Below are 72,089 nucleotides of genomic sequence, written 5' to 3' on the forward strand. Positions count from 1 at the left end.
GTGGTCGAACCAATTTTGTCCACAAATTGAGAAGTTGAGGAAGCATGTAAACAAATCTGTTTCAGCTTACATGAGAGACCATGGAATGGGCTCCGTGTACAACAATAACTTGCGTTACTACATGCAAGATATCTACAGAGGAGATGGAGTTCACTTCTCAGATGAAGGGAACAGAGTTTTTATTCTGAATTTAAAAATGTGCATTGGTACCTACTTATAAGTACCTAAATGTACCATAAACCCAAAAGCTCTTCTCAGAGCTACCCTACATCTGATCACTCACAATTATTATTTTACTCTAACTTTTTTTTACTAATTTTCAACAAAGTACGCTCCCCGGAGCGCTACCCGGTACGCGAACCGGAAGCTAACCGCGCAAATTTTTTTAAAAAAATGTTTTTTTTTCGCACATATGGGCCTCCTCAGCCATCCTCAGAAAACTTAGGGGGTCAAAATACGTCTACCGTGTCCCCTTCTACCCATTCTGAACATTATGTGCCCTCCATCTTGTATCTTAATTCGACCGAAACACAAAATGGTGGACTCCCGTAACGCTTAAGGTTCGCGTACCGGGGCGCTCGCCAGTTCGCGTACCGGGGCGCTCCCCGGGAAGCGCTCCATTAAAAAAGGTGGGAAAGTAATTTACAGTAGAAACCCTTGAGACACTTTCACCAAATATAGATTTGCTCATACTACATACCAATCCCTACCATTTTCACAAATTTGGTTGAAATTCCTTTTAGCCATTTAGCCTGTAGACCTCTCTAAATACCCTGAGGTAAATTACTTCACAAAACACATCTGAAGTGTTGGAATTCACAACCAATTAAAATGTTACTTTCATTTTCTATTTTTTTTTTACCTGACATTTGATTGGTTATGTACCTGAATATATATAAAGGAAGAGAAGGAAACACAGCCATTTTGACTACTACTTCCTGGTGTACATTTCAATTGGATTTTCACTAATCACTTCAACTTCTTTGTAAAGGTAAGTTGTTATTTTAAAAACTGAAGTATATTGTGCACTATAAGTTAATATGGTAAACTTTTTCTGATAGTTATATACTATCCCTCTGTAGTAGTTATAGATTTAGATAGACTTCTCTGTTATAGTTATGGATGGAGTTAGGTTTCTCTTGTATAATTATGAATTTACTTACGTTAAATCACATAAATTTTTTTATATTCCTACTTCCACTCTGATACTATACACTGCCCAAAGATAAATTCACTGTTAAAAACTGCCTATCTAAAATTAATCCCAACAGTGCCCTATCTCTACTAATATATTTTTTATCCAAATTTCAGACAAAATGGAAGGCGAACACAAAGTTTCATTTGAAATTGTCCTGCAAGAGACCAACCAAGAAATAATTGATCCAAATTATATAGAATTTATGGATGAAACTTGGGACCAAGGACTACTGCAATGTGTGCAAGCAGTAGATGTCCTCCTTGAAAATGAGGACATTTTACACACTCAAACATTACAAGCTATGTTCAATGAAAATAACGACATTTCAGACAGTGAAATGTTAGACATTTTATTAAATTTTGAAACACAATAAATAATTGTTTAAAAAAAATACATAAATAAATAAATCAACAAAACCAACAATCAATTAACATACAGTATTTGAAAAGTCTATCATTCTTTTTTCCTCATAGTACGCTCCCGGCCCGCTTTCCGGTTCGCGAACCGGGCGCTATCCACGCAAAAAGAAAAAAAAAATTTTTTTTGTTGCCCCGCGGGGCCCTTTTTAAGCCTCCACATCAAACCTAGGGGGTCAGGGAGGATCTACTATGCCCCCTTATGGTCATTTTCGCCTTTGTTTTGACCTCCTCTTGTCTCTCGATCCTACCAAGAGACAAGATGGCGGCCGCTCCGGACTGTTTAGAATGTTGACAGACACCGAAGAGCCAATCAGCTTCGCTTCGCGAAGTTCCGTTACGCGTCAAGTACGCGAACCGGGGCGCTGCCTGGAGCGCGCTTACAGATATATATCTTTTTTTGAACGTTAATTTCTCAAAATCCACTGGAGCACATATATTGAGACCTAGCAAAGGCACATCGGGCTAACAGTCCCTACAATTTTGCCAAGTTTCGTGCAAATCCATTCAGCCGTTCGGGCTAAAAGTGAGGCCAACCGCCCTATGGAAATTAACATGGGAAAAACGCGTTTTGGGACCCCCCTTTTTTCTCGGCCCCCCCTTGACGAACCCCCCCAAATTTTCAGGGCCTGCCCAGAAACAAAATGTTCCATTTTCCTGAAAATTTCAGCCAATTCCGTCCACAAACGCCAAAGTTATTAGACATAGAATTTTCAAAAATCCCATAGAGAAAAAATCCTAACTATATATACCTACTGGCGACCGCCAGTAGGTAATACATATATATATATGTATATATATATATATATATATATTACCTACCGCCAGTAGGTAATACATATATATATATGTATATATATATATATATATATTACCTACTGGCGGTCGCCAGTAGGTATATATAGTTAGGATTTTTTCCCTATGGGATTTTTGAAAATTCTATGTCTAATAACTTTGGCGTTTGTGGACGGAATTGGCTGAAATTTTCTGGAAAATGGAACATTTTGTTTCTGAGCAGCCCTTGGAAATTTGGGGGGGTTTCGTCAAGGGGGGGCCGAGAAAAAAGGGGGGTCCCAAAACGTGTTTTTAACATTGAGTTTTCCATAGGGCGGTTGGCCTCACTTTTAGCCCGAACGGCTGAATGGATTTGCATGAAACTTGGCAAAATTGTAGGGACTGGTAGCCCGATGTGCCTTTTCTAGGTCTCAATATATGTGCTCCAGTGGATTTTGAGAAATTAACGTTTAAAAAAAGATATATATCTGTAAGCGCGCTCTGGGCAGCGCTCCGGTCCGCGGACCTTAAGCGTACCGGAACTTTGCGTAGCTAAGCTGATTGGCTCTCCGGTGTCTGTCAACATTCTAAACAGTCCGGAGCGGCCGCCATCTTGTCTCTCGGTAGGATTGAGAGACAAGAGGAGGCCAAAACAAAGGCGAAAATGACCATAAGGGGGCATACTAGATCCTCCCTGACCCCCTAGGTTTAATGTGGAGGTATTAAAAGGGCCCCGCGGGGCAAAAAAAACAAAACATTTTTTTGGTTTTTTTTTGCGTGGGGAGCGCCCGGTCCGCGAACCGGGAAGCGTTCTGGGCAGCGTACTGCAATGAAAAATGAATGATAGACTTTTCAAATGCTGTATGTTAATTGATTGTTGTTTTTGTTGATTATTTTTTATTTTCTTTATTTTTTAAGCATTTTTTTTATTGTGATTGTGTTTCATAATTTATTAAACTTTCTTACATTTCATTGTCAGAAATTTCATAATTATCATTGAATATACATTGTAGTCTCTGAGGGTGTAAAATGTCCTCATTTTCAAGGAGGTTATCTACTGCTTGTACACATTGCAGTAGTTCTTTGTCTAAAGTTTCATCGAAAAATTCAATATCATTTTCATCATTGATTTCTTGGCTGCTCTCTTGCAGGACAATTTGAAATTCAACTTTCTGTTCGCCTTCCATTTTGCCTGAAATTTAGATTAAAAAAATATATATTAGTAGAGATAGGGCACTGTTGGGATTAATTTTGGGCAGTGTATAGTATCAGAGTGGAAGTAGGAATATAAAAAAGTGTATGTGATTTAACGTAAGTAAATTCATAATTATACAAGAGAAGCCTAACTCCATCCATAACTATAACAGAGAAGTCTATCTAAATCTATAACTACTACAGAGGGATAGTATATAACTATCAGAAAAAGTTTACCATATTAACTTATAGTGCACAATATACTTCAGTTTTAAAAATAAAAACTTACCTTTAGATAGAAGTTGAAGGAATTAGTGAAAATCCTATTGAAATGTACACCAAGAAGTAGTAGTCAAAATGGCTGTGTTTTCTTCTCTTCCTTTATATATATTCAGGTATATAACCAATCAAATGTCAGGTAAAAAAAGTAGAAAATGAAAGTAACATTTTAATTGGTTGTCAATTCCAACACTTCAGATGTGTTTTGTGAAGTAATTTACCTCACGGTATTTAGAGAGGTCTACAGGCTAAATGGCTAAATGGAATTCCAATCAAATTTGTGAAAATGGTAGGGATTGGTATGTAGTATGAGCTAGTCTATATTTGGTGAAATTGTCTCCAGTGGCTTTTCTGTGAACTACTTTCCCACCTTTTTTGATGGTGCGCTTCCCAGGGAGCGACCCGGTACGCGAACCGTTGAGCGCCCCGGTTCGCGAACCTTAAGCGTAACGGGATTCCACCATTTTGTGTTTCGGTCGAATTAAGATACAAGATGGAGGGCAAATAATGTTCAGAATGGGTAGAAGGGGGCACGGTAGACTTATCTTGACCCCCTAGGTTTTGTGAGGGTGGCTGAGGAGGCCCATATGTGCGAAAAAAAAACATTTTTTTTAAAAATTTCGCGAGGTTAGCTCCCGGTTCGCGTACCGGGTAGCGCCCCAGGGAGCGTACTTTGTTGAAAATTTGTGAAAAATGTTAGAGTAAAATAATAATTGTGAGTGATCAGATGTAGGGTAGCTCTGAGAAGAGCTTTTGGGTTTATGGTACATTTAGGTACTTATAAGTAGGTACCAATGCACATTCTTAAATTCAGAGTGAAAATTCTGTTGCCCTCATCTGAGAAGTGAACTCCATCTCCTCTGTAGATATCTTGCATGTAGTAACGCAAGTTATTGTTGTACAGGGAGCCCATTCCATGGTCTCTCATGTAAGCTGAAACAGATTTGTTTACATGCTTCCTCGACTTCTCAATTTGTGGACAAAATTGGTTTGACCACCTCCATTTCTGTCTTTGGCATATATTTGAATATACCAAGGCAGTCTGAGGAAAAAGTGCCATTAATTGCTCAAAGGTGTCCTTTAAAAGCATTTCCAGACCTACACCAGTCAAAGTGCCCAAGTCATTACCTCCACAGTGCACAATTAACAGGTCAGGTTTGGGCAAATGCATAAAGGTTTTCACCAATGGTATCAATTGGTGACATTTTAATCCTCTGTGGCCAAACCACTTAATTTCCACATCTTGTAAATTGAGGTTAGGTAAATTCGTGTTTTCAGTGTACCTTTGAGCCCAGTGAATATAACTATGTCCAACAATCCAGACAGAAAACATGGTGAGAGAAGGTTCTCCTGCAGTCAGATGAAGTGTGGCAATGAAATGGCAGTTGAAAAAATGAAAAAAACTGTGGAGTTTCTGTGTTCATGAAGCAGTAACAGTGATTGGTGGATTTCGATTGCTGAAAACAGAAAGTTAGGGTGCACGGATGAGTTATTTGAAAGATGTATTTTGAATGGTCAATAAAAAATCATTAAATGAAAGAATGCACTGGATATGCAGGTGCACTGAGAGTTCAGAGTTCAATTGCAACATTGTTGTGTGAACTTGCAAACACCAGAAGTCTTCCAAGAGGTGGTTGCTATGCAGAAAAGGCATGAAATGGCAGAGGGGGGAAGGGTTTTCATTTGAAAAAAAGTGAGGGAAGAGTTTTGATTGGGTGACATGAGAGATATGTGTGAAGAATTACAGCATTTCTGTGCTTTTGATAGCTGCAGACTCTGGAGTGCATACCTTTTGCTCTGCTGAAGACAAATTGGTGTGTTTCTGAGACTGTTTTCAAACTCAAAGTATTTGCTAAGGTGAGAAAATATTTCTTTAATTTAGATAGAGAATAGTGTGCTTTAAGGAGAAAATTATGAATTATGTGGCGCAAATTGCTTGTAAATATGCTCCCACCTGTGCAAGGAAAATTTAGATTTTTAATGTTTGTGTTACATAGCCATGTTAAAAGTGATACAAACATGCTGCAAAGGCAATTAAAAAACGCTTTTATGTGTCTTAAGGACATTTTAAGTAATTTTCCCATGTGCAGTGTTTTGAAATTATGATTTGAAAATCGTTTTTGGGGAAAAGGAATTGTTTTTAAATTTATGACAAGGACATAATGGTGTATGCTTCTTTATAAGGCAATTGACTGTCGCTGATGTTATTTTTCCCATTTTAATGTAAGACCTTTCTCTGTGGCGCAAATTGCTTGTAAATATGCTCCCACCTGTGCATGGCAAATTTACATTTTAAATGTTTGTGTTACATAGCCATGTTAAAAGTGACCCAACCATGCTGGAAAGGCAATAAAAAAACACTTTCATGTGTCTTAAGGACATTTTAAGTAATTTCCCTGTGGGCAGTGTTTTCAAATTATGAATTGAAAATCGTTTTTGAGGTAAAGGAATGTTGTTAAAATTTATGTGCGCCATATGCCCCCAAATTTCTTTTTCAGGGGTGCGGCAGGGTGTTATTGAGACACCCCTACACCTTTGGAAAAATTCCTAATTTGCGATGAGCTAATTGCTAATTGCAAATTGCACCTTCTTTCATATGGGCATCCTGGCGCATGGAAATGAATGGGTAATTTGCAATTAGCAATTTGCTCATCGCAAATTTGGAATGGTAAAGAATCGCTATTTATTCCTTAAAATTCGCTATTTTGGAAATGCAAAATAGTTATATGATACATATGGCGGTTGATGTCTAACAAGATAAGAAGCTTAGGGATAGATTTATGATGACTGGCGCAATGAAGTGGACATCACTTACTTCATTGGTAGAGCTTTACATGTATTATGTCCTCTGTATTCTTCATCAAGCGTAACTTTAATCTGCAATCCTGAGTAGGCCTCACCTTAAACAAACCTCTGGATAGGCCACATCTTATCGTCATCCTAAATTAATCATTTAAAATGCTAGGGACATATTTTTGATAGGTGTATGCCTCTTTTGCGCCACTTACAAAACACTGTCCATGGGGAAATGACTTAAAATGTCCTTAAGACACATGAATGTGTTTTTTTAAAGCGTTTGCAATTTTTTTGGGTCACTTTTAACATGGCTATGTGACTCAAACAGTCAAAATCTAAATTCACCATGCACAGGTGGGAGCATATTTACAAGGAATGTGCTCCATGGGGAAAGGTCTTATAATGTAATATGGGAAAAATGACATCAGAGACACTGAAATGCCTTATAGAGAAGCATACACCATTATGTCCTTGTCATAAATTTGCAAACCATTACTTTTCCCCAAAAACGATTTTCAAATCATAATTTGAAAACACTGCACATGTGGAAATGACTTAAAATGTCCTTAATTCAAAATTTGCTATTCCTTATTTTGCGATTGCACTGAAGGATTTGCAAATTTTGCGATTCCTTAAATGCAATGTATCAAACAAAAAATATGTAAAAAATGACATTAAGGATTTGGAAACTACCACCAACTTCTAGTTGGTGGTAATTTGCGAATTCTTTTCAAAAAGCATTTTTTTCCAAAAAACAAAAGGTGCCATATGACGCCCATACATGCCCTTAGGGCATGTATGTGCGCCATATGCCCCCAAATTTCTTTTTCAGGGGTGCAGCAGGGTGTTCTTGAGATACCCCTGCACCCTTGAAAAAATTCCTATTTTGTGATGAGCTAATTGCTAATCGCAAATTGCACCTTCATTCCTATGAGCCTCCTAGCCCATGGAAATGAATGGGTAATTTGCAATTAGCAAATTGCTCATTGCAAATTAGGAATGGTAAAGAATTGCTATTTATTCCTTAAAATTCGCTATTTAGGAAATGCAAAATAGTTTGATGGTACATATGGTGGTTCATCTGTACCAAGATAAGAAGCTTAGGGATACATTTATGATGACTGGCGAAATAAAGTGCAAATCACTTACTTCATTGGTAGGCCTTTACATGTATTATCTCTTCTGTATTCTTCATCAAGCGTAACTTTAATCTGCAATCCTGAGTAGGGCTCACCTTAAACAAACCTCTGGATAGGCCACACCTTATCGTCATCCTGGATTAATCATTTAAAATGCTAGGGACAGATTTATGATAGGTGTATGCCTCTTTTGCGCCACTCTGCGTCACTTTTATGATGCAGCGGCGGTGCAAAAGATTTGCTATGAGGCGACAAAATTACAAATTGATGCTTTTAGGCAGATATGTCATGGTGTAAAAAAAACGTACCACATGAAACCGATGCAGCAGTGATGCAAAAGATGCACCATGTTGCAAGACAGGCCTCACTTGGGGCCATATGTATCAAGCTAATTAGCATTCGCAAAGATCAAAATTCTGCGAATTTCGGCCTTTGCGAATGCTAATTAGACAAATGGTATGTATCAAACAAGTTTGATGCAAAATAAGGAATAGCAAAATTTGCTATTCCTTATTTTGCGATTGCACTGAAGGATTTGCAAATTTTGCGATTACTTAAATGCAATGTATCAAACAAAAAATATGTAAAAAAATGACATTAAGGATTTGGAAACTACCACCAACTTCTAGTTGGTGGTAATTTGTGAATTCTTTTCAAAAAGCTTTTTTTCCAAAAAACAAAAGGTGCCATATGACGCCCATACATGCCCTTAGGGCATGTATGTGCGCCATATGCCCCCAAATTTCTTTTTCAGGGGGTGCAGCAGGGTGTTCTTGAGACACCCCTGCACCCTTGGAAAAATTCCTATTTTGTGATGAGCTAATTGCTAATCGCAAATTGCACCTTCATTCCTATGAGCCTCCCAGCCCATGGAAATGAATGGGTAATTTGCAATTAGCAAATTGCTCATTGCAAATTAGGAATGGTAAAGAATTGCTATTTATTCCTTAAAATTCGCTATTTAGGAAATGCAAAATAGTTTGATGGTACATATGGTGGTTCATCTGTAACAAGATAAGAAGCTTAGGGATACATTTATGATGACTGGCGAAATAAAGTGCAAATCACTTACTTCATTGGTAGGCCTTTACATGTATTATCTCTTCTGTATTCTTCATCAAGCGTAACTTTAATCTGCAATCCTGAGTAGGCCTCACCTTAAACAAACCTCTGGGTAGGCCACACCTTATTGTCATCCTGGATTAATCATTTAAAATGCTAGGGACAGATTTATGATAGGTGTATGCCTCTTTTGCGCCACTGTGCGTCACTTTTATGATGCAGCGGCGGTGCAAAAGATTTGCTATGAGGCGACAAAATTACAAATTGATGCTTTTAGGCAGATATGTCATGGTGTAAAAAAAACGTACCACATGAAACCGATGCAGCAGTGATGCAAAAGATGCACCATGTTGCAAGACAGGCCTCACTTGGGGCCATATGTATCAAGCTAATTAGCATTCGCAAAGATCAAAATTCTGCGAATTTCGGCCTTTGCGAATGCTAATTAGACAAATGGTATGTATCAAACAAGTTTGATGCAAAATAAGGAATAGCAAAATTTGCTATTCCTTATTTTGCGATTGCACTGAAGGATTTGCAAATTTTGCGATTACTTAAATGCAATGTATCAAACAAAAAATATGTAAAAAAATGACATTAAGGATTTGGAAACTACCACCAACTTCTAGTTGGTGGTAATTTGTGAATTCTTTTCAAAAAGCTTTTTTTCCAAAAAACAAAAGGTGCCATATGACGCCCAATCATGCCCTTAGGGCATGTATGTGCGCCATATGCCCCAAATTTCTTTTTCAGGGGGTGCAGCAGGGTGTTCTTGAGACACCCCTGCACCCTTGGAAAAATTCCTATTTTGTGATGAGCTAATTGCTAATCGCAAATTGCACCTTCATTCCTATGAGCCTCCTAGCCCATGGAAATGAATGGGTAATTTGCAATTAGCAAATTGCTCATTGCAAATTAGGAATGGTAAAGAATTGCTATTTATTCCTTAAAATTTGCTATTTAGGAAATGCAAAATAGTTTGATGGTACATATGGTGGTTCATCTGTAACAAGATAAGAAGCTTAGGGATACATTTATGATGACTGGCGAAATAAAGTGCAAATCACTTACTTCATTGGTAGGCCTTTACATGTATTATCTCTTCTGTATTCTTCATCAAGCGTAACTTTAATCTGCAATCCTGAGTAGGCCTCACCTTAAACAAACCTCTGGATAGGCCACACCTTATCGTCATCATGAATTAATCATTTAAAATGCTAGGGACAGATTTATGATAGGTGTATGCCTCTTTTGCGCCACTGTGCGTCACTTTTATGATGCAGCGGCGGTGCAAAAGATTTGCTATGAGGCGACAAAATTACAAATTGATGCTTTTAGGCAGATATGTCATGGTGTAAAAAAAACGTACCACATGAAACCGATGCAGCAGTGATGCAAAAGATGCACCATGTTGCAAGACAGGCCTCACTTGGGGCCATATGTATCAAGCTAATTAGCATTCACAAAGATCAAAATTCTGCAAATTTCGGCCTTTGCGAATGCTAATTAGACAAATGGTATATATCAAACAAGTTTGATGCAAAATAAGGAATAGCAAAATTTGCTATTCCTTATTTTGCGATTGCACTGAAGGATTTGCAAATTTTGCGATTACTTAAATGCAATGTATCAAACAAAAAATATGTAAAAAAATGACATTAAGGATTTGGAAACTACCACCAACTTCTAGTTGGTGGTAATTTGTGAATTCTTTTCAAAAAGCTTTTTTTCCAAACAACAAAAGGTGCCATATGACGCCCATACATGCCCTTAGGGCATGTATGTGCGCCATATGCCCCCAAATTTCTTTTTCAGGGGGTGCAGCAGGGTGTTCTTGAGACACCCCTGCACCCTTGGAAAAATTCCTATTTTGTGATGAGCTAATTGCTAATCGCAAATTGCACCTTCATTCCTATGAGCCTCCTAGCCCATGGAAATGAATGGGTAATTTGCAATTAGCAATTTGCTCATTGCAAATTAGGAATGGTAAAGAATTGCTATTTATTCCTTAAAATTCGCTATTTAGGAAATGCAAAATAGTTTGATGGTACATATGGTGGTTCATCTGTAAAAAGATAAGAAGATTAGGGATAGATTTATGATGACTGGTGCATCACCAGGGATGTGTAAGTCATCCTGTGCCGCTGTTCCGCCACCCATGGTGTGCTGCATTTACAATGCGGGGCATCATGGGGCAAAAATGGCACAGATGCGTGATGTATCTGTGATGTAAAGGTAGTGATTGCTGGAGTTGTATCGCAAGTGCGATGCAGCTCAAGCAAGGCTCAGGGGTGCCCCATCTCCACAATGTTGCGTCAAGACCTATGCCTGCTTAAAGCAGGCGCAGGGTTTTGACGCAGTTTTCTCCTATCTGATTGTAAATACGGCACACCATGGGTGGCAGAGCAGCGGTGCACGTTAACTGGTGCATGCCTGGGGATGTGCCATTTAACATAAATCTGCCCCTTTACATTTAAGTATGTGCAGGACACACAGAGTCGGTGAGGCTTATCCAAGGTTAAGAAGAGATGAGTCCTGTTCACTGAAAAATTAGACATAGTCTTCACCTGATCAGCATTGCTGGACATGGCTAAATAATAGCTGCAAAATATTACTCTTGTTAAACAATTTTACTATTATAATCTCTGAGATTTGTCTCTTACTTTGCAACATCTCATTGTTGTTATCTTTCTTTAAAGATAAAGACAACATCAACATGAGTGACAATCTGCAATCAGTTGATTTTGACCTCATCATTGAACTTGTAATTGAAACATCAGTGGATGTTGATCCATTGGATGATTTAAATCCTGAGGATGAAGAAGAGCGTGATGAGGATGCAGATTTGTCCGAATTATATGACATAGGGTGGGAAGCTGACCTGCTTGAGCCTATGGAAATATAAACATTTATTTTTAAAATGTATAATTAATAAAAAGTAAAAATGTAAACCGTTTAATTTGAAAATAAAGACACCTTCAAAAACAGGTTATGTGTAGTGTCTTCAATAAAATATTAAAATATGCTCATAAAATTAGATCAGATTCACATATAAAATAGCACAGGTAACATAAATATAAATGTCATTTCTTTTCTGCTATTTCTGTATTGTAAATTTGCCAAGGACTAAAAAATCTTCTATTTAAAATGTCAAGTAGTGTGTTAAGTTTTTGATCATTGTTATTGATTTACTGTTTGGTAATAGTGGTTAATAACATTTTTTATTATATTTTACCACAGATTCAACTGCAGATCATTTCAAGATTTCACCATGCCAACAATAGAAAGACAGAGAAAGGCTGCAAAACGTCAAAGACAGCAGGTGAAACAAAATAAGCAGCAGTCCTCTAACAAAAAGATTTGTCAAGTCACGAAGAAAGCACCGGGTAAGAGCACAAAATATTTCATAAGAAATATGTGTAGTAAAAAAAATATTACTACAGAAAATGTTTCAGTCCATAAAAAGATAAGCAAATCAAATGGAAAGGAAAGGCCAATCAAAAATTGTTACTGCTAGAGCAAGAGATAACTCTGTGCATGATAGTAGAAGGAAACAACAGTTTAGGGACATTCGTAAACGAATGTTCCGCAACAGGATAATTGGCAATTTGTTAAAAAATATTAAGAAAGGTCAACAGAAACTGGTTTTTTATAAGAGAAAAAAAAAAGTTGAGAAAGTTATTGATCAGGCATTTGAAATTAAACGTAAGTTATTTATTTTGATAATCAATAGAATTAGGAAGCTAAACAAGGCAATTTATGATTTCAAAAGAAATAGTAGATGGAAGAGAATAGTTAATCGTAGTAATTTTTGTGAAGTTTTTTCTGGAGAATGGATGCATAGTTCAAGCTGTGAGGCATTTTTTAATGAGGAGAGTTATTTCCAGGATAATGATTTGGTGCATGCAGTTGACACCAGTGGTCGTGCTTATGAAGTGAAAGATGGTTGTCCAGTTGAAAAAGAAAAACTTGTGACAACAGAGGCAGAAGAGGTGTTAGGTAATGAGGTTTTAGGAAGACGTGCTAAAGGTCCTGTGTACACCTGGAAGTGTAGTAGTATTTGCAGTGTGCGACAGGATTCCATCAATTTGCTTTGTGATTTTGTACGGTCATTTAATAAGAAAAGTTTGAAGCAGAAAATGAAGTTGTTGCAAGAATTAGATCCTTGCAGAGTGAGAGAAGTGACAGGTTTGCATGGTCATTCACTGGCTTGTCTTTCCAGGAGAGTATGCCAGAGTGTTTTTCATCATTTCAGGATGCTAGCAGTGCATCATAATAAAGTGAGGAAATTAGTTAGAATGTTGTATTATGCTAAGAGTCCAGCAATTATGCTTAAACAATTATGCGCTGCTCTTTTGCATGGTTCTGAAATAGATGTGAAGAACATATGTGAAGAAATTGAGTTTTGTTACTTTGGAAGTAAAGAGGAGAATGTTGAAATTGACCCAGAAGAAGAGGGTAATGTGGAAGATAGTGTACAGGTTTCCAGTACAGATAATTTCCAGAGGGAAATTGCGACGTTTCAGGTGAAATCAAGTGAGAGGCCTAATTTCACTTGTGTGTGTTGTCGACGCACTTATTATAAGAATCAGACTAAGTTAGTGGATTTATATGCAAAAAGTGAAAGGGAAAATAATAGTGAATGGAAGGATTTTGCAACATACTTGATGGTAGAAAATTGTTTTGATTTGGGATTTGATCAACGTGTGTGTACTTATTGTTGTTGCAAATTAAATCAAAACCAGATGCCTGCTAGAGCAGCTCATAATAATCTGGAATTGGTTGAGATTCCTTCTGAATTGAAGGATTTAAATACTTATGAATCTATTTTGATTCAAAGTATCCATCCCTTTCAGGCTATTGTAAGAATGGAGCCAAAGACAGGGAAATTGCCTCCATCAGATTTACAGAGAGGATTAAAGGGAAGAGTTGTTTATTTGCCTCTAGATTTGAAGAAAAACATTAACACAATTGGAGTAGAAAAAGTGGAAGAGGAACCTCTGGTTATCTTAGTTAATGGGGTTCCGACAAAGAATAAGAAAATATGGCAAGATTTAGTAGATGTTAGGAAAGTTAAAAAGGCAACATTGTATTTGAAAAAAAATTAATAAATACTATAAGAATGTATATGTTGCAGAAGAGGAAGTAAGTGAGGAAGAGGATAGCGATTTGTGTGCTGGTCAAATTGAGAAAGTAGAACCCTCTACTAGTGAAGAAATATATGAACATTATAGTGTTCATCCTTTGCATTCCAAGGAAGTCATGGGGAATGCTATTGAGTTGTTTCAAATGAAACAAGCCAAAGGGAGTCCCATTAGTGTTTGGGAGGAAAGTTTGGAAGCTCGGTGTTTCCCACAGCTTTTTCCAACAGGTCAGGGAGGAAGATATGATGAGCGACCTCATCAAATTCCTGCTTCTGAATACCGGACTTTGCGATTGTATGCAGGAGATGCTAGGTTTCGACAATGCATTCCCTATTTGTTTCATCTCCTGTTTGAAAGCGATCTGTCTGGACTGTCATATGCAGTGAACCACATCTTGAAAAGTGGTATACACATGCAAAACATCTCGGCAAGTGACTTTATGGATAAAGTCAATGTCCAAGACAGTATTTTGGATTCTCACCTGATTAATCTCATGGCGTGTCAGCGTGGTACTAATGAGTACTGGTACCGTCGTCATGGTGATTTAAAATGTATGCTGAGGAACTTAGGTACTCCCACATGGTTCCTCACTCTGAGCTGTGCCGAGTATGGCTGGGAAGACTTACTTGAATTTCTACGAGAGGCAAATGCTAACGTAGATAACATCGAATTCAAGCCCGGAGAACTGTGCTCTTTGGATCCAGTCAATGTATGTAGGTACTTCAATCATAGATTTGAAGCTATGATGTCTTTCATCATGAATAAGAAGAATCCACCTCTTGGAGAGGTGTTGGATTTCTTCTGGAGAAAGGAGTACCAAGCAAGAGGTGCTCCTCATATACATATGTTGCTGTGGATCAAGGATGCACCTAAATTTGGAACGGATCCAGAAGACTCAGTGATGAGTTTCATCCAACAGTATTCTACGTGTGCTGTTCCAAACGCAAAGGAGAAGAAAAGCCTAAGAGAAAAAGTTCTGCGTTTCCAAAGCCATCGATGTGGAAAGTACTGCCGTCGTAAATTCCGAAACAAGGACAAGTTCTACACCAAATGTCGTTTCGGTTTTCCACGACCAGTGATTTCTAAAGGAAGAGTAAACAGTTTGATGTCTTCGCTGCGACATAATGTCATGAAGAAATCACCTAAAAACACATACAATTTGAAGAGGAACGAAGAGTCCAAGTACATCAACGACTACAACCCGGTGATTTTGTCCATGTGGAATGCTAACATGGATATACAGTTTGTGGCTGATAACTGTATGGCTGTGGCTCGGTATGTGACGTCTTACATCACCAAAAAAGAGAAGACAGAATTGAAGGATATGTGGGAGGACATTTCCCATGAAAAGAGCCTCAGCAAGAAGTTGTACAGTTTCAGTCTGAAGATGTTGTCGCATCGAGAAATTGGAGCTTACGAATGCTCTGACCGGTTGTCTTCAGCAAGTCTCTATGCCAAGTCCAGGAGTATCGTTTGGGCGAGTCTTGGTCTTGCTGCAACGCGTAATCGAGTTCTGAAACCTGTGCGGGAAATTGAGTATTTGGCGGAAAAGGAGCCAAACAGTACCGACATTTTGAAGACCAACATGTTGGATACATATTATCCAAATAGAAGCAGTCACCTCGACAATGTTTGTCTGTATGAGGTTCTTCAAAATTACATATTCAAGAGGAACATCAAAGAAGATACTGAGAAAGGAGTGTATGCTGTAATAGGAAGTGAGGGATGTCTGGTCAAGCAAAGAAAATGCCACTTGGTAAACCATCGAAAATTGAGTGGCGAATCTCCTGAAAAAAAGGAGTTTTTCTATTTAGCACTTTTGCAACTTTTCAAGCCTTGGCGTGCAGAAGAGGAACTGCTTGGAGATTTCCTCTGTTACGAATACTCTTTCAATGCCGCCAAGGAGACCATAGAATGTCCTGCTTTTCCCAAATATGTAGAAATGTTGAATGCGGAAATTGAGCAGGAAGCAACGATTGCAGCCGAGATTGCCAGAGACAGTTCTCAGGACAGTCAGAGTTCTGCTTCATTGAGTCAGGATCCACTAGGAGGACCTGTTATCGAAAATGAAGCTGCCACTGCCATGAATGAAGTGGAAAAAGCCATGGCACATGCTCAGGAGGATGCGGTTAACTTAGAAGAGTTGGAAAGACAACTCAACGTTGAGCAGAGGAAAATATATGACGAAGTTACCATGCAAATTGATCATGGATTAAGTCATGACAAGAAAGAGTGCTCATGTACGTCGTTGAAGCCTGTCCGACTGTACGTGAGTGGAGAAGCGGGAACTGGAAAAAGTTTCCTCATTAAAGCAATTTCATGCTATTTGCAGGAAAGGACAGAGTCATCGCTGTCTTGTGTTGTCACCGCTCCAACTGGACTGGCAGCACATAACATTAAAGGGATTACTTTACATCGTTTACTGATGCTGCCAGTGGAGCATGACAACAAATTACAATATCACAAGCTATCTGGAGATGCTTGTTTTGAAGTTTCAAGAATCTTGAGGAAAATGAAACTTCTTATCATTGACGAAGTAAGCATGGTTTCCAATGTCATGCTTGCCTTTGTGCATTTGAGAATGCAAGAAGTTCTCAAAACAGAGTATGATGTGTTATTTGGTGGCAAACACATCATTGTTTTCGCAGATCTTCTGCAGCTGACACCAGTGAAAGGGCAACCTGTGTTCAAAATGCTCACGCATGAAGATACCAGGAAGTGCCTAGGCAGCATTGGCAACGTCAATATATGGTTAAACTTCAATTATGCTGAACTGCATGAAAATATGCGTCAGGCGAAGGATGAAGTTTACAAGACTATTCTACAAGATGTTAGAATTCGAAAAGTGACCGAGCATGGGAAAGAAGCTTTACATGCACGATTACTGTCCAATTTATATCCAGAACAAGATGTTGTGCCTGAGAATATTTTTCTGAAAATTACTGATAAGAAATCTGGAATATGTTTGATGCCAACTCTTGCAGAATGTGCCAAATTCAACAACAAAATGTTGCATTTACAAAAGCAAGAGATTGTGAAACTGGAAGCTATTGACAGAGTAGAGCATATGGGATCAACAATTATTTTGTCTGAGAATCTGAAAACAAAATTGGATTCATTAGAGAAGAGTATATCTAAAACTGCAGGTTTTGAAAAGACTCTGAATGTGTGCTTGAACTGCCGTATAATTTTAAGAAGGAATTTACATGTTGAAAGAGGTCTGGTAAATGGATCAATGGGTAATGTTGTTGATTTTGTAAAATACAGAAATAGAGATGGAATTGAATTTTTAAAAATTAAATTTGATGGCATTGAGGAAGTACAGCTAATTGGTCGTTGCTCTGCTAGATTTTTGCTTGTAAAAGACTTATATATTCGCCGTAAGCAGTTTCCTGTTTGCTTGGCATATGCGGTGACAATCCATAAATCGCAAGGTTTAAGTGTAGACTGTGCATTGGTGAATATTGGCAGTTCTGTGTTCAAGGAGGGTATGGCATACGTGGCATTGTCACGAGTTAGAACTTTATCGGGATTGTACTTGATTGAGTGTGATGTCACAAACATTTGTGCGGATCTAGATTGTGTTAAGGAATACAATAGGTTAAGAAGAGAGTATGCGTCACATTTGCCTCAGTATCCTTTGTTTGAGAAACGTGTGGTAGGCCGGAAACGAAGAAATGTGACCAATACTGGGGAGGTTGTAGCAAAAAGACGAAAAGTCGATGAACCTAAAATTACAAGCAGAAACAAAAAGGATTCTGTTGAAGATGTTGTTGGTTTTCAATTTGAAAACAGTTCTGGTGTCAACTGCTATGCTAATGTAGTGGTTAATGTTTTGTTTTCTCTAGAAAATGTAAAAGAAGAGATTGTGGTCAATTCTGATCAAAGATTTTGCAGTTTGTTAAATTCTGTGTTAGAGAAATGTAGCACTGATAGAAGAAACATAGAAAGTGTGTCTGAAATTCGAAATCTGTTAGACAGATGTTCAGGCCAAACACAATTCTCTCAAAATATTCAGCAAGATTGTCAGGAGTTTTTAATGTATATGCTTGATGTATTGCATGCTGAAGGTGTAGATGTAGATCAGCTGTTTGGGCTTTCTTATCAATGGCAGCATGACTGCGAGAACTGTATGGTATCAAGTACTACTAGTGTAGACTCAGAAAGATTTATATATTTAACTTTGCCAGACAGTAAATCAGTCTCCTTTAATAAGCTAGTAAAAGCAGCTGATCACAACATGGAGTGTAGCCAATGTAAATCTGAAATGATGTCCACATTATTTATACGAACATATGGCCAGTATGTCATTTTAATGTTCCAACGATGTAGGCCTGATGGAACAAAATTGACAACTTTAATTAAAAATTTTGTAGCTTCGCAGTTGTCAATATCAGGAAGGACTTTTGTAACTGCAGCAATTATATATCATGACGGCCCTTCAATAACATCAGGACATTACACAGCTTATTTAAAGTCTAGAAATGGCTGGTCATTCTGCAACGATTCTGTTTTAATTTTCCCAAAAAAATTGCCGTATGACCTTAAAAACTCTTACCTGGTGTTTTTAAAACCAACATTTTAGGGAAATAATCTTGGGATGTGCTCTGTGGAATTTCAAGAAGTTCTAATGGCTCCTACACAATTTGGCCTTGAGGATAAGTGTAGTTCAGAGACATAACTTCTAACCATAAGACTGGACGTCATGGAGAAATAAGTGCACTTTGAATGAGTTCAGAAAAACTATTTCTTTTTATAAGCTAATTGAAGCAGCCAATCAAAACATAGAGTAGAGGGAATGTAAGTCTGCAACGCTGTCTACTGTTTTACATTGCTTTGTGATTGAAAGTGATGTAGAGAATTAAATAATTGTAGTAGTCATAGAGTTAGTGTAAGTCTGCTTCATAGTAAGCAGTATCAGAGTCATAGGAAATGTAGAACATGACTGAGCAAGAAGGGGAAGATATTACTATTCCAGGATTGTGAAAATGATCTTCAACATTTTAATTCTGAAAGTTGCGGAAATGCGAAATGACGGGATTGGCTTACAAGAAATCCAAGAGTTATAGATGGGTCTGACAAGATTTGGCCTTGTGGAAACTTGTGGTAGAGAGCAAGAAGTCATTTATTGCATGTAACATGTTTTTAAAAACGATGGAGATTTTCTTTCAGAAAGTGGCGGGCTGAAAGTAATAACAGCACAAAAGAGTGTAAGCTGTTCATAGGACATCCTTTGACGTCATGGAAAGTAAGTTAACTTTAAGGAGTTCTGAATTCTGATTTCTTATGTTGTATGGGTTTTTTAAACACAATCAATTTGATTGTGGGTTTTTTCCCCGCTGTTATATGATGAATACCTTCAAGTCACTGTTTTTAGTGAATTTTGATACATTCTGAGAACAGCAAAAATAAACCATTTAACATGTATAATTAATTCTGTACTGTTTGCATTTATGATGTATATGTAGAACTGTGTAGGAGGCATGGAGAAGGTGAGGCTTCTGTAAGTGTCAAAGTTGTTGCATGCAGTGCTGCACTTCTGCGTATTCTTTCATATGCTAGACTACAGCTGCACAATAAGATACCTAAGCAAAGGAAACACAAGTGATGTGATTGTGAAATGAGCAAAATAAATTGCACGTATTTCAATTACATCACCTGTGTTTCCTATCATTACGAATCACATTGTGCAGATCAAGTTTAGGTCTGTCCAGGGAAACATAGGAGGTTTGGACTTTGTTCAAGAGTGCAGTGGACATGACTCACTTCATTGGTAGACCTTTACATGTATTATGTCCTCTATTCTCTTCAACAACTCGAAATTTCATCTGCAACCCTGAGTAGGCCTCACCTCAAACAAACCTCTGGATAGGACACATCTTATTGGCATCCTGAAGCAATTATTTAAAATTTTAGTGTCTTGCGACACTTTTCTGAGACAACAGCAATGCAAAAGATGCACCATGTTTTAAGATAGGCCTCACTTCATCTGCATCAAGATACTGTTAGTTTAAAATGTATATCTTTAGGACTGTGTAGGGGGCCTGGAGAAGCAGAAGCTTCTGTAAGTGTCAAAGTTGTTGAAAAACTGTTTGTCCTTCAATCTTTTCCCTTGTCTTTTGTAATTTTTAAATACATGTTTTAATATTTTTGAAATGTTTGTTCTCTCTTTTACAGATTGAAAGTATAAAAACAAAAAGTGAGTAATTTAACGACAATTATAAGGTAAATGCTTTGTACTCTTTTCGTTACATTTCCATCACATTCACCTACTATTAGTTCCACTGCTTCATTTCTTTAACCCTCAGTTTCCTGCCTTTGCTACTTCCCTCATTCCTTTCTCTATTACCTACTTACTCAACTCCTTCCACTCTTTTTCTCAGTCCCTCTCTTCTCATAGTTCCTCACTCTTGTTCACTCACTCCGTCTCTATTACTCTTAGTGTCTTTGACTGATCACTCTATCACTACTTGTTCATAATGCTTTCTCTGTGTAGTTGAAGCACACTAAGGGGAATATTATGAACACAGCCAATAAAATTATTGCTCTTTTTATTGGCATAAAACTGGTTAAAAAGTGGTTTTAGCGGCAGTTTTCTGCCGCAAAAGCAGCTTTAGCGACACATTTCTGCCAATAAAAGCTGCAAAACTTTTATTGCCTATGTTGATGATATGGCTCTATGTTACTTACATTTCTTTGCTGTTTCAATTAATCTTTTTCTGTTATTTTTTGTTTTCTGTTTTCTATTTTTTCTCTCTGTTATTCCTCATGTTTTAATCTTATTTTGAACATTCACTCACATTCTCCAAGAAACTCTTCTTTGTTAATGTTATACTCTCTTTTTTTTTCTTTCCCTTCGTTATATATTTTGTTTTTCACAATTATACCCTCTTCCGTCTTTTCTTCGGTAAATAGATCTATTAAACAGTATCTCTTCTTTACTCCCTATAGCTGTCTTTCTTTTAACATCACTCTCTGTTTACTTTCCTTATACTTACTCTTTTTTTTTTTTTCTTTTTTTTGGGTTAGCTCCCGGTCCGCGTACCGGGAAGCTAACCCGGGAGCGAACCAAAAGAAATAGAGCTTGCCAGAGTGCTAAACATTCTAGCAATTTTTTTTGAAAGGGAAGGTAGTTCTGAAAAGAACTTTTTTTTTATATTTTTGTTGTTTTATATATATATATTTTTTTTTGAACATTTTTTGTTTTTTTTGTATTTTTTGAACGATTTTATATTTTTTTGGGTTTTTTTTGGGGGGGGGGGGAAACAACAAAAAACAGGCGTTGAAAAGGGCTCAACAGGAGCAAAAAAAAAATTACTGGGGGCGGTTAGGGCAATCATGGTGTTCATATGCTAGGTTTATAGCATTTATGCTCATGTTGCCACAAGCTAACAATGCACGACAGTGCATACAAGAGTGAATCATGTGCCCAAAATTTTCTTGAATATTTGGCACAGTTTCCCGTGCCTCTTCTGGTGTTAATGCAATTGGTAATGTTGGTCTGGCCACAGGAGTTGGTCTTGGATTGTCCTGCATATCCCTTATTTCCGCCCGGCTGTAATTTAGTGGATGCTTCCTTGTCATGTGCATTGTGTGATTTCCGTAGCTATATTTCTTGTCCGTCCCTCTTGATAATTGTTCTTTGCATATGCGGCAGGTGACATACCTCGCATTGACTTTTTTTTGGCCACGAGGGATCGAATAAAACTGCCAGATGAAACTGGCTTTCTTTCTGGAAACCCGGGGCACCTCTTCTAAGAACTGTGGTTCTTCTCCCTCCTCATCCATTTCTTCATCTTCCTCCTCAGTGTGGTAATGACCTGGGGAGGTGGTCCTCTCTTCCCATGAGGAGGTGGAGGTGGTGGTGGGGGTCCACCAGCTGAAGCTACCAATGAAGCCATTTTCCAACAAGCAAAATAGGTCTTCCTCTCACAATGATGAAAGTCAGAGTGAGGAAAGAAGGAGGGGTTTTCATCATTTGGGAAAAACAATACTTCTCAACCAATGAAAAGTGTTATTTTTAGGTCACCTGACCTAGCCTTACATCATTATGAAACCAAAAGTGAAATGAACCAATGAAAAGTTTTATTAACAAGTCACATGACCTCTCACGCTCATGTTACGCGCTGCGGAACGCGCCCCGGTTAGCTTCCGGGTCGCTAAGCTTCGCGCCCCGGTCCGCGCCCCGGGACACTTCCGGGTGCGCTAACGCGGTACGTCACAAGACGCATTACGCGGCAACGCGATACGTCGCGTTTTCGCGACGTGCCGCGGATCGCTTCCGGGGAGCTGCGTTTTGCGCCTCGGTCCGCGCCCCGGGGCACTTCCGGGTGCGCTAACGCAGTACGTCATAAGACGCATTACGCGGCAACGCGATACCGTCACTATGTTGATTTTTTACCGGTTCGCGGACCGGGTCGCGGCATCAAATTGAGCTAACGGGAAGCTTCCCGGTCCGCGGACCGGGAGCGAAACAAAAAAAATATTTTAAAAAAATTATTAATAAACATATAAAATATATTTTTGGATTTAAATAAGAATACATTTTACAGCTATAGATATTTGCTATTAAAAAACCATTGAAATTCACTGAAAAAACCATAGGTTATAAACCATATATAGTTAGGAATTAGCATTTACAAAACCTTGAAAATTCACTGAAAAAACCATAGGTTATACACCATATATAGTTAGGAATTAGCATTTTTAAAACCTTATTTTACTCACACAAAACCATTGAAATTCCATATATAGTTAGTTGCACTAACTATATATCGCGCACCCGCAATCCACTGCTGATGATGTCACATATTACATCATTCATGACATGGTCAGTGACATCACTGATGACATCACTGATGACATCTCAAATGACATCACTGATGACATCACTGATAACAACATCCAGTGATTTTATGTTTCTGTAAAGTTTAAATATGTCTTACATATTGAAGAATGAGTGGATGTATAAGTGTCTGGACGAAGGATTTAGTAGGTGCATGACTGACTGTATGAGTGAGTGATTAAATGTATCTCACTGAGTGCATGGGTTAGTGACTAAACTGTCTTAATTTGTGCATCATTATGTCTGTTGTTCTGTAAACTGCTGCATGTGTTGATCAGTAGCTATATGAGTAACTATATGGGTTATTGATTGATTGTCCAAGTATTTGTATGGGAGACTGAGTGTGTGTGTGGCTGGCTGGGAGGTGTGTGACTCTGTGCAGATCAATGTGTACTTATATCAATGATTGTATAACAAGGTAAGTATGTGTTAGTATATGTTTGAAAATGTAAGGTGCTCTATGTTTAACTGTATAGACAAGAAAATGGAAGTGTGATTGATTCTTTACAGGACTGACTAGGTGTGTGAGTAACTCCATGGATGAGTGGCAGAGTGTGAGTGTCTGTATAGGTGTATGAGTGCATATGATAGTGTTGTAAAGATGAGTGATTGTATGTATGAATGATTGTATGGGTGAATGAGTGAATGTGTGTGTAGACGTAGGAATCAGTGAGTACATATGTAGTAACTAGTATTGGTGTGTCAATGGTTTCAAAAATTATACTCTGTATTTAACACTGGGTGAAACAGAGGTTATATTAAAATGTGAGGAGATGCATTGTATTGTCACATGAATGAGATGTCATCAGTGATGTCATCAGTGATGTCATTTGAGATGTCATCAGTGATGTCATCAGTGATGTCACTGACCATGTCATGAATGATGTAATATGTGACATCATCAGCAGTGGATTGCGGGTGCGCGATATATAGTTAGTGCAACTAACTATATGGAATTTCAATGGTTTTGTGTGAGTAAAATAAGGTTTTAAAAATGCTAATTCCTAACTATATATGGTTTATAACCTATGGTTTTTTCAGTGAATATATATATATATATATATATATATATATATATATATATACATACTAAATGTAAATATACTTGTAAAGCGCACTGTTGCCCCATCTCGGGGCATCCTGGCGCTGTATACTGCTGTGGAACCCTTCCTGGCTTTCCCTGTGAGATGTCCCCTCCTGGGCACCCCCAAGGTGAAGCCAGGCATCCCAGCGCTGTTGGGGCCGTTGTGGAGATTAAGCAAGCTTTTGCCCAGAGTTGCAGAGTGGGACCCATGATTAGAGTAGGCACCGAGGCGAGAATTATCGGACATTGAGCCCAAGACCCTGCCGCGTCGGGAATTGAACCCTGGTCCCGGGCCTGACCTCTGCATCAGGGTCTGCCGCTTCTAACCAGTGAGCCACACTTCTCCACTAATAATATTATGAAGAGAGAGCCCAAAACTTTGAGGCGGGTAATCTCAGTAACCACAGCACCTATCACAACACCCAATACAGCATTGGAAAGGGCAGTTGCAGCAGAAGGACATAGGCTATGCAGAAGGCCACCATATATATATATTTTTTTGCAGAGTTTTATATAGCGCGAACTTGACCCGAACTGAATCAGGTATCAAAGCGCTTTACATAGCACCAGTTACGTTACATGAGGACACACATTCATTTTTGTTAGGCACGGAGAGATTAAGTGATTTGCCCAGAATCACAGGATGTTTGGCGTCGTTACCAAGACTCAAACCGAGATCCCCAAGTCCAAAGTCGAGCGCCTTAGCCGTTAGGCCAATTCCTCTATACATTTAAAAGGTAAAAGAACTGTTGCAGCAAAGTAGTCCCCTGTGGGCGTGTCTGCGTTGTGCTGTGGGCGTGGGCTGGGGGCGTGACTAACTCTGGGGGCGTGTGGTACGGCCATCACATCGTGGGCTGTGGGCGTATGCTGGGGGCGTGACAAACACTGGGGGCGTGACAAACGCTGGGGGCGTGTGTCCGCCCTTCATGCCATGTGAGTCGTACATACAAGCACCAATTACGTTGCTGCACAGCATCAACGGGCAGACTGTGGGCGTGACACGCTGGGGGCGTGAGAAATGCTGGGGGCGTGTGTCCAGCCTTCATGACATGTGAACGCAATTGCGCCGCATCAAGGGGCACGCTGGAGGCATGAGAAACGCTGGGGGCGCGTACTACGTTCCGCCTTCCATGCCATGTGGGTTGTACATTAATCAGAAGATCGTCTGCTGTGGCCGTGTGCCGGGGGCACGACAAACGCGTTCACCTGGAGGCCTGGTAAGTAACGTTACTGCAGCCTCTCCTGCGCGCTGTTACTGAACTCTCTCTTTCAATGAAATTACACGTGCCTGCTACCATCAACCAGGGCTCTAGCCGGGCTTAGGCGGCGGATCAGTACACTAATTACACGTGCCTGATAACATCAACCAGGGCTGCGGCTGGGCCTCAAGCGGGGGAACACGTGCCTGCTAACATCAAACAGGCCTGCATCTGGGCCTCAAGGGGGGGAACACGCAAATGAGCGTGTCTGCGGGGACAACTACTGCGGCCTCTCCTACTCGCTGTCACTCAATTCTCTCATTAAACGGATTTACCCGCAGCAGATTACTCTCTCATTCAACGGCATTACACGCGCCTGCTAACATCAACCAGGGCTGTAGCCGCGCTCAGGCGGCGGATCACTACACCAATTACACGCGCCTGCTAACATCAACCAGGGCTGCAGCTGGGCCTTCTCCGTCCCCATTCTAATGTAACAACATTTTTTGTCTACAGCGAGATTTTATAATAAATTGCCCTTGCCAAATACACACATTACACACATTATATTTCATACCCGCACAACGTGCGGACGGGCTGCTAGTATATATATTACCTACTGGCGATAGCCAGTAGGTATATATAGTTAGGATTGTTTTCCATAGGGAAATTGCAACATTCTATTGGGAATAACTTTGGCGCCGGTTGAGGAATCTTCCTGAAATTTTCCTTAACTTTGCCTCGCGGCGCTCCGCTCTGAAAGTTTGGGGGGATTCGTCAAGCGGGGGCCGAGATTAAAGGGGGGTCCCAAAACATGTTTTCCCCATGTTAATTTCCATAGGGCGGTTGGACTCACTTTTAGCCCGAACGGCTGAATGGTTTTCCACCAAACTTGGCAAAATTGTAGGGACTGGTAGCCTGATGTGCCTTTGCTATGTCTCAAGATATGTGCTCCAGTGGTTTTTACAAAAATTAACTTTGAAAAAATATATATTGGGCTACATTGGGCTATATATATGTTAGAGCCCAAATGTAGTCCAATGTAGCCCAATGTAGCCCAAAGATGGCCACCAGAGACAAAAAAAAACAAATGTAGCCCATCAGCTAGATGTAGCCCAACTATAGCCCAATGACAGAATGTCCCAGAGTGTTCTAAAGAACATCTAGAGCGCTAACAGTCTTACTTATGACAAAAGTATCGCACACCTGAAGTCATCTTGGTTGGAATAAAGTGGTAACACTTAATACATTTAATTTGAAAAGGAACAAAATGAGGGGTTTCATTTTGCCATAGAAATTTTATATATATATATATTCACTGAAAAAAACATAGGTTACACACCAGTTATAGTTAGGAATTAGCATTTAAAAAACCTTTGAAATTCACTGAAAAAACCATAGGTTTCACACCAGTTATAGTTAGCTGGAAATTTTACTCGCATAAAACCATTGAAATTCCCACGTTGTAGTTAGTTGGACTCACTATAACTTGCACGTCTGCAATGCACTGCTGATGACGTCACATATTACATTACTCATGCATATATTTAAATATTTAAACATTACTCGCTAATATATGTATTCACTAAGATACACTTAATAAGCCAGTTAACCAATCAATTTTTTTACAAAAACACTGAAAAAACCATAGGTTTCAGGCCTTATATAGTTAGGAATTAGCATTTAAAAAACCTTTGCAATTCACTGAAAAAAACATAGGTTTCAGGCCTTATATAGTTAGGAATTAGCATTTAAAAAAACCTTTGAAATTCACTGAAAAAACCATAGGTTTCAGGCCTTATATAGTTAGGAATCAGCATTTAAAAAACCTTTGAAATTCACTGAAAAAAGCATAAGTTTCAGGCCTTATATAGTTAGGAATTAGCATTTAAAAAAACCTTTGAAATTCACTGAAAAAACCATAGGTTTCAGGAGTTATATAGTTAGGAATTAGTTTTTAAAAAACCTTTGAAATTCACTCAAAAAACTATAAGTTTTAGTGGTGTTATAGTTAGCTGGACATTTTACTCATACAAAACCAATGAAATTGCTCCTATATAGTTAGTTGTACTAACTATATTTTGCGCACCCGCAATCCACTGCTGATGATGTCACATAATAGATCATTCATGACATGGTCAGTGACATCACTGATGACATCTCAAATGACATCACTGATGACATCACTGATGACATCATCCAGTGAATGTGTTTTGCTTCGTTATTTAAATATGCATTATATATATAGCAATTTACATTGAAGAATGAGTGGATATATATATCTGCTGAACGGAATTACACCAAATTCGCCGAAAAGGCAGAGTTCGGTTTGCAGATTACCCTTTTTGTGAAATGGTATAAATCTGTTCAGTAGTTCCTGAGAAAATTATAGATATATCTATAGACGAAGTACCGTACGCATACAGTACGCGTACCTTCCCAAGCACAAGCTTTATGCTAATTGGCTGTCAACACTCCAAACCAGGAAGGACCAAGGCACAAGAAAGCAGCAAAAGAAACGTGAAAAACACACAAAGGTGGCAGGGTAGAAACACCATGACCCCTAGGCCTGCTCAGGGGGTCCCATAGAGACCCCCACGGCCCCCCAAATATATATTTTTTTAAATCGCAGGATTCGCGTAGGTACGCGTACCCCGTAAAAAAACAAAAACGGTCTGCTTTTTTTTCAAAATTATCCCCCGGGGGGACCAAAGCCCGGGGGCTTTAAAAGAGTGTGGGGGGACCAATCCCCCCTACACTACCCCGGGGACCGCCACCCCCTGGGGCAAAGTAAGTATAATAAGCGGGAGGCACACGGCACAACGCAACCCGGGGACCGCCACCCCCCGGGGCTTGCATATTCATGATGGGGGACCTCTAAGGCCCCTCGAGCCCCGGGGACCGCCACCCCCCTGGGCTTTATTATTAAGTATGCGGGGGGCTCATGGCCTCCCCGCAGCCCCGGGGACCGCCACCCCCCAGAGCATGTCATCAGGGATGTCATTTGAGATGTCATGAGTGATGTCACTGACCATGTCATGAGTGATGATATACGTGACGTCATCAGCAGTGCATTGCGGGCGCGCGAGTTAAAGTTAGCTGAACTAACTATAACGGGGGAATTTCAATGGGTTTTTTATGAGTGTAATGCCCAGCTAACAATGACATGTGTGAAACCTATGGTTTTTTCAGTGAATTTCTAAGGTTTTTTAAATGCTTATTCCTAACTATAACGTGGCCTAAACCTATGTTTTTTTTAGTGAATATATATACATATCAGAAAAAATTCCTTGAAAAGAAGGACGACAAAGCCTTGTCTTGACAATAACAGAGATTTTAATTGTCAGCTGTCGGACGCATTTTGCCTGACCTGCAAGCTTGCTCACCAGGTGATATATATAGCAACAAAATCCCAGTTCGTCAATGCCTTTGACTGGTCTGCCCAGGTACAGAACACAGTGCAAGCAGAAATGCAGCAGACTCCAGAGGTTAAGTTCTCAAAGCAGTGATTTATTATCCAAAAACCCAAGTGTTCCAGGCATAGTGCCTGCCACCTATATATATATATATTCACTGAAAAAACCATAGGTTATAGACCATATATAGTTAGGAATTAGCATTTAAAAAACCTTATTTTACTCACACAAAACCATTGAAATTCCATATATAGTTAGTTGCACTAACTATATATCGCGCACCCGCAATCCACTGCTGATCATGTCACATATTACATCATTCATGACATGGTCAGTGACATCACTGATGACATCACTGATGACATCTCCGGTCCGGCCACCAACGTTCGGGGGGCCTAGGCCGACGGGATCCGGCTGCAGCCGATAAACCAAGGAACCCGTTCATGGGGCCAGAGCCAGGGGCGTCCGGCCGACATCCACCGAAGACGGACGGGACACTTCTTCTTTCTTGAATAATGGCTGCGACAACACTGGGGGGGGATGTCTTGCACATGCCTCCGACCCCCCCCCTCGTCCTCATCGCCTGGTCCGGCCATAACATATCTCAAGCGAGACGCCGTGGGGTGCACTGGGAGGGAGAGACGGTGCGAACAGGCCTCTCCCGCCTCCCCAGGTGGAGGCTTCCCAGCTGCACCCTCAGCGCTTCAGGCGCCCGGAAAAGGGTTCTTCCACTGTGGCCATGCTGCAACGTCTCGCCCGGCAGGGTGGAGCCCGTCCGCTCATTTGACCCCGCGATCGCCAGTAGCTACCGAACTCTCAAAATGGCGGTCGACCTGGCAAGAGTGGGCCCAGCATAAAGAAATGGCCCGGTCACTGGTTGACTCCACCACCGTAGTCCTCCACGACCTTGAAGATTCTAGAGGAGCCGCGGGAGTCTCCGACCCCCGATGGGGAATGACTGCCATGATCGCCCGTGGAGTGACGAAACTGTATCCGCGGGACGTCGGCGCTCCCATGCTGGCGCCAGCCTCACTTTGAATTACTAGAATCCTGCAGACCTCAGTTCCGGTGAAAGCACAGTGTGACCCGGTAGGAAAAATTGTTGCACCCCCTCCCCTTTTTGACTGATAGTTCAAACCACCGATCCTTTCCTTTGCCCTTTTAATGGAACTTTGGACTGCCTCCCCCTCTTTTACATTTTCTAGAGAAAACAAAACATTAACCACTACATTAGCATAGCAGTTGACACCAGAACTGTTTTCAAATTGAAAACCAACAACATCTTCAACAGAATCCTTTTTGTTTCTGCTGGGACCCTGCTACAGCACAGGCATTGTCCCCAGCAGTAATTCTGCAATGCCGATAAGAATAGCTGTGGTGCCTACTGGACTCACTCACCCCCGCGGCGCCCCACGCCGTTATTTGCTGGGCGGCAACTTACTAGACATCACTTTCGTGCCATCTAGATTTCAGCGCGTTCTGCTGCCTTGGAACTATTCACACAACAGACTGCTACTGACGACCCACCCCCAGGCAACATCTTCTGAATTTTCATAATTTGAAAGAACTAGTAACATGTCCTCATCAGGAATTCAAAAGAAATTGCCACGGTCTCTTCGTTGTTTAAATGTTTTTACTGTTTTTGTTTTGTTGTATATATTTATATGTTATTAAAGTTTTATATTCCTACTACTTTGTTGGAGTGCTATATATTTTTAATGTGACACATAATTGTAAAAACTTTGATGTACAAAGAGTCATTCCTGGAATCTTCCGCTTCAGGCTCGGTCCCCTCCCCAATCACAATACAGGATGGTTTTCAGATAGTAGGAACACGTGTGGTGTGACGGATCTCATCGGGTGTGGGCCTTGATCTACTATAACTCCTTTGAAGAGGGGTGATTCTTTACAGCTGGAGCCATAAACTACATCTGCAGGGCTAGCTGATAGCCTGGACAATCGGACACAGAGGAAGAGGAGTGTCAGAGGGTGCGGTAGTGATTAGGGCGAAAGGGAGGTGTCGGGCGGGCACAGAGTGTGATTCTCAGGGAAGAGCAGCGCAGATGGGGGGAGGTTTATTGCCCATGCATAAGACAGAGAGCGGGGGTGACCAGTGCCTGGGGAAGATGCTTGCGAGGGTGGGGAGCCATGCTACGAATCGACAGCGTGCAGAGAGTGGGTCTGGTCAAGGCATCTAAAATGGCTGCCGTGCACGACAAAAGTGTGGCATTTCAAAAAAGGCAAGATGGCGCAAACAATGTTTTTCAACACTTCCTCATTTCCTTCGAATCGAACGTTAACAGACGTTGGTGCATATTACCAAAGTTAAGCGATATTTATCGCTAACGATGCTTACCAACGAATTTTTTACCGCTAAGCATCGTCAGAAATTATCGAAGATAAACCTTGCTATTATCAAGGTTTATCGCAAATGCGATAATAAACGGCCGCAATGCATGAATATCGCTAAAAAGTCAGCGATATTCATGCATTACCGAGCTAATGCTCTTAGCCATTTTATCCACCTCCCATTGGATAACATGGCTAAGAACTGCTCAGGGCAGGTGTTACTTTTTGGAGATATTCGCGCTTAGCGCGAATATCTCCAAAAGTTGGTAATAGGAGATAGATATCTTGCATGTTGTAATGCAAATTATTGTGGTATATGGAACTCATACCATAATCTCTCAGGAAAGCAGAAACTGATCCTTTTGGGACTGCCTGAAAAGGCCTAGGGGGAGAGGGGTACTCTACTTTGCCCCCTTTTCACGTTCCGAACTATTTTATTTTACTCTCTTCTGTAATTACACAAAATAGCAGCGATAAGATGCATCGGAGACACACAGTGAGAGAAAGGAGGCCGGAGATGAAGAAGAGATGTCAAATACACATTGGAGATAATATAGTGGCAGAAGGGAAGTAAATATGAGTAAACTTACCATGTAACATAAAAATGTTGCACTCTATACTATGTCTCATTTTATACTACAATCACTTCGCTACAACCTCATAAATTAAAAATAAAAATGAATAATGTCTCAAACAATTTTTGATTTCTAAATATAAATTTATTCTTCAGAATTTTCTAAATTTGAAAGAACTAGTAACATGTCCTCATCAGCAATTTCCTCATGAAAAGTCTGCAATGATGATTCTTGTAACTCTATGGTCTCCAAACATTCGATAAATTCGCCATCAACATATTGATCAAAAAAATCATTCAAGTCATCTCCTCCTTGTGACAATATTTCATTATTGGTGCTGTCAATTTCAATCAATGTAGTGGAATCATTCAAGTCATCTCCTCCTTGTGACAATATTTCATTATTGGTGCTGTCAATTTCAATCAATGTAGTGGAATCATTCAAGTCATCTCCTCGTGACAATATTTCATTATTGGTGCTGTCCATTTCAATCAATCTAATGGAATCATACAAGTCATCTCCTCCTTGTGACAATATTTCATTATTGGTGCTCTCAATTTCAATCAATGTAGTGGACAATTCAAAAGAAATTGCCACGGTCTCTTCATTGTGAGCCATTTTATTTTGAAATTGCTTGCTGTAAATTGCAGAAAAAAATAATCACTTTCATTTATCGTTTTTAGTAATACATAATATAAAACTAACTTTATCAAGTATTTAGTATAACAGAAGGACTGCAAATAAATAACAGAAAACATTTTTCAAATTATCTTCAAGTGTACAACATAGTTCCCCTTACAAATTAACAACTCACCTTTTTAAAAGTAGGAGAAGTGTTAGTACTGTGTAAATCAAACACCAGAAATTCACCACCAAAAATTCCTCACAAATGTACCTCAGACAGTAGTATCACAAAATGGCTGTGGTTTCCTCTCATTTGACATATATACATAACCAATTAACTTTCATCACACACAAATACAAAACCAAAGTAACATTTTAATTGGTTCTAAATTTCAACACTTTCAAATGTGTTTTCCCCATGCAATTTTCCATAGGACATTTACATACGTCTACAGCCTGAATGGCTGAACGGAATTACACCAAACTTGGCAAAATGGTACATCAAACCTAAGAGGTCAGGAAGGATCTACTATGCCCCCTTATGGTCATTTCCCCCTTCGCTTTGGCCTCCTCTTGTCTCTCGATCCTACCGAGAGACAAGATGGCGGCCGCTACGGACTGTTTGGAATGTTGACAGACGCCGGAGAACCAATCAGCTTCGCAAAGCTCCGTAACGCGAAAACTACGCGAAGCGGAGCGCTGTTACAGATATATATCTTTTTTTGAACGTTAATTTCTCAAAATCCACTGGAGCACATATATTGAGACCTAGCAAAGGCACATCGGGCTACCAGTCCCTAATATTTTGCCAAGTTTCGTGCAAATCCATTCAGCCGTTCGATTATTGACATTTAGATACGTCTACAGCCTGAATGGCTGAACGGAATTTCACCAAACTTGGCAAAATGGTACATCAAACGTAAGAGGTCAGGGAGGATCTACTATGCCCCCTTATCGTCATTTGCCCCTTCCCTTTCGCCTCCTCTTGTCTCCCGAACCTACCGAGAGACAAGATGGCGGCCGCTACGGACTGTTTGGAATGTTGACAGACGCCGGAGAACCAATCAGCTTCGCTTCACAAAGCTCCGTTGCGCGAAAAGTACGCGAACTGGAGCGCTGCCCGGTCCGCTGTTACAGATATATATCTTTTTTTAAACGTTAATTTCTCAAAACCCACTGGAGCACATATATTGAGACCTACAAAAGGCACATCGGGCTACCAGTCCCTACAATTTTGCCAAGTTTCGTGCAAATCCATTCAGCCGTTCGGGCTAAAAGTGAGGCCAACCGCCCTATGGAAAACTCAATGTTAAAAACACGTTTTGGGACCCCCCCTTTTTTCTCAACCCCCCCTGGACGAACCCCCCCCCCCCCAGGGGCTGCTCAGAAACAAAATGTGCCATTTTCCTGAAAATTTCAGCCAATTCCGTCCACAAACGCCAAAGTTATTAGACATAGAATTTTCAAAAAACCCATAGAGAAAAAATCCTAACTATATATACCTACTGGCGACCGCCAGTAGGTAATATATATATATATATATATATACATATACATATATATATATATATATTACCTACTGGCGGTCGCCAGTAGGTATATATAGTTAGGATTTTTTCTCTATGGGATTTTTGAAAATTCTATGTCTAATAACTTTGGCGTTTGTGGACGGAATTGGCTGAAATTTTCAGGAAAATGGCACATTTTGTTTCTGAGCAGCCCTTGAAAATTTGGGGGGGGTTCGTCAAGGGGGGGCCGAGAAAAAAGGGGGGTCCCAAAACGTGTTTTTAACATTGAGTTTTCCATAGGGCGGTTGGCCTCACTTTTAGCCCGAACGGCTGAATGGATTTGCACGAAACTTGGCAAAATTGTAGGGACTGGTAGCCCGATGTGCCTTTTGTAGGTCTCAATATATGTGCTCCAGTGGATTTTGAGAAATTAACGTTTAAAAAAAGATATATATCTGTAACAGCGGACCTGGCAGCGTCCCAGGACGCGTACTTTTCGCGCAACGGAGCTTTGTGAAGTGAAGCTGATTGGTTCTCCGGCGTTTGTCAACATTCCAAAAAGACCGTAGCGGCCGCCATCTTGTCTCTCGGTAGGATCGAGAGACAAGAGGAGGTCAAAACAAAGGGGGAAATAACTATAAGGGGGCATAGTAGATCCTCGCTGACCCCCTAGGTTTGATGTGGAGGTTTTAAAAGGGCCCCGCGGGGCAAAAAAAAATAATAATAATAATAATCGAACGGCTGAATGGATTTGCACGAAACTTGGCAAAATATTAGGGACTGGTAGCCCGATGTGCCTTTGCTAGGTCTCAATATATGTGCTCCAGTGGATTTTGAGAAATTAACGTTCAAAAAAAGATATATATCTGTAACAGCGCTCCGCTTCGCGTAACGGAGGTTTGCGAAGCTGATTGGTCATTCTGTCACTGGGCTATAGTTGGGCTACATCTGGCTGATATTTGGGCTACATTTGTTTTTTTGTGTGTCTGGCGGCCATCTTTGGGCTACATTGGGCTACATTGGGCTTCATTGGGCTACATTGGGCTACATTTGGGCTCCAACATATATATAGGCCAATGTAGCCCAATATATATTTTTCAAAGTTAATTTTCGTAAAAACCACTGGAGCATATATCTTGAGACATAGCAAAGGCACATCGGGCTACCAGTCCCTACAATTTTGCCAAGTTTCGTGGAAATCCATTCAGCCGTTCGAGCTAAAAGTGAGTCCAACCGCCCTATGGAAATGAAGGAAATGAATGGGTAATTTGTAATTAGCAAATAGCTAATCGCAAACTAGGAATGGTAAAGAATCGCTATTTATTCCTTAAAGTTCGCTATTTAGGAAATGCAAAAAACTTTGATGATACATATGGCGGTTCATCTCTAACAAGATAAGAAGCATAGGGATACATTTATGATGACTGGCGCATCACCAGGGATGTGTTAGTCATTCTGTGCCGCTGTTCCGTCACCTATGGTGTGCTGCATTTACAATGCGGCGCATCATGGGGCAAAAACAGCACAGATGCGTGATGTATCTGTGCCATAAAGGTGGCGCATTGCTGGAGTTGTATCGCAAGTGTGATGAAGCTCCAGCAAGGGTCCGGGGTGCCCCTGTCGCAGGGTTTCTGTTCTCACACAGAACTGTGGACAGAGGATTGGAACCTCGGCGAATTAGGGTGTCCCAAAACTCACGTTAGTAATCAAAAACTCCTTAGTAAGCTAGGTACAGTGTCACATTGGATATAACAAACTCTCAATGTTTAGACAATCCAGAATATGAACTTATAGTACCTCAGGATACGTGGAACTCATGAACAGTCGGTCGTTATATATTTCTTAGAAACCAGAACATGGAGTTAAGAAGAACACATGTGTATTTGAAATGTTTATTTACTAATGCCGTCTTCTCAGGCGTAGTATCTTAGATAATACAAGTACACATATTATCAGTAGCAAAATTACCAGCATAGTTACTAGTACATAAAAAGCGAATGGTGATAGTATGTTAACATGCTGTAAATGAATAAGAGTTAGCAACACTTATAAGCAGCCGCGGGCCGTGGAGGGAGTTACGGTGAGGCAGGGAGGCGGGGAGGGGGAGAAGCAGGGTGGAGAATACAAGTACACATATTATCAGTAGCAAAATTACCAGCATAGTTACTAGTACATAAAAAGCGAATGGTGACAGTATGTTAACATGCTGTAAATGAATAAGAGTTAGCAACACTTATAAGCAGCCGCGGGCCGTGGAGGGAGTTACGGTGGGGCAGGGAGGCGGGGAGGGGGAGGGGCAAGGTAGAGAGGGCTCCACCCTGCTTCTCCCCCTCCCCGCCTCCCTGCCTCACCGTAACTCCCTCCACGGCCCGCGGCTGCTTATATCTCACCCTCCCTAATACACATATTATATTATTTGCTAAGAAGGTCTCTTTGTGTTGGTTTAGGGCGTGCCCATACTTTAGTGTCTTAGATTTGAAGGAATCACATCAGCATACACCAGCTCTCTCTTCATGTGAACCGCATCAACTGTTGTGTATGTGTGTTCGGCAAAGCAATATAAAACCCGCCTCATGCCCAGAATTGGCAGAAGTTGCACTTATGTTATGAGTATGAAGTCGTGGAGATCAGACCTCATAACAATTCTGTATCGTGTTGTTCTTGAAACTTTAGCACTCGCTGTACAGATATAGTTTAACAAGCAAAGCAGATAGTAGAGCAATAACATATTATTCTCATGTAAACCACGATGAACTACTAGGTGGAAAGCTAAAGCAACAACTAAGTGTCGTGTGCAGAAGTTGCAAAAAAGGAAAAATGGCGTTTAAACCGGTAATGAGCCCATGCTAACTTAACACGGTGTAAAGATATCCAGGACCTAGATGACACCTCCCCATGATCCAGAAACGAACTGAATAAGATAATAGAAGTGCCATCTCATGAGAGCAGATTGCAAGTTTATATGTGGACGGTCCGCAAGGTAAAGCATTAAAAACTAGGAAAATTTAATGCTAAAGAAAAATAAAACAGCCAAGTACTTTATCGAGTCTTAAGCCAATAGGCAAGGTAAATAATAAAAACTTGACAAATAAGTCAATGAATTGTCAATGAAATGCTAGTACTCAGCATATCAAACATGAAAAAGGTCTATGACATAACTGTGTATGCAAAATAAGCTGCAACAGCCTCCAATAGGAAGTCACCGTCTTCATCCGAAAACAGTTCAGCCATCCAATTTAAAAGCGGAAAAGAACATACGTGCTCTCCCAGCACCGGATCCTCTATCACCATCAGAGGACAGCTCGGTGGGTTTTCAAGAAAGCTCTGTTCCAAGAAAGACTGTGCTGCCGCCAGTAAATTCCAGGGACCAAGTAGTCCATGCATCAATGCCACAGCCATAATCCTTTCGCCAGGACAAACCAACTCGTGAGTAATGATAGGAGTCATCAGCTGATTAAAGTCGACGTCAGGAGAAACCGGTCCGCAGAGACACAAATCAATGGCCCAATCGAAATCACAGGTCAGGCAGTGAAATACAGGCTGGACACAGGTGAAGTAGGAGAATCGAAAAGATAATCCATATGCCGTGCTTAATATCGCCAACGGCATTGTGCCATAATATTCTAGCATGCGATTGCGGAACAGTGTCAGCAGCTGCAGGGTGGGAGGTTGCATAGGAGGGACATCCATATTTAAAAATGTAAAAAAGCACAAGAGCGTCCGCTGGTAATGCAAGTAAAAATGCCAATCCACGAACCAGAGTGGAGAAAATAGAATGAAAGGAAGCAGGGATGACTCCAAAGATTTTCTCAAATGAAGTCACGAGACCACTGGTAACAACTTTAAAAAAGTGCGCCAGGGCCTTTGTGGAGGATGCGTTAAAGATAGTCGGAACCATCTTGCTGAAATTGAAAGGCAAATCTGAATTGAAAAGGGTCTGCACCTCTGTACGGGTGTTCGCTATGTGAAGCACGAAAGTTTCACGGGCCGAACTCAAGGCCACCTCTCTCTGAGACAAAAGAGCTCTTATTCTTGCCATGCCGTTGAAATCTGTCCCAAGGTTGGTATTTGTGGCCAGATTGAAAACTCCCTATGTTCATGTGTGGGAGGAAATAGAACATTTCTGCAGCAAATAACCCGTTCACTTACTGTTACGATAAAAGGAATACTTTTAATTAACTCAGAACAATCTTCATTATTGAGCATCAAATAACTACCATTTTCCAACAACTTGAACGTGGGGATGATAGCAGGAACTGGCGTGCCTTGCAACACGCAAGCCATATTTGGTCGGTGTTTGTTGCATGAACCGTGTAACTGTATGTGCCTACACATTAGTGAATGATCTGGCGTCTCAGTGCATTCCTCTCCATTCAGATAAACTTCTTGATCATCTTTGAAACATCTGTATGTGTATGGAAGCGACCAGACCTCATGAAGAAAAGCACTACCTAAAGGTTCATAACGACCTATTGGTATATATTTCATACAATTTGAAAACTTATATAAAGCAAAAGGCAGCGTTATTAAACCGTGGATAAGGCACGTTGCCAAAAAACCCGCAATCCTCTGCTGATGATGTCACTGAGCATGTCATGAATGATGTAATATGTGACATCATCAGCAGTGGATTACGGGTAATAGTATCTCTAGTTTACTCCCCTATAGCTGTCTTTCTTTTAACATAAGTGTCTGTTTCCTTCCCTTATACTTACTGTTTTTGGTTCGCTTCCGGTTCGCGTACCGGCGAGCGAACTGGGAAGCGAACTAAGAGAAATAGAGGTTGGCACAGTTCCAAATATTGTACCAATTTTTTAATAACGGGGAGGTAGTTCTGAAAAGAACTTTTTTTTTAATTGTTTTTGTTGTTTTATATTTTTTTTATTATTTTTCGGAACATTTTTTTACTTTTTTTGAATTTTTCTGAACAGTTTTATATTTTTTTGGGTTTTTCTTGGAGGGGGCAATGAAAACGATTCATTGTAAAGGGCTCAACAGGAGCAACAAAACAAAAAAAGAAGTATTTATTATTTTGGGCGTTTCGTACAAACTTGCATATGATAGTCAATAGCTCTGTTGATCAGAGTGATGCTTCTTTCTCCGTAGGAAATGAATCCATCGCAAAATACGCAGATGTGTTTTACTTCACCAAATTTCATTTGTATATTTGGCACCATCTCCCTGCCCTCTGGTCCCGTTACTTCTGGTACAACAGATCTTCTGGCCATAATAGGGAGATTATCTAGGTCGTTACGAAACTGTGCAGCACTGTAGTTGTTAGGATGCCACCTAGTCATATGGCGATGCATTGTGTAGTTTCCGAAACTGTATTTTTTCTCGGTTCCTCTGGACAGTCTATCTTGACATATAAGGCAAGTTACGTATCTTGCATTTACTTTTTTCTGACCTTTGGGAATTTTAAAAAATTGCCAAATGAAGTTTTCTTTCCGGTGAGACGTCCTGGGCTGCTCAGGCAAAAACTGCCTCTCTTCGTGCTCGTCGTCCTGTTCCTCTTCTTCCTCTTCTTGTTGAATTATAACTTGAGCAGGTGGTCCACTCTTCCTTGGATGTGTTGGAGGTGGTGGGGAAGCACCAGCTGAAGCTACTAAAGAAGCCATTGCTCAGTGATCACAAAGGGTCTTTCTCTCACAATGATGAAAGTCAGAGTGAGGAAAGAAGGAGGGATTTTCATCATTTGGGAAAAACAAGAGTTCTCAACCAATCAAAAGTGTTCATTTTAGATTATATGACCTAGTCTTACATCATTAGGAAACCAAAAGTGAAATGAACCAATGAAAAGTGTTATTACCAAGTCACATGACTTGCAGTGTTTACGTTAAGCGCTTTGCAGGGCCTCCCGGTTTACTTCCAGAAACCTGCGCTTTGCGACTCGCTTCGCGTACCAGTTCGCTAACGTAGCACGTCATATGACGTATCACGCGACAACGTGAAACGTCATGCAGACGGGAGGCGTCACGATGTTGTTTTCTAACGCGGCACTTGCGGTAAAGAAACGTTTACCGGCTCGCGGTCTATTTCGCGGCATCAAGGTCAGCTAACGGGAAGCTTCCCGATTCGCGAAGCGGGAACGAAGAAAAAAAAATATTAAAAAAAAAAATTATTCATAAACATATAAAATATATTTTTGGATTTAAAGAAGAATACATTTTACAGCTACAGATATTAGCTGTTAAAAAACCAATGAAATTCACAGAAAAAACCATAGGTTATAGACCATATATAGTTAGGAATTAGCATTTACAAAACCTTGAAAATTCACTGAAAAAACCATAGGTTATAGACCATATATAGTTAGGAATTAGCATTTAGAAAACCTTATTTTACTCACACAAAACCATTGAAATTCCATATATAGTTAGTTGCACTAACTATATATCGCGCACCCGCAATCCACTGCTGATGATGTCACATATTACATCATTCATGACATGGTCAGTGACATCACTGATGACATCACTGATGACATCTCAAATGACATCACTGATGACATCATCTAGTGTCTGTGTGTTTTTGTAAAGTTTAAATACGTTTTACATATTGAAGAATGAGTGGATGTATGGAAGACTGAGTGTGTGTGTGGCTGGCTGGGAGGTGTGTGACTCTGTGCATATCAATGTGTACTTGTATCAGTGATTGTATAAGAGAGTAAGTATGTGTTAGTATATGTGTGAAAAGTATGGTGTTCTGTGTTTAACTATAGATGAGGAAATCGAAGTGTGATTGATTCTTCACAGGACTGACTAGGTGTATGAGTGCATATGATAGTGTTCTAATAATAACTGACTGTATGTATGAGTAATTGTATGGGTGAATGAGTGAATGTGTGTGTAGACGTAAAAAAAAAAAAAAAAAAAAAAAAAAAAAAAAAAAAAAAAAAAAAAAAAAAAAAAAAAAAAAAAAAAAAAAAAACAAAAAAAAAAAAAATAAAAAAAAAATTAGTGATGTCATCAGTGATGTCACTGAAGTATGGTGTTCTGTGTTTAACTGTATAGATGAAGAAATGGAAGTGTGATTGATTCTTTACAGGACTGACTTGGTGTGTGACTAACTCCATGGATGAGTGGCAGTGTGTGACTGTCTGCATAGGTGTATGAGTGCATATGATAGTGTTGTAATAATGAGTGACTGTATGTATGAGTGATTGTATGGGTGAATGAGTGAATGTGTGTGTAGACGTAGGAATCAGTGAGTGCGTATGTAGTAACTGGTATTGGTGTGTCATGATGTCATCAGTGATGTCATTTGAGATGTCATCAGTGATGTCATCAGTGATGTCATTTGAGATGTCATCAGTGATGTCATCAGTGATGTCACTGACCATGTCATGAATGATGTAATATGTGACATCATCAGCAGTGGATTGCGGGTGCGCGATATATAGTTAGTGCAACTAACTATATATGGAATTTCAATGGTTTTGTGTGAGTAAAATAAGGTTTTCTAAATGCTAATTCCTAACTATATATGGTCTATAACCTATGGTTTTTTCAGTGAATATATATATATATATCACAACAAAAGTACCTTCTGCTTAAGGACGCCACTCCACGAAAAATAAGTTCACAGAACCCTTTATTTTTTAAATCGGCTCAGCTTTCCAATTGTTCATTACCATCCCTGACGGGTTTCAAAGCACCAAGCTTCTTTTTCAAAGGGAAAACACAATCTGTCAGCCACAGATCTGCGCAGCACATTCTCCAGCCTTTCATTCCGTTTTTTTCATCAATTATATATATATATATATATATATATATATATATATATATATATATATATATATATATATATATATATATAATGAAGCAGTCCTGGTCCCATTGATTAATGGCGGAACCGAAAGGTCAAGACCTCAAAAGCCTCACGCCCAGCAAACAGCAATAGCCTCGAAATAATCAGCAATCCAGGAATGGATAACAGGGAAGACGATTTATTCAATAAAGGTGACGCGTTTTGCTCTACACGAGAGCTTGTTCACACAACACGTCAGGAACAAACAAAGTATATAAATAGTAATAACGAAAAAAGGACAATCAAAAGTGACCAATAGTGCACGCCTTCTCTGAGTAATAAACATAATGAAAGGACTAATAAAGTGACCAGTGTTAGAAACAATAAAAACAAATGAACCGTAGCTCCGTGTAAAGAGGCTCCAAGATCACACATAAATGAATCATCACTTGGAAACAAATAAATGGAAGAATAATCAGCACATAGCAAAAGTGCAATGTATGTACAGCATGTAACACCCCCAGTTGGAATGTGAGTAGTTGTCTGCAAACCATTCAAAACAAATAATGACAAGGTGCCATAAATAAACGCAGAAAGCAATACTATTGAGTGGATAACTGCAGATCATATGAATATATAATGACAAAAATGTCAATAAACATCGCAGAAAACATGACTATTTACAACAAGCACAAACTGCCCTGAACCTAAATGGATGGAAATAAAGTGCCCAAGATGATGAAAATGATCACAAGAAATTGTCGTCTAGAGCATTCCTAATTACACTTCATACAAGCTGTCCATAAAAATAGAAAAGAACAGGTAAAAACTGGTAAAACCACAAATGAAAAATAATGAGAGAAAGCAAGAAGAATAACAAAATTATATTGCAAAAAATGAAAATAAACAAAGAAAAAATGTAGGAGAGCCACAGCCGACAGAAATAGAGATGACAGGGAAAGAAATCATTCAATTCATGTAAACCAATGAGCTGGTGTAACAAAATTAATAAGCCAAGTAATAAATTGGAATTCAGTAAAGTATACACCAGACAAAAGTATATATATATATATATACACATGAGAGCCAACAGGCGGCCAACCGCGAGGTGAAAATCTAAATCACATGAAGGAAATTCATGAAAAACAAAATCATGGCGAGATATAAACAGTTCATAAGAAATTGCTCAAATCTTCAGTGAGATTCAGTCCATTGGGAGCCTTTATATCTAAGGCAAGAATCAAATGCGATTCCCTTTGCCGAAGAAGCTTCATTCGATCACCCCCCCGGCCGGGTTGGGGTACCGAGCACAGAACTGTATATTCGAGATCCTTGAGTTTTTTGTCGTGTACTGCACGGAAGTGTCTAGCGACTGGATAACTATTGTCGCTATTGACAATAGCACGAATGTGCTGCAAAATTCGTTGGTGCACCGGAAGTTTAGTACTTCCGATGTACTCCAGGTTATATGTACACCTCAGTTTGTACATGACATATTCTGATCTACATGTTAGGTGTTCTCGAATAGGAATGGGTGTGGAACCGAATGCAGTGACATAATGTGTGCTATTCTTGGCAAAAGTACAAGCTCGACAAGATGTACATCTGAAAAAGCCAGTTTTGATTGTCATGCTTGTTTTTGAGCGGACCTTCAGGCATGGGCCTGTCAAGGGCATCGCGCATAGTAGGCGCCCTTCTGAATGTGATGTTAGGGATGCTAGGAAGTAATGGCCCAAGAATAACATCAGTTAGAATGATAGGCCATTCAGAAGCAATGATGCGCCTGATTTTACGCTCTTGAGTGCTGTAGTTGGTAATCAGACGTACATTGCACTCTGCGGTAGAAATGTTTTGAACCTTAGGTGTAAGTAGTGTTATACGCTCAAATGTACATGCTTCATGAAGGGCTTTCTCCAGAATAGACTCAGAATAGCCTCTATTTATGAATCGCTGTTTAGATTCACTTAGACACTTATCGAGAGAGTCCTTGTCACTACATATTCTGCAAATACGTATGAACTCCCCATAGGGGATGCTGCGGATTGTATGGGCCGGATGAAAACTACGAGCATGTAAAATTGAATTGCTCGCGGTGGCCTTTCTATGCAGACGGGTTTCAATTTTGTTGTCCTTGATGAAAATGTTCACATCTAAAAATTCTGCTGCATCAGTGGTGACAGTGGAGGTAAATTTAAGGTTGAAAACATTGGCATTAAGTTCAGTAACAAATGCTTCCGCCTCTGCTGATGATACTTTCCAAATGATACAGACATCATCTATAAAGCGCCAATAATGCGCAATATAGGGTAGCCAGCGACGGTGTGTGGTCCTGAGCTCGTGTTCCTCCCACCAGCCCACATGTAAACATTAGTAACTGGGGGAGAAACACGAGCCCATCGCCACTCCACGCAGCTGTTGATATATCTGGCCCTGAAATCTGAAAAAATTGGTGTTAAGACAGATATTTAACATTTCCATCAGCATAGCATTATGATCCCGGAAACTGATGTCTCTTTTGTTCAAATAGTACTTGCACGCCTGCATGCCGTGCTGATGATGTATCGATGTATAGAGTGACTCTATGTCCATAACCAAGAATGGTAGATTGTCACTCCATTCCACTTCCATGATTTTATTCAGAAAATCAGTGGTGTCCTTCAAAAAGGATGGGAGACTGTGCATATAGGGCTGCAAGAAGAAGTCCACATATTTGGAAAGGTTCTCGTTCATGCTGCCAATTGCAGCTATGATGGGACGACCTGGAGTAGGCGTCACCTGTTTGTGCACTTTCGGTAGAAAGTACAGAACAGGTGTGATGGGATGATCATTGACCAAAAAGTTACATTCATCTTTAGTGAGCAAACCTGTTCGCTTCCATGAATGAATTAACTTGCGTGTAGTTTCATGGCTTTTGTTCATAGAAAATTGAGTGGACAAGAGATAACATGAAGTGTCACTGAGATGTCTTTCTGCTTCAATGATGTAATCCTTGGTCAACCAAAGCACCGTGTTTCCACCTTTGTCCGCATTTTTAATTATGACATCCTTGTTTTTTTGGAGCCTACTCACAAGTTGATGGTACTGGTTGTCATTGTAGTTAGTCTGTTTCCTCTGATTCAGAACTTCTCTATTCAGGGCTTTCAATTCAATAATCACCCTATCGCTAAACACATCCACCGCATCACGGGGCATGATCGGTAGAAAAGTAGATTTCGGGCGAAAAGGGGTGACAGCTGAACGTTTCACAACAATGCTTTGACTCACTGTAGGGGTAAATTGAGAGTCATTATCGAAAGCTAAATCTAACAAGTTCTGTAACCCTGCAACATCCCGAACTTGTAGAGAGGGTATCATAGTATCAACATCTGCCATAGTCACTACTTGATTCCTTTTGGAGTCGAGTTTGAAATATTTAATAAGCTTGATCTTACGGATAAATTTGTAGATGTTAATGCGTGTTTGATTATACGAAAACCTGTTAGGAGGACAATATGAAAGTCCAAGAGAGAGTAGTTGTTGTACAGCTTGGGTCAGAGGAAAATCAGTGAGACTGATGACAGTGTTTTCCAACATGCTGGTTATCTTCTCCAATTCCTTTTTGTTCTTCCGCGCAAGGTACTTGCGCTTGAAGATGCCTCTCCTTGCGTGCCTGCGCTGGCTGATTGATTGCCTGGTTTGGTTTGAGGTTGCCGGCAGCGCAGGGAATAACGCCGGTCCTCGCTGACAAAATTCAGCTCATCGACCAGTGTGAAATTTTCACGACTGGCTGGTCCTTCTGTAGATCTCCCTGGTATGATGTCGTCTTCGCTACCTGAAGTAAGCGAGTTTAGGGAGAGATTGTCACTATTGTCAGTAAGCACAGTATTCGCAGAAGTCGAAGGTTGGATGTTATGAGAAATACCAACATTTGCCACAGCTTTGCGTTTCAAGTTGTCATATTTCCTGGAAAAGGTAAAAATCCTGCCAGTGGCATAGTCATTTTTATCACGGGCAAATTTGGTGATTTTACGCTCGATGATAGTATCTTCCAACTTTTTTATGCGTAAATCAATTTCTGCTTTGGCTTTGGTGATCCGATCAGTTTCCCCTGATGCCTCCAACAGGCCGTTTACTCGATCAATTTCAAGTAGCAACTTATTACGATCTGATTCGGCATACTTGATAAGAATATGGAGCATGTTCATGGAACACTTGAGATTATTTTCGGCCCATTCTTGGAGCATCTGGGGATCTAGATTCTCATAGGTGGGGACAATGAGGACCCTTAAGCCGCGTGGTACCCTGTCAGCATCCCTATATTTCTCTAGGGATTTTTTCTCCCACCATTTAGAAATTTCACCACGAAGGAGTTTCTCAAGTGTTTTAAGGAGAGTTTTCACGTCGTTATTAGCAACATCTGGCGCCTCATTAGTAGGTTTGGAAGTGTTAACAGGGAGACTGTCAAATCGAGCCTCAGCTTCTCTGTTCCTGAGCGCGTCACTTGAAATCATAATCCTGTGTATTAATACACATACGTCTTACTTGGATAGAGTGCAAAACCAAGACCCTGTACAAGTTCTTGAGGCTAAATGCGGGCGATAAGTCAAAGGCAATCCCGCAACCCACTATTGCGTAATCAGAAGGCAGGTCACAGCAAACAGAGGAAAGAGGGAAACGCCTTACCGGAATCGGTGTCGGGTTGCCCGCCAGTCAGCCGACCGGTGAGTAGCACCTTCACCACGCCGTAAGGGCAACGACTCCTCCTCTCGAAATGCGTGGCATGTGATGTTTAGTCTGACGCGTAGATGGGGGGCACAGCAAAAAGCAGAATCAAAAACGATCCGAAAGTTCAATGACGCTGGAAAGCGCCAGAAGCCACGCCGAAGCTGTGCCTCAAAGCAGCGGGAGGGTCCAGAAGCCGGGAGCAGCCAATCCCGGTTGAAATGTATAATGAAGCAGTCCTGGTCCCGTTCAATAATGGCGGAACCGAAAGGTCAAGACCTCAAATGCCTCACGCCCAGCAAACAGCAATAGCCTCGAAATAATCAGCAATCCAGGAATGGATAACAGGGAAGACGATTTATTCAATAAAGGTGACGCGTTTCGCTCTACACGAGAGCTTGTTCACACAACACGTCAGGAACAAACAAAGTATATAAATAGTAATAATGAAAAAAGGACAATCAAAAGTGACCAATAGTGCACGCCTTCTCTGAGTAATAAACATAATGAAAGGACTAATAAAGTGACCAGTGTTAGAAACAATAAAAACAAATGAACCGTAGCTCCGTGTAAAGAGGCTCCAAGATCACACATAAATGAATCATCACTTGGAAACAAATAAATGGAAGAATAATCAGCACATAGCAAAAGTGCAATGTATGTACAGCATGTAACACCCCCAGTTGGAATGTGAGTAGTTGTCTGCAAACCATTCAATCAGAGGTGCTGCTCAAGCATATCCTGCCCGCTCCAAAACGAAAGTTGCGTCATTGTAGGAGGACTCCTTGGGCTAAGTCCTATTTATTAAATAAAGGATTACGACGCTTGTGGGATTTACGCGGATTAAAGAAACTTTTATAAATCCCACAAGCGTCGTAATCCTTTATTTAATATATATATATATATATATAGGGGAGAAGGGAACTGCTTAATATACAAGTGTGACTGATTGGAGGGAGGAGGTGCACGCACGAAGCCCGAAGGAGGTCGCAACGGGGTGGATGATAGCTGCCCAAGACCGAGAGTAATTGTGGTGTCTTCGTGGTGCTGAGCAGCACAAGGAATACAGTCCAACAAACAGCAATGTCAGGCGATGCACGTAAAGCCCGGGAGCTTGCCGCACAGGAGATGTTCTCTGAGGAGATAGAGAACGAAAGTAATGATAATGATGGGACTGTAGGGGAACCCAGTGGGGTACAGCCGAGCAATATTAGAAGTGCCTTCAAGGAGCTGGAGAAGTTAAAACGAAATGAACAGTCCAAATGGTGGGAGGCACGCTCGTTAAAAAGATACTTGGATGTGGGGAGAGTCCCTAGAGGGCTAAGGATAATGTTGGCCCCCAACTACGAGAATCCAAACCCCCTTATGATGGTAGCATGGGGTGAGTGCAACCTTGACAACTCTCGCCGCCTAATGCAAATTTTGGTACAGTTTGCCGAAATTGATGGGGATGAGTTAGTAAAGAAAATAGATGCTCTTGAAGAAAACATTAAAATACTAATAAACGGCAAAGAGACCCCAGAAACCACCAAATTAAGGGTGGATATGACAGCAAGACTGGCCAAAGAAGAGGATAAAATAAAAACCAGGAAAATTAAAAAATTTAAAAGAGATAGAGATGACTATGCCAATGGGCAGATTTTTACATTCGCACGTCGATATGACAGTTTAAGAGCAGTAACGGCGAGTAAACGGGGTGCAACAACCACTGCGACCAATCAGCCCACAGAGGAAGATTCGGTGGTATACAGTTCAGCTGCAGAAAGTGGCTCAGAAAATGAGGGGCCAATGACAAGAAGCAAGGTTGCACTGACCTTGGGGGGAGAATTGGAGATTTTAAAAGAGAGCAGAAGAGATACCCTGAGGTCCCGCTTTCAAGGAAAAACTGTGCAACAAAAACCCAACGCAGGAGGGGCAGGCGTAATGCCGCAAAACAGAGGAGGGCAAAGCAATCGTGGTCGGGGTCCGGGTGCAACTCGCAAACCACGACAGTAGACCCTGCCGATGAGACCCAAGGTAGCACTGAGGACATACAGGACATGCCGGTAACAGAACTAACGGAATCCAAGTCGATAATAAACCTGAGCTCTGTAACACTAACAAGAGCGGAAGAACAACTCCTCAGTTTAGGTCTAAGCTCCTGTCCAGAATCGAACTTCTGCTATACTAGAACAAGGGCTGACGTATACCAATATATACGAAAACTGTAACTTAAAAAGCAATTTGTGCATAAACAATCCAGCATAACCAGTGAGCCCCCAATATCAGGTGGGGATGAGGTGGAATTGACAGTAAGTGATATAGGACTGTATCACGATATGTGCCAGTTGGGGAGTGAAGACAATATGGGGACGCAAGAAAGAGTAAATCTAAGTGATCAAAGAAAACCCATTACTCCGTTCAAACCAAAATCTAAATATATTCCACTGGCAACACGTGATGGGCTCGATGCATTCAGTGAAGCGGTGGTTAAGAAAATAAAGAAACTGGCCCGTGTAAACAATGAAAGAGAGAAAAAATATACTAGCCAAGAGAGAAAACTGAACCAATTGGTAAAAAAACTACAGAATGCTGAGCTGGTAATTCGCAACTCTGATAAGGGAGGGAATATCGTGCTGTGGCCAATTGCGAGTTACCTCCATGAAGCATACAGACAGTTAAATGATATGAACTGTTACAGAAGAAGTAATCCGCAAAAATATAGAACAATGTTGGAGCACTTGAACAAAAACCTGGTAGCCTGGAAAGGAGTAGGGATGTTAAGTGGCGATGAATTTAAGTACATAAAACAAGATCATCCACTGACCCCATATATATACTTCATCCCAAAGGTCCACAAGAATCTCACTGAACCGCCGGGAAGACCAATTATCTCGGCATGTGGTGGACCATTGGAAAATGTATCAAAGTATATAGACTATTTTCTACAGGCACACATGAAATCATTAAATTCATATGTCCAGGACACGAGTGATTTTCTGAGGAAACTAAACGACATAGAGTGGAAATCGGACTATCTCTTGGTAACATTGGATGTAAGCTCCCTATATACATGTATTAAACATAGAGATGGCCTTCGAGCATGTGAATACTATCTTAGCAGAAGGCCCATGGAACTCTCCAATCATACAAAAATGCTTCTGGAAATGCTCACATTCTGTCTGGAAAACAACTATTGTATGTTTAATGATCAATTTTTCCAACAGGTTCAGGGTGTAGCCATGGGGGCCAGTTTCTCCCCTAGTTATGCTTGCCTCTTTATGGGGTGGTGGGAGGAACTGGTCCTCAGGCGAAAATATTTGCACTATTGCACATCCAACATAGTCTCTTGGCTTCGTTTTATTGATGATCTTTTTATTGTGTGGCATGGATCTGAGGACAGTGTTTTAAATTTTATACAGGAAATAAATGTAAATGATCTTAATTTGAATTTTACTTCTAGTATTAGCAAGGAATCGGTGACATTTTTAGATGTGCAGGTTTTTAAAAAAAGTAATGTTCTTAGTACTACCCTTTTTAGAAAACCGACAGCTGGTAACACACTGTTACATGCGACAAGTGCCCATCCGCAACACTTGATCAAATCAATCCCATACGGCGAAATGCTTCGCATTCGCCGTATTTGTAGTGACGATAGAGATATGATCAAAAAACAGCAAGAGAGCCTAAATAGGTTTGTGGAAAGAGGCTACAGTACAAGAACAGTTGAAACAGCTATCAGAAAGTCCCGACAAAAAGCCAGAAGTGATCTCCTCAAATATACTCCCAAAGATACAAGAATCCAGAGTGTAGACACTAATACAGTTTGGCTAGTTCTGACTTATTCCAAACAGGAGAGGGAATTAAGGAATATAGTTAGACGCAACTGGCATTTTATACAAGATGACCCTACTATTGGAGAATTGATGCCTGCAAATCCATCAATAACATATCGTAAGGGTATGAGCTTGGGCTCAATTTTAACTAAGAAAAGTCAGGAATGTCTGACAAAAGAGCCCAGCCGACCTGTTAGTAGGGGATTCTATAAATGCTTCTCATGTAAAGCATGCCAACATGGGGTGAATACTAAGCAATATACCACGGTCATCCCAAAGGCAACTCGAGAAATCAACCAACTGCTGACATGTAAAACCGATTACTGTATATATGTTTTAGAATGTGAATGTCATTTTAAGTATGTTGGCAGCACCAAGTTGCCGGTTCATAAAAGAATCCTGCAACATTTGCGTGCTATAACGAACAAAGATCAAAATTACCCAGTTGCCAGACACTTTGAGGCATGCCATAACAGTAAGACCCAAGGATTAAAATATTATGCAATTGAGTCTATCCCGGCAACAAAGAGAGGTGGGGATAGGGAGGCCAACATGCGAAGAACTGAAACAAACTACATTCTGGAGTTCGATTCTAAGTGGCCTGGGGGTCTCAACACTACAGAGGACCTCCACACATATTTATAAATAGAGGCCACTGTGTCTGTCTGAATGAAAAATTGGATATGTATCACTCCATAAGTTATTTTTAAGAACAGGTTTTAAGATTAGGATATTGAATTGCGTATTTTGCACATATTCTGTACAAATTGTATATTTATTTTTCCCTTCATCCTTTTTATTAGAGGATTAGGAATATATACTGATGTACAACAATTCACAATAGGTGACCGACAGTTAATATAAGCCGACCTCTAAACATTAGGATAGTTTTATCCATATGTATTTTAGACTGTTTGGTTTTATTATGTCACCGATATCCATCTCTGATAGACTGAATTTGTTCTTATATTATGCGAGTATTCTTTTATCTGTTTTTATCACTAAACATGGTTTTTACAGATGAATAGAATAGTGATATGTAATTAATTAAATCATATATAGCACTGATTTTTTCCTGTTTAAAAACTGCCTGTCCAAAGCAAGATTATGAAATACCTGATTCCTCTTCCCCCGAAAGTCCCCATTCAAGTTGAATCATTAATTTTTTAGAAAACAACTAGCATGAGTCACTTTACCCTCATTGTACTGTTGCACCAAGTCACTTTAACTTAATTATAGAAGGGGATCCTTCTATATATGATATAATGTGTATATTCTTTAAATGGATATGGGATACATTCAGGTGATAGTAAAGTGATTGTATATATGGGGATGTGTTTATATATGTTTTGTGAGTAAAACCTATTGATTTGATAGCACGTGACCTATAGCATGCATGTACAAACTCCTGTGCAATTGATTAAGAGTAAATAATTCTCTTTTTTTCTAAATAGTTTTTACAATTTAGACACGTTGTGGTGAGCACTTTTACTTTTGTTTTGTTTTTTAGGCATTTTGTCTATAAACACATGTCCAATATATTTAGTATGAAATATCAAGCGACATAATATAGACTAGATATGTAGAAAGAATAAGAATTATATAAACTTTGCAATGTTACTGTCCGCAATATGAACTTATCTCAAGGGAGGTGAATTATGAACTGTCTTTGGCAGAAATGACTTACTGTATTCATAAAGATAGAAATTGTGGCATTTTCATTCAAAGATATTAAGGGTATTAAAACCGTCAGTATTTTTTCTATGTCTATTCCTGACATGTGATGCACTAGCACTTTAAAAATGGGCTGAAAATCAAGTATCGTCATGTGACCAAGGCCGCAGGGACGGCCGAAACGCGTCATGGCTGAGCTGTTTGTTGGACAATAAATAGCATACTGCACAAGAGATGGTCCATGCCTTGTTATTCACTATATTGGTGGAGCGCTGCGAGGTATTGCAGATATATATATATATATATATATATATATATATATATACTTTTATAAATCCCAAAAGCGTCGTAATCCTTTATTTTATATATAATGTGGAGGCTTTAAAAGCGCCCCGCGGGGCAAAAAAAAAAAAATTGTTTTTGTTTTTTTGCGTGGGTAGCGCCCGGTTCGCGAACCAGGAAGCGTTCTGGGCAGCGTACTATAATGAAAAATGAATGATAAACTTTTCAAATACTGTATGTTAATTGATTGTTGGTTTTGTTGATTATTTTTAAATTTTTTAATTTTTTAAGCAATTATTTATTATTGTGATTGTGTTTCAAAATTTAATAACATTTCTAACATTTAACTAGTTTATGAATTACATATAAAAATGATTAAAGACTCAAACAATTTTTTAATATTACATACAATTTTATTTTTCAGATTGTTTTTCAAAATTTAATAGAACGTCTAGCATTTGACTGTCCGATATGTCCTCTTGTTGAGTGAACATAAGTTCCCACATTTGACCGTCATCATAATGGAGTAAATGATCAACAGATTCTACACATTGAAGTAATTCATAGTCCCGTGACTCATCCAATTGCAAATTACCCATTCATTTCCATGGGCCAGGATGCCCATAGGAATGAAGGTGCAATTTGCGATTAGCAATTAGCTCATCGCAAATTAGGAATTTTTCCAAAGGTGCAGGGGTGTCTCAAGAACACCCTGCTGCACCCCTGAAAAAGAAATTTGGGGGCATATGGCGCACATAAAATTTAACAACATTCCTTTACCTCAAAAACGATTTTCAAGTCATAATTTGAAAACACTGCTCACAGGGAAATGACTTAAAATGTCCTTAAGACACATGAAAGTGTTTTTTTAAAGCCTTTGCAATTTTTTTTGGTCACTTTTGACATGGCTATGTGACTCAAACAGTCAAAATCTAAATTCACCATGCACAGGTGGGAGCATATTTACAAGGAATGTGCTCCATGGGGAAAGGTCTTATAATGTAATATGGGAAAAATGACATCAGAGACAGTGAAATGCCTTATAAAGAAGCATACACCATTATGTCCTTGTCATAAATTTACAAATCATTCCTTTTCCCTAAAAACGATTTTCAAATCAAAATTTGAAAACACTGCACATGTCGAAATGACTTAAAATGTCCTTAATTCAAAATTTGCTATTCCTTATTTTGCGATTGCACTGAAGGATTTGCAAATTTTGCGATTCCTTAAATGCAATGTATCAAACAAAAAATATGTAAAAAATGACATTAAGGATTTGGAAACTACCACCAACTTCTAGTTTGTGGTAATTTGCGAATTCTTTTCAAAAAGCTTTTTTTCCAAAAAACAAAAGGTGCCATATGACGCCAATACATGCCCTTAGGGCATTTATGTGCGCCATATGCCCCCAAATTTCTTTTTCAGGGGTGCAGCAGGGTGTTCTTGAGACACCCCTGCACCCTTGAAAAAATTCCTAATTTGCGATGAGCTAATCGCAAATTGCACCTTCATTCCTATGAGCCTCCTAGCCCATGGAAATGAATGGGTAATTTGCAATTAGCAATTTGCTCATTGCAAATTAGGAATGGTAAAGAATCGCTATTTATTCCTTAAAATTCGCTATTTAGGAAATGCAAAATAGTTTGATGATACATTTGGCGGTTCATCTGTAACAAGATAAGAAGCTTAGGGATACATTTATGATGACTGGCGCAATAAAGTGGACATTACTTACTTCATTGGTAGGCCTTTACATGTATTATCTCCTCTGTATTCTTCATCAAGCGTAACTTTAATCTGCAATCCTGAGTAGGCCTCACCTTAAACAAACCTCTGGATAGGCCACACCTTATCGTCATCCTGGATTAATCATTTAAAATGCTAGGGACAGATTTATGATAGGTGTATGCCTCTTTTGCGCCACTGTGCGTCACTTTTATGATGCAGCGGCGGTGCAAAAGATTTGCTATGAGGCGACAAAATTACAAATTGATGCATTTAGGCAGATGTGTCATGGTGTAAAAAAAACGTGCCACATGAAACCGATGCAGCAGTGATACAAAAGATGCACCATGTTGCAAGACAGGCCTCACTTGGGGCCATATGTATCAAGATAATTAGCATTCGCAAAGATCAAAATTCTGCAAATTTCGGCCTTTGCGAATGCTAATTAGACAAATGGTATGTATCAAACAAGTTTGATGCAAAATAAGGAATAGCAATATTTGCTATTCCTTATTTTGCGATTGCACTGAAGGATTTGCAAATTTTGCGATTCCTTAAATGCAATGTATCAAACAAAAAATATGCAAAAAATGCCATTAAGGATTTGCAAATTACCACCAACTTCTAGTTGGTGGTAATTTGCGAATTCTTTTCAAAAAGCTTTTTTTCCAAAAAACAAAAGGTGCCATATGACGCCAATACATGCCCTTAGGGCATGTATGTGCGCCATATGCCCCCAAATTTCTTTTTCAGGGGTGCAGCAGGGTGTTCTTGAGACACCCCTGCACCCTTGGAAAAATTCCTAATTTGCGATGAGCTAATTGCTAATCGCAAATTGCACCTTCATTCCTATGAGCCTCCTAGCCCATGGAAATGAATGGGTAATTTGCAATTAGCAATTTGCTCATTGCAAATTAGGAATGGTAAAGAATTGCTATTTATTCCTTAAAATTCGCTATTTAGGAAATGCAAAATAGTTTGATGATACATATGTCGGTTCATCTGTAACAAGATAAGAAGCTTAGGGATAGATTTATGATGACTGGCGCATCACCAGGGATGTGCCAGTCATCCTGCGCCGCTGTTCCGCCACCCATGGTGTGCTGCATTTACAATGCGGCGCAGCATGGGGCAAAAATGGCACAGATGCGTGACGTATCTGTGCTGTAAAGGTGGCGCATTGCTGGAGTTGTATCGCAAGTGCGATGCAGCTCCAGCAAGGCTCAGGGGTGCCCCATCTCCACAATGTTGCGTCAAGACCTATGCCTGCTTAAAGCAGGCGCAGGGTTTTGACGCAGCTTTCTCCTATCTGATTGTAAATGCGTCACACCATGGGTGCAGAGCAGCGGTGCACGTTAACTGGTGCATGCCTGGGGATGTGCCATTTAACATAAATCTGCCCCTTTACATTTAAGTATGTGCAGGGGACACAGAGTCGGTGAGGCTTATCCAAGGTTAAGAAGAGATGAGTCCTGTTCACTGAAAAATTAGACATAGGCTTCACCTGCTCAGCATCGCTGGACATGGCTAAATAATAGCTGCAAAATGTTACTCTTGTTAAACAATTTTACTATTATAATCTCTGAGATTTGTCTCTTACTCTGCAACATCTCATTGTTGTTATCTTTCTTTAAAGATAAAGACAACATCAACATGAGCGATAATCTGCAATCAGTTGATTTTGACCTCATCATTGAACTTGTAATTGAAACATCAGTGGATGTTGATCCCTTGGATGATTTAAATCCTGAGGATGAAGAAGAACGTGATGAGGATGCAGATTTGTCCGAATTATATGACTTTGGGTGGGAAGCTGACCTGCTTGATCCTATGGAACTATAAACATTTATTTTTAAAATGTATAATAAATAAAAAGTAAAAATGTAAACCGTTTAATTTAAAAATAAAGACACCTTCAAAAACAGGTTATGTGTAGTGTCTTCAATAAAATATTAAAATATGCTCATAAAATTAGATCAGATTCACATATAAGATAGCACAGGTAACATGAATATAAATTCCATTTCTTTTCTGCTATTTCTGTATTCTAAAATTGCCATGCACTAAAAAATCTTATATGTAAAAATGTAAAGTAGTGTTTTAAGTTTTTGATTACTGTTACTGATGTACTGTTGGGTAATAGTGGTTAATAACATTTTTTAATATATTTTACCACAGATTCAACTGCAGATCATTTCAACATTTCACCATGCCAACGAAAGAAAGACTGAGAAAGGCTGCAAAATGTCAAAGACAGCAGGTGATTGAAAAAAAGCAGCAGTCCTCTAACAAAAAGATTTGTCAAGTCAACAAGAAAGCACCGGGTAAGAGTACAAAAACATTCATAAGAAATTTTTGCAGTAAAAAAAATATTACTACAGAAAATGTTTCAGTCCAGAAAAAGAGAAGCAATTCAAATGGAAAGGAAAGGCCAATCAAAAATGTTACTGCTAGAGCAAGAGATAACTCTGTGCATGATAGTAGAAGGAAACAACAGTTTAGGGACATTCGTAAACGAATGTTCCGCAACAGGATAATTGGCAATTTGTTAAAAAATATTAAGAAAGGTCAACAGAAAGTGGTTTTTTATAAGAGAAAAAAAAAGTTGAGAAAGTTATTGATCAGGCATTTGAAATTAAACGTAAGTTATTTATTTTGACAATCAATAGAATTAGGAAGCTAAACAAGGCAATTTATGATTTCAAAAGAAATAGTAGATGGAAGAGAATAGTTAATCGTAGTAATTTTTGTGAAGTTTTTTCTGGAGAATGGATGCATAGTTCAAGCTGTGAGGCATTTTTTAATGAGGAGAGTTATTTCCAGGATAATGATTTGGTGCATGCAGTTGACACCAGTGGTCGTGCTTATGAAGTGAAAGATGGTTGTCCAGTTGAAAAAGAAAAACTTGTGACAACAGAGGCAGAAGAGGTGTTAGGTAATGAGGTTTTAGGAAGACGTGCTAAGGGTCCTGTGTACACCTGGAAGTGTAGTAGTATTTGCAGTGTGCGACAGGATTCCATCAATTTGCTTTGTGATTTTGTACGGTCATTTAATAAGAAAAGTTTGAAGCAGAAAATAAGGTTGTTGCAAGAATTAGATCCTTGCAGAGTGAGAGAAGTGACAGGTTTGCATGGTCATTCACTGGCTTGTCTTTCCAGGAGAGTATGCCAGAGTGTTTTTCATCATTTCAGGATGCTAGCAGTGCATAATAATAAAGTGAGGAAATTAGTTAGAATGTTGTATTATGCTAAGAGTCCAGCAATTATGCTTAAAAAATTATGTGCTGCTCTTTTGCATGGTTCTGAAATAGATGTGAAGAATATATGTGAAGAAATTGAGTTTTGTTACTTTGGAAGTAAAGAGGAGAATGTTGAAATTGACCAAGAAGAAGCGGGTAATGTGGAAGATAGTGTACATGTTTCCAGTACAGATAATTTCCAGAGGGAAATTGCCACGTTTCAGGTCAAATCAAGTGAGAGGCCAAATTTCACTTGTGTGTGTTGTCGACGCACTTATTATAAGAATCAGACTAAGTTAGTGGATTTATATGCAAAAAGTGAAAGGGAAAATAATAGTGAATGGAAGGATTTCGCAACATACTTGATGGTAGAAAATTGTTTTGATTTGGGATTGGATCAACGTGTGTGTACTTATTGTTGTTGCAAATTAAATCAAAACCAGATGCCTGCTAGAGCAGTTCATAATAATCTGGAATTGGTTGAGATTCCTTCTGAATTGAAGGATTTAAATACTTATGAATCTATTTTGATTCAAAGTATCCATCCCTTTCAGGCTATTGTAAGAATGGAGCCAAAGACAGGGAAATTGCCTCCATCAGATTTACAGAGAGGATTAAAGGGAAGAGTTGTTTATTTGCCTCTAGATTTGAAGAAAAACATTAACACAATTGGAGTAGAAAAAGTGGACGAGGAACCTCTGGTTATCTCAGTTAATGGGGTTCCAACGAAGAATAAGAAAATATGGCAAGATTTAGTAGATGTTAGGAAAGTTAAAAAGGCAACATTGTATTTGAAAAAAAATAATAAATACTATAAGAATGTATATGTTGCAGAAGAGGAAGTAAGTGAGGAAGAGGATAGCGATTTGTGTGCTGGTCAAATTGAGAAAGTAGAAACTTCTACTAGTGAAGAAATATATGAACATTATAGTGTTCATCCTTTGCATTCCAAGGAAGTCATGGGGAATGCTATTGAGTTGTTTCAAATGAAACAAGCCAAAGGGAGTCCCATTAGTGTTTGGGAGGAAAGTTTGGAAGCTCGGTGTTTCCCACAGCTTTTTCCAACAGGTCAGGGAGGAAGATATGATGAGCGACCTCATCAAATTCCTGCTTCTGAATACCGGACTTTGCGATTGTATGCAGGAGATGCTAGGTTTCGACAATGCATTCCTTATTTGTTTCATCTCCTGTTTGAAAGCGATCTGTCTGGACTGTCATATGCAGTGAACCACATCTTGAAAAGTGGTATACACATGCAAAACATCTCGGCAAGTGACTTTATGGATAAAGTCAATGTCCAAGACAGTATTTTGGATTCTCACCTGATTAATCTCATGGCGTGTCAGCGTGGTACTAATAAGTACTGGTACCGTCGTCATGGTGATTTAAAATGTATGCTGAGGAACTTAGGTACTCCCACATGGTTCCTCACTCTGAGCTGTGCGAGTATGGCTGGGAAGACTTACTTGAATTTCTACGAGAGGCAAATGCTAACGTAGAAAACATCGAATTCAAGACACCCGGAGAACTGTGCTCTTTGGATCCAGTCAATGTATGTAGGTACTTCAATCATAGATTCGAAGCTATGATGTCTTTCATCATGAATAAGAAGAATCCACCTCTTGGAGAGGTGTTGGATTTCTTCTGGAGAAAGGAGTACCAAGCAAGAGGTGCTCCTCATATACATATGTTGCTGTGGATCAAGGATGCACCTAAATTTGGAACGGATCCAGAAGACTCAGTGATGAGTTTTATACAACAGTATTCTACATGTGCTGTTCCAAACGCAAAGGAGAAGAAAAGCCTAAGAGAAAAAGTTCTGCGTTTCCAAAGCCATCGATGTGGAAAGTACTGTCGTCGTAAATTCCGAAACAAGGACAAGTTCTACACCAAATGTCGTTTCGGTTTTCCACGACCGGTGATTTCTAAAGGAAGAGTAAACAGTTTGATGTCTTCGCTGCGACATAATGTGATGAAGAAATCACCTAAAAACACATACAATTTGAAGAGGAACGAAGAGTCCAAGTACATCAACGACTACAACCCGGTGATTTTCTCCATGTGGAATGCTAACATGGATATACAGTTTGTGGCTGATAACTGTATGGCTGTGGCTCGGTATGTGACGTCTTACATCACCAAAAAAGAGAAGACAGAATTGAAGGATATGTGGGAGGACATTTCCCATGAAAAGAGCCTCAGCAAGAAGTTGTACAGTTTCAGTCTGAAGATGTTGTCGCATCGAGAAATCGGAGCGTACGAATGTTCTGACCGGTTGTCTTCAGCAAGTCTCTATGCCAAGTCCAGGAGTATCATTTGGGCGAGTCTTGGTCTTGCTGCAACGCGTAATCGAGTTCTCAAACCTGTGCGGGAAATTGAGTATTTGGCGGAAAAGGAGCCAAACAGAACCGACATTTTGAAGACCAACATGTTGGATACATATTATCCAAATCGAAGCATTCACCTCGAGAATGTTTGTCTGTATGAGGTTCTTCAAAATTACATATTCAAGAGGAACATCAAAGAAGATACTGAGAAAGGAGTGTATGCTGTAATAGGAAGTGAGGGATGTCTGGTCAAGCAAAGAAAATGCCACTTGGTAAACCATCGAAAATTGAGTGGCGAATCTCCTGAAAAAAAGGAGTTTTTCTATTTAGCACTTTTGCAACTTTTCAAGCCTTGGCATGCAGAAGAGGAACTGCTTTGAGATTTTCTCTGTTACGAAGACTCTTTCAATGCCGCCAAGGAGACCATAGAATGTCCTGCTTTTCCCAAATATGTACAAATGTTGAATGCGGAAATTGAGCAGGAAGCAATGATTGCAGCCGAGATTGCCAGAGACAGTTCTCAGGACAGTCAGAGTTCTGCTTCATTGAGTCAGGATCCACTAGGAGGACCTGTTATCGAAAATGAAGCTGCCACTGCTATGAATGAAGTGGAAAGAGCCATGGCACATGCTCAGGAGGATGCGGTTAACTTAGAAGAGTTGGAAAGACAACTCAACGTTGAGCAGAGGAAAATATATGACGAAGTTACCATGCAAATTGATCATGGATTAAGTCATGACAAGAAAGAGTGCTCATGTACGTCGTTGAAGCCTGTCCGACTGTACGTGAGTGGAGAAGCGGGAACTGGAAAAAGTTTCCTCATTAAAGCAATTTCATGCTATTTGCAGGAAAGGACAGAGTCATCGCTGTCTTGTGTTGTCACCGCTCCAACTGGACTGGCAGCACATAACATTAAAGGGATTACTTTACATCGTTTACTGATGCTGCCAGTGGAGCATGACAACAAATTACAATATCACAAGCTATCTGGAGATGCTTGTTTTGAAGTTTCAAGAATCTTGAGGAAAATGAAACTTCTTATCATTGACGAAGTAAGCATGGTTTCCAATGTCATGCTTGCCTTTGTGCATTTGAGAATGCAAGAAGTTCTCAAAACAGAGTATGATGTGTTATTTGGTGGCAAACACATCATTGTTTTCGGAGATCTTCTGCAACTGACACCAGTGAAAGGGCAACCTGTGTTCAAAATGCTCACGCATGAAGATACCAGGAAGTGCCTAGGCAGCATTGGCAACGTCAATATATGGTTAAACTTCAATTATGCTGACTGCATGAAAATATGCGTCAGGCAAAGGATGAAGTTTACAAGACTATTCTACAAGATGTTAGAATTGGAAAAGTGACCGAGCATGGGAAAGAAGCTTTACATGCACGATTACTGTCAAATTTATATCCAGAACAAGATGTTGTGCCTGAGAATATTTTTCAGAAAATTACTGAGAAGTAATCTGGAATATGTTTTATGCCAACTCTTGCAGAATGTGCCAAATTCAACAACAAAATGTTGCATTTAGAAAAGCAAGAGATTGTGAAACTGGAAGCTATTGACAGAGTAGAGCATATGGGATCAACAATTATTTTGTCTGAGAATCTGAAAACAAAATTGGATTCATTAGAGAAGAGTATATCTAAAACTGCAGGTTTTGAAAAGACTCTGAATGTGTGCTTGAACTGCCGTTTAATTTTAAGAAGGAATTTACATGTTGAAAGAGGTCTGGTAAACGGATCAATGGGTAATGTTGTTGATTTTGTAAAATACAGAAATAGAGATGGAATTGAATTTTTAAAAATTAAATTTGATGGCATTGAGGAAGTACAGCTAATTGGTCGTTGCTCTGCTAGATTTTTGCTTGTAAAAGACTTATATGTTCGCCGTAAGCAGTTTCCTGTTTGCTTGGCATATGCGGTGACAATCCATAAATCGCAAGGTTTAAGTGTAGACAGTGCATTGGTTAATATTGGCAGTTCTGTGTTCAAGGAGGGTATGGCATATGTGGCATTGTCACGAGTTAGAACTTTATCGGGATTGTACTTGATTGAGTGTGATGTCACAAGCATTTGTGCGGATCTAGATTGTGTTAAGGAATACAATAGGTTAAGAAGAGAGTATGCGCCACATTTGCCTCAATATCCTTTGTTTGAGAAACGTGTGGTAGGCCGGAAACGAAGAAATGTAACCAATACTGGGGAGGTTGTAGCAAAAAGACGAAAAGTCGATGAACCTGAAATTATAAGCAGAAACAAAAAGAATTCTGTTGAAGATGTTGTTGGTTTTCAATTTGAAAACAGTTCTGGTGTCAACTGCTATGCTAATGTAGTGGTTAATGTTTTGTTTTCTCTAGAAAATGTGAAAGAAGAGATTGTGGTCAATTCTGATCAAAGATTTTGCAGTTTGTTAAATTCTGTGTTAGAGAAATGTAGCACTGATAGAACAAACATAGAAAGTGTGTGAAATTCGAAATCTGTTAGACAGATGTTCAGGCCAAACACAATTCTCTCAAAATATTCAGCAAGATTGTCAGGAGTTTTTAATGTATATGCTTGATGTATTGCATGCTGAAGGTGTAGATGTAGATCAGCTGTTTGGGCTTTCTTATCAATGGCAGCATGACTGCGAGAACTGTATGGTATCAAGTACTACTAGTGTAGACTCAGAAAGATTTATATATTTAACTTTGCCAGACAGTAAATCAGTCTCCTTTAATAAGCTAGTAAAAGCAGCTGATCACAACATGGAGTGTAGCCAATGTAAATCTGAAATGATGTCCACATTATTTATACGAACATATGGCCAGTATGTCATTTTAATGTTCCAACGATGTAGGCCTGATGGAACAAAATTGACAACTTTAATTAAAAATGTTGTGGCTTTGCAGTTGTCAATATCAGGAAGGACTTTTGTAACTGCAGCAATTATATATCATGACGGTCCTTCAATAACATCAGGACATTACACAGCTTATTTAAAGTCTAGAAATGGCTGGTCATTTTGCAATGATTCTGTTTTAATTTTAAAAAAAAAATTGCCGTATGACCTTAAAAACTCTTACCTGGTGTTTTTAAAACCAAAATTTTAGGGAAAGAATCTCGGGATGTGCTCTGTGGAATTTCAAGAAGTTCTAATGGCTCCTACACAATTTGGCCTTGAGGATAAGTGTAGTTCAGAGACATAACTTCTAACCATAAGACTGGACGTCATGGAGAAATAAGTGCACTTTGAATGAGTTCAGAAAAACTATTTCTTTTTATAAGCTAATTGAAGCAGCCAATCAAAACATAGAGTAGAGGGAATGTAAGTCTGCAATGCTGTCTACTGTTTTACATTGCTTTGTGATTAAAAGTGATGTAGAGAATTAAATAATTGTAGTAGTCATAGAGGTAGTGTAAGTCTGCTTCATAGTAAGCAGTATCAGTGTCATAGGAAATGTAGAACATGACTGAGCAAGAAGGGGAAGATATTACTATTCCAGGATTGTGAAAATGATCTTCAACATTTTAATTCTGAAAGTTGCAGAAATGCCAAATGACGGGATTGGCTTACAAGAAATCCAAGAGTTATAAATGGCTCTGACAAGATTTGGCTTTGTGGAAACTTGTGGTAGAGAGCAAGAAGTCATTTATTGCATGTAACATGTTTTTAAAAACGATGGAGGTTTTCTTTCAGAAAGTGGCGGGCTGAAAGTAATAACAGCACAACAGAGTGTAAGCTGTTCATAGGACATCCTTTGACGTCATGGAAAGTAAGTTAACTTTAAGGAGTTCTGAATTCTGATTTGCTATGTTGTATGGGTTTTTTAAACACAATCATTTTGATTGTGTTTTTTTTTCCCCGCTGTTATATGATGAATACCTTCAAGTCACTGTTTTTAGTGAATTTTGATACATTCTGAGAACAGCAAAAATAAACCATTTAACATGTATAATTAATTCTGTACTGTTTGCATTTATGATGTATATGTAGAACTGTGTAGGAGGCATGGAGAAGGTGAGGCTTCTGTAAGTGTCAAAGTTGTTGCATGCAGTGCTGCACTTCTGCGTACTCTTTCATATGCTGGACTACATCTGCACAATGAGATACCTAAGCAAAGGAAACACAAGTGATGTGATTGTGAAATGAGCAAAAGAAATTGCACGTATTTCAATTACATCACCTGTGTTTCCTATCATTACGAATCACATTGTGCAGATCAAGTTTAGGTCTGTCCAGGGAAACATAGGAGGTTTGGACTTTGTTCAAGAGTGCAGTGGACATGACTCACTTCATTGGTAGACCTTCACATGTATTATGTCCTCTATTCTCTTCAACAACTCGAAATTTCATCTGCAACCCTGAGTAGGCCTCACCTCAAACAAACCTCTGGATAGGACACATCTTATTGGCATCCTGAAGCAATCATTAAAAATTTTAGTGTCTTGCGACACTTTTCTGAGACAACAGCAATGCAAAAGATGCACCATGTTTTAAGATAGGCCTCACTTCATCTGCATCAAGATACTGTTAGTTTAAAATGTATATCTTTAGGACTGTGTAGGGGGCCTGGAGAAGCAGAAGCTTCTGTAAGTGTCAAAGTTGTTGAAAAACTGTTTGTCCTTCAATCTTTTCCCTTGTCTTTTGTAATTTTTAAATACATGTTTTAATATTTTTCAAATGTTTGTTCTCTCTTTCACAGATTGAAAGTATAAAAACAAAAAGTGAGTAATTTAACGACAATTATAAGGTAAATGTTTTGTACTCTTTTCGTTACATTTCTATCACATTTAACTTCTATTAGTTCCACTGCTTCATTTCTTTAACCCTCAGTTTCCTGCCTTTGCTACTTCCCTCATTCCTTTCTCTATTACCTACTTACTCAACTCCTTCCACTCTTTTTCTCAGTCCCTCTCTTCTCATAGTTCCTCACTCTTGTTCACTCACTCCGTCTCTATTACTCTTAGTGTCTTTGACTGATCACTCTATCACTATTTGTTCATAATGCTTTCTCTGTGTAGTTGAAGCACACTAAGGGGCATATTATGAACACAGCCAATAACATTATTGCTGTTTTTATTGGCAGAAAACTGGTGCAAAAGTGGTTTTAGCGGCAGTTTTCTGCCGCAAAAGCGGCTTTAGCGACACATTTCTGCCAATAAAAGCTGCAAAACTTTTATTGCCTATGTTGATGATATGGCTCTATGTTACTTACATTTCTTTGCTGTTTCAATTAATCTTTTTCTGTTATTTTTTGTTTTCTGTTTTCTATTTTTTCTCTCTGTTATTCCACATGTTTTAATCTTATTTTGAACATTCACTCACATTCTCCAAGAAACTCTTCTTTGTTAATGTTATACTCTCTTTTTTTTTCTTTCACTTCCTTATCTATTTTGTTTTTCACAATTATACCCTCTTCCGTCTTTTCTTCGGTAAATAGATCTATTAAACAGTATCTCTTCTTTACTCCCTATAGCTGTCTTTCTTTTAACATCACTCTCTGTTTACTTTCCTTATACTTACTCTTTTTTTTTTTTTTTTTTTTTTTTTGGTTAGCTCCCGGTCCGCGTACCGGGAAGCTAACCGGGAAGCGAACCAAAAGAAATAGAGCTTGCCAGAGTGCTAAACATTCTAGCAATTTTTTTTGAAAGGGGAGGTGGTTCTGAAAAGAACTTTTTTTTTATATATATTTGTTGTTTTATATATATATATTTTTTTTGAACATTATTTGTTTTTTTGTATTTTTTGAACGATTCTATATTTTTTTGGGTTTTTTGGGGGGGGGAAACAACAAAAAACAGGCATTGAAAAGGGCTCAACAGGAGCAAAAAAAAAATTACTGGGGGCGGTTAGGGCAATTATGATGTTCATAAGCCAGGTTGATAGCATTTATACTCATATTACCACATGCTATCAACGCACCACAGTGCATACAAGTATGTTTCATGTGGCCAAAATTCTCTTGTATGTTTGGCACAGTTTCCCGTGCCTCTGCTGGTGTCAATGAAATTGACGATCTTGATCTGGCCACAGGAGTTGATGTTGGATTTTCCTCCAAATCCCGTATTTCCGCCCGGCTGTAATTAAGTGGATGCTTCCTGGTCATGTGCCTATGCATAGTATAGTTCCCATAACTATACTTCTTATCCGTCCCTCTTGATAATTTATCTTTGCAGATGAGGCAGGTGACATACCTCGCATTCACTTTTTTTTGGCCAGGAGGGATTGAATAAAACTGCCAGATGAAACTGGCTTTCTTATGGGAAACCCGGGGCACCTCTTCCAAGAACTGTGGTTCTTCTCCCTCCTCTTCCTCCATTTCTTCCTCTTCCTCCTCTGTGTTGGTCATGACCTGGGGAGGTGGTCCTCTCTTCCCATGAGGAGGTGGAGGTGGTGGTGGGGGTGCACCAGCTGAAGCAACTACTGAAGCCATTTCTGAAGTATTAATAAAGGTCTTCCTCTCACAATGATGAAAGTCAGAGTGAGGAAAGAAGGAGGGGTTTTCATCATTTGGGAAAAACAATAGTTCTCAACCAATGAAAAGTGTTATTTTTAGGTCACCTGACCTAGCCTTACATGATTATGAAACCAAAAGTGAAATGAACCAATGAAAAGTTTTATTAACAAGTCACATGACCTCTCACGCTCATGTTACGCGCTGCGGAACGCGCCCCGGTTAGCTTCCGGGTCGCTGCCCTTCGCGCCTCGGTCCGCGCCCCGGAGCACTTCCGGGTGCGCTAACGCGGTACGTCACAAGACGCATTACGCGGCAACGCGATACGTCGCGCTTTCGTGACGTGCCGCGGATCGCTTCCGGGGAGCTGCGTTTCGCGCCTCGGTCCGCGCCCCGGGTCACTTCCGGGTGCGCTAACGCGGTACGTCATAAGACGCATTACGCGGCAACGCGATACGTCGCGCTTTCGCGACGCGTCACGATGTTGATTTCTTACCGGTTCGCGGACCGGGTCGCTGCATCAATTTGAGCTAACGGAAAGCTTTCCGGTTCGCGGACCGGGAGCGAAACAAAAAAAATATTTAAAAAAAAATTATTAATAAACATATAAAATATATTTTTGGATTTAAAGAAGAATACATTTTACAGCTATAGATATTACCTTTTAAAAAACCAATGAAATTCACTGAAAAAACCATAGGTTATAGACCATATATAGTTAGGAATTAGCATTTACAAAACCTTGAAAATTCACTGAAAAAACCATAGGTTATACACCATATATAGTTAGGAATTAGCATTTAAAAAACCTTATTTTACTCACACAAAACCATTGAAATTCCATATATAGTTAGTTGTACTAACTATATATCGCGCACCCGCAATCCACTGCTGATCATGTCACATATTACATCATTCATGACATGGTCAGTGACATCACTGATGACATCACTGATGACATCTCAAATGACATCACTGATGACATCACTGATGACATCTCAAATGACATCACTGATGACATCACTGATGACATCTCAAATGACATCACTGATAACATCTCAAATGACATCACTGATGACATCTCATTTGACATTACTGATCACATCACTGATGACATCATTCATGTGATAATACGATGAAGCTCTTCAGACTCTAATATAACCTTAGATACACTCAGTGTAAACAGACACTCACAGACTGTCACTCGTCCATGGAGTTACTCACACACCTAGTCAGTCATGCAAAGAATCAATCACACCTCCATTTCCTCAACTATACAGTTATACACACCTTACTTATTCAAACATATACTAACACATATTTACTCTCTTATACAATCCCTGATACAAGTTCACAATGATCCATACAGACACTCACACATTCACTGGCTCTTTTGCACAGTTATTTATATATGTCAACTCGCACATGTACTGTGTTTTACATATGTACTTACTTTGACATGTAGCACTGAGATATCCATTCACTCACCAATACACTCATGCACACAGTCAACCGCCCATACAGCTGTTTCCACATGCACTTTTGAACCCATACATCTAGTGAATCAACTGCTCACACATCTATGCACAGAGTCATACACCTCCCAGCCACCCACACACACACTCAGTCTCCCATACAAATACTTGGGCAACCAATCAATAACCCATATAGTTACTCATATAGCTACTAAACAACACATGCAGCAGTTTTCAGAACAACAGACATAATGATGCACAAATTAAGACAGTTTAGTCACTAACTCATGCACTCAGTGAGACACATTTAATCACTCATTCATACAGTCAGTCATGCACCTACTAAATCATTCATCCAGACACTTATACATCCACTCAATCTTCAATATGTAAGACATATTTTAACTTTACAGAAAAATACAGTCACTGGATGTTGTCATCACTGATGTCATTTGAGATGTCATCAGTGATGTCATCAGTGATGTCATCAGTGATGTCACTGACCATGTCATGAATGATGTAATATGTGACATGATCAGCAGTGGATTGCGGGTGCGCGATATATAGTTAGTACAACTAACTATATATGGAATTTCAATGGTTTTGTGTGAGTAAAATAAGGTTTTTTAAATGCTAATTCCTAACTATATATGGTGTATAACCTATGTTTTTTTCAGTGAATATATATATATATATATATATATATATATATATATATATATATATATGTATATATATATATATTTATATATATATATATATATATATATATATATATATATATATATATATATATATATATATCTATATGTCACCCAAAATTACTTTCCAGAAAATAAAAACGCACTCGCTGGATCTAGCATTTCTCAGACTTCTTTAATTTTCCAAAAGACACCCAGGTTGTAAAGAACAATCAACGTGTTTCGTTATCCCTGATAACTTGTTCACGGTTAGTATGGCCTACATCGAAGGCAACTAATTAAAAACACATTAAGCATCATATGACTTGTGATGTAACAAAAGTTCCGTGCAATGCATTGTGGAAGTTGTAAGTAACAATGACTCTTTTTTATCAATGTCTAACTCATTTATGGTAACTTTTGTCGTCAAAGTTTTTATCAATTGATGTTTTTACTGTTGGAAGCTGATTAATTATGCAACCTGTGTCTATTATTGAAGAAATTACCTATTAGGCCTGATTTTTCCCCGTATGTGTAAGCTACTGTTTTAGTGTTTTTTCTTTTTTATTCAAACTTTATTTCTCCCCTTGTCAACACTGCCCAGTCAGACAAATCTGATGTTTTAATCCAATGATTTTCATGATCACATTCCTGTTAAGGAGTATATGAACTTTTATGCTCACACTATTCCAAATTTAAAGTTGCCATCTTATATGTGGCTCAATTGTTCACATAAGGACTATTGGGGACCTCACAATTGTGTCCTATTTAGGCTCCCATTCAATTGTATCTCTCCAATCAAGCCCTCCAGTGGGCAAAGTCGATCCTCTATTATAGTCCCTATGTTAAGATTTATCTAAAAGATTTTTATTGTCATTAAAATTAATGTATTATATTATTCTGGATTGTGTCATTCTATTTTGTGTTTATGAGGGAAGAAGGGGGGGGAAATTGTGAGGGGATTAGAAGTGAGAATACATCTTCATATACCTTCCATATTTCTTACGATCTTTTACATATGCATGTGTAATCATCATGAATTCGGATAATAATACAAAAACCAATAATTTATTATTGAGCCACATTACAGGTGGACATACAGTTCTACACTCTGATTCAGGCCCCACGGAGCCGATGTTCTAAAATTCAATATTTGTCGGGATTCTCTCTGCCTAAATTTCTTTTCCCGATCGCCTCCTCTTTCATTGTTGACTATTGTTTCAAGGGCATAGAAAATCATAGATTTCCAGTCTCCTTCATGATTTGTCTCCATATGTTTGGCAATGGCATTACTTATATCCTTGTTGATCGTTGCACGCACAAGCTTAAGTATCCTCTTTTTGACTTCACATTTCATGCTCCCTCTGTATTTTAGTGAGCATGGACACTCTTTTACGTAAACAACATATTGGCTCTTACAGGTTACAAGTTCTTTTATTTGCCACATTTCGTTATTGAGCAATTTAAACTAAGTAATCTGGCAGACTTTACAAAAGTGACATTTCGAAAATCCTTTTCAAATTCAAATTCGAATCAACTTTATTCGGCTTCCAGATGAAAACCATGAAAGTTACATTTACACAATTAAACATACACTTTAAAAAGTAGGCATAACAAGTCAGGTTCCGTAAATTCATGGGTAAAATAAGAGTATAAAACCGCTTTAAAACCATTCATAGTAGTAAATTATTATCCAAATCAATTTCAGTCCAGGTTTTTTCTGTATCTTACTGAACATTTTAAGAACCCTAAAATCAATGGTATGCAATCGGGTTTTAACAGTTGCAGGTAAAACAACGCTGGGCGTGCCTGTGTAAAATTTAGTTTTTTTAAAAGAGGTTTTAAAAACAGTTTGCGGGGGGTCACATAAAAATCACAGAAAAGGACAAAGTGTAGCAGATCCTGTGGAGACAGGTTGTCACAGCCACAGGGTGCTAGCACCTGTCCTTTATGGCTCCCTTTAGGTACTGCCAGTAAGAGGTGGAAGCAGTCCAATCTAAACCTTACTAGCAGGAATCGTTTGTGCATTGAGAGAGGCCATGCAAGGTACTGCTCCATTCCTGGGGAGGTTTTAAGCATTAAGTGTCTACGCACTCCAGATTTTTGGAGTTCCTGCTCCTCCCGCTTAATCTGCTGACACACTAGATAGGATCCCTTTACAAAGGCCACATCTTCCTTAGTTATGCTTTCTGGGGTTAAGAAAAGATCCAGGCGTCCCAGCTCGTTGAAAGAGCTCTTTAGGTATTTGGCCCAAGGTATTGCAGACATATGGTCCAGTTTCAGCAAATCCCTGTAGATTTTGTGTGTGAGACCGAGATCTTTATTCAGCCAGCTTTTTAGCCAGAAGAGCAGGAGGCACAATCCAATAGTGTCGCTGATATATTGAACACCAGTTTCTCCATGAATGGAGAAATTTGATGTCCCTTGAGGGACCCCTAGCAGATGTTTTAAAAAAGTATTTTCAGCCACCTGTATACCTTCAACTCTGGCGTACCCCCACAGCTCGCTCCCGTATGTGGCTATGGCTATGCTCCTGGCTTGATAAATTTTTAACATTGCTGCCACTGGCCGATTACCCATCTTACTCGCAAAATTGAGAATTGCTGCATTACTCCTGGTCACCCCCCCCCGGCTTCTTCTTAATCAGAGGTGCCCAATTTTGTCTCTCATCTAGGAGAACGCCCAAGTACGAAAAGGTAGACGTTGATGGCACTTTTGTTCCGTTTACCATTAATGGATAATGACTCTTAGATCTAGACCCTACCTGCATTATAAAAGATTTTGCATTGTTTATGGCCAGGTATTTTTCTGCCATAAACCCCCGAACTGTATTTAGTAAGACTTGTAGACTTTTGGGTGTCCGTGCTAGGAGAACTGCGTCGTTCGCATATAGCAGAACGGGCAGCCCCCTATCAAACACGTATGGGTAATCCACCCCAGTTGCCTGCAGCGTTCGGTCCAGATCATTTATATAAAGATTAAAAAGAAAGGGGGCTAGGATACATCCCTGACGTACACCCCTTTCTATACTAAAAACCCTCAAGACCCTTAAGTCCTGTGAGCACCTGACATTTGCCTTGGTCTCTTTATGGAGATCTCTCAGGAAATCCACCAGGTTGGGGTCAACACCCATGGCGTTCATGGTCCCCCACAGACCCTCCCGATTTATACAATCAAAGGCTGCGGATAGGTCCATGAACGCCATGTATATCGATCCCCCTCGGGTTACAGTGTATTTTCAGAGTATGAGGTGTAAGTTGACGCATTGGGCCACAGTAGAACTTCCCGGGCAAAACTCACACTGCACTTCTGATATAATGCTATTTTCTTCTGCCCAAGCCCTCAATCTGTTCAACACTATACCCCCTACAACTTTAACAACTGAATCTATCAGGGAGATAGGTCTATAGTTCATGGTACTGTTCCTATCCCCTTTTTTATAAACTGGGACTATGGTGGACAATCCCCATGATCCAGGACATCCAACCTTTACTGCTGCATTCAGCGCCGCCACCACAGAGATGTGTTAGATTTATAGAGATCAGGTGGGGCACCATCACGGCCTGGGGCTTTTTTACAGGTGAGATTATTAATGCCTTTTTCTACTTCTTGTACTGTAAATATGATCTCATTTCCACGGTTAGGGATTATTTGCTGCACAGGGACTGATGTTGTGCGTTCGAAGATAACCCTAAAATATTCTATCCATTCCTCCTCAGTTATATTAGTTCCTATGTCTTCTGATTTTTTGGTTGGGAATAACGGACTTTTAATAATATTCCAGAATCTGGAGCTACTTGATAGAGTCTGGGGGTTCTAGAAGTTCCTGCCATAAGTCCTCCTTCAACTCCCTCTTATGTAGGCCTAGCTGTTTTTTATATGTAGCTCGAGCCACACGAATTGACGTATAGTCCCTAGGGGCACTCTTTAATGCATTTTTAAGTCCCTTGCAGCTTTAGAACATCCATGGTCAAACCATTTTGGGTCGGCATTTATTGGATTCCGGCAGCCAACGGTTAGTAGAGACCCTACTTTACTAAGTATGCCTTTAAAGGCAGTTATTATACCAATGGCAGGGGACTCTGGATCCAAACAGTACATGAATTCTACCTTGCATAATTCTTTCAGGTTTCCATAAAATAATGGGGGAGTTACTTGGGTCCATTTTAGACGCCGCCTATTACTAGTTGTTTTGAGGGTACCCCCTGCCTGCACAACCTCCTTCCTATGCAAAAGATTAGTACTTATTCTAGCACAGACCGGGTTATGATCACTAAAAGGGCTTTAATAGTTGTGTATCCCATTATCGAGGTGTGAAAGTTGGTAGAAACTAATATGTGATCAATAAATGACCCATCATAACCTCCTTTAAAGG

The sequence above is a fragment of the Lissotriton helveticus genome, chromosome 3_1 (assembly GCF_964261635.1).
Source record: "Lissotriton helveticus chromosome 3_1, aLisHel1.1, whole genome shotgun sequence".
In the NCBI taxonomy this organism is placed as follows: domain Eukaryota; kingdom Metazoa; phylum Chordata; class Amphibia; order Caudata; family Salamandridae; genus Lissotriton; species Lissotriton helveticus.